Raw genomic sequence first — 71700 nt, 5'->3', positions numbered from 1 at the left:
TCAGCCTCCTGAAATGCTGGATTTAAGTGAACTACAAAGCAATTTAAGTGAACTACTTTAGGAACCCAAATCACCAATAAATTCCCAAGTAATTAATAGCTCTCTATATAGCAATGTATACAGTAGGTACACTACAGTAGGTATAAACTGTTGTCTAGACACTAGGGAATGGCAAGTGAGTTGCTTCTCACTGATGAATTACAAGTAAGCATCTGGGTTGAGAAGGATTGAGGCTACTTCTGGGCTCAGTGGGAAACTGTGAGGGATTAAAAATGTCTATCCTGAGCCTTGTCCTGGTTGGAGCAGGGAGGATCCTTGTTTTTTATTGCTCATATAACAAATTGCTATAAAACAATACACATTTGTCATTTTATAGTAATGGAGATCAGACATCCTCACTGGGTCTCTTTAGGCTACAGTGAAGGCTCTGGCCTCTCTGCACTTCTCTCTGGGGCTCCCTTGGAGAGCCTGCTCCTGGCCTCCCTTGCTCCAGGGGATACCTACCCTCCTCAGTTGCTGGACCCCTGCAGTACTGTCTCAGTAAAGTCGCACACACTCTGCTTCTTTTCTCAGATCTCTTTCTCTGACTCTTGAGTCACTTTTATGAAGATTCTTGTGATTTCACTGTGTTAAGCCAAATCCAAGATAATCTCCACAATGCAAAATCCTCAATTTAACCACATCTGCAAAATCTCTTTTACTACTCCAGGTAACATAATCACAGGTTCCAGGGATTGGGACTGGGACATCTTTTCAAGGCCATTGTTCTGTCCACCACGGGAGGTGATGGCATCTTGTGGTGGTGTGATCTCTGCTCTGATCCAGATTCAAGTCCCATGAATGGATTTCACATCTGACACACAGCACACATGTACATGTTTGATGAATGAATAAGGGAAAGAACTGATAAAACAAATATACAGGATAAGAGGGTTTCTATCTAGGAGTGTAAGAAAGTGTAAACTGGCAGTGTAAGCTGCCATATTTAACATGCAAATTTGAGGAGAATCATATTTTTAATCTTAATGGGGATCTCACAATTTGGGTAATGCCAAAATTAATAGTGGCAACTGAGGTTAATGTTAAGCAGATGTGAGTGCTGGAGGAACTTTTGGATGTGCCATTCTTTTCTTGACATCTTTGTCTTTTTCAGTGGGTTACTGGGGAATGAACTCAGGGGCACTCGACCACTGAGCCACATCCCCAGCCCTAGTTTCTATTTTATTTAGAGACAGGGTGTTACTGAGTTGTTTAGCTCCTCGCTTTTTTTTTTTTTTTTTTTTGCTAAGGCTGGATTTGAACTCACCATCCTCCTGCCTTAGCCTCCGGAGCCCCTGGGATCACTACCCGGAGACATCTTTGACTTTTAACTGTACCAGAAACTAGAGGCTCCTTAAAGCGGAAGTATGCAGAATTCACTTCCTATAGAAGATGGAGAGAAGGATGGGTGAGAAATGGACTCTGGCTTCTGCCAGGAGAACTTCACCTCTCTTGGATGTAGCAGTTGTTCCTGAAGCAGCACCACTCAGTTCCAGGTAGAGTCAGCTCCACCAGGAGCTTCTGCTCTTCTCAGAATTGAGTTCAAGATTCTCAGGACTTATCATCTCCCTCCTACTCCCACCCATTTCTACCTCTCCAGTTTCACCCCTCAGCGCCCCCATCTCCAGTCATATTAAGCCTCCCCAGAACCTCCAAGCCAACCCCCTTCGTGCCCCAGGGTCTTCTGACATGTAAGTCCCCAATTCTGGAATACTCTTCTACCTTCTTTTGCCCAATGATTCCTACTTAACTTTTTTTTTTTTTTTTTTTTTTTACATATACTGGGGATTGAACCCAAGAGCACTTTAACCAGTGAGCCATCTCCCCAGCCCTTTCTATTTTGAGACTGGGTCTCATAAGATTGCTTACAGACTTGCTTAAGTTGCTGAGGCTGGCTTCAAACCTATGATCCTCCTGCCGCAGCATCCTGAGCCCCTGAAATACAGGCATGTGTCACCCACCACACCCCGCCCCTACTTACCTTTGAGGTTCAACTCAAAATCATTTATCACATCCTAAATGCATGTTAACATTCCTATCTATATCATGTCCCCTTCCTTTCCAGGTTATAAAAATGGCTCAGTGTCAAGAACTTGGAATGTGGACTCACTGGTTGACTATATTCTGACTCCACCACTCATTAGCTATATGATCTTAGGTAAGACATGTAGCCCTCATGCTTCTATTTCCTCATCTTCAAGACGAGGCTAATGACAGCATCTACTACAGAGGACTGCTACAAGGATTAAATGAGATAATCCACCCAGAATGTTTGGAAGAGTCCCTGCCTTGTTAGTATAAGCTGTTATGTTCCTTTATGGCACTTATCAAGATTAAACCATATTTTTGTTCTTATCTAATATGTTTTTCTCCATAAATCCTACAAGGGCAACACAGTATCTCTCTTGTCCCCCACTGTATCTGAGATGCTCAGCCCACTGCTTGCCATGTTTTAGGCCCTCAGTAGATGGATGGGGAAATGGCTGGATGCATGAACCTATTACTACTCCTAGGCTGAATGCCAAGAAAAAGTGTCCCCCTTGTCAGGAATAATCACTATTATTCAAGAACATTGGAGATTTCTAATTACCAGTTTCTGGGCTGATTACCAGCTTAGAGTTTGATGTTGGGCATGTTGCTCGCTGTCTCGTCCTCTCTGGGGCCTGTTCTCACGCAGGGCCTTGTGATGCTCATTGCCAGGCAGATTTATGAAACATCTCAACAGACGCTTACATTCCATATGTTACAATTTACACATTCCTGCTGGGGTCAAGGTGGGGAATGGCATGTGTGTTAATAGCTGCATTTCTTACGTGAACTTTCACATAAACCGTCTTCCCAGCTCATTTTACTGATACGTTATAATATACTTTTATAAATGACATTTCAAGGTCATGAATGAATGCTTCCTAACTTTCATTTTTAGATAATTACAAGTCTAGAAAGGGCAAATAGAGGGAGGTTTCTTAGCCTACCCCCTTTCACTGACCAGAACTCTATCTGAATCATCCTTGCAGATCTCCAAGGAAACAAAGGGGAACATTTTTCTACAGTGTCTCACAATCTGTCTCCAGTTGCCCCTTTCTGTATCCCAAGGATGCTTTGGCTCTATGTGGTAATCATGCATTGTCTTTGCAGTTCTAGAAAAAGTGCCTTTAGTAGAAAACATCCAATAACATTGTTGAATCCACATGGCCACCATCAAGCCGGTCCATCATATTACTGGAAACTTCCCACAAGCATTTGCTTCTTGGCGGGGAGACAGACCAACATAAGTCTGTGCCATTTTTATTGTTGTTGTTATTGTTTTTCTGACCTGAATTGTCAGTCAAACTCTATCTTCCGGCCATTTGTCAAAACACCATTGTTTTCTCTCTTCCCTGCGGCAGTTTAATTTCTATTGTTCAAAAAAATCAAAAGTCAGAGCAGCCTTGGGTTGATGGAAACAGGGCTAATTCACTGGATGCTGTAGTTTGTGGCCACCAGCCAGTCTCACCGTCCGGGTTCAGCAGACTGTGGGAATCACCTCCTGCCAACCAACTTTGGCCCCTTCAGGAGACTACAACTCATAAAAGTTTCTGTCACAGATTGTTCTGTTTCAGGGCCACAATATACCAGATGGTGGCTTCCTATGACAGGGCAATTTCTTCTCCCAGCTGTATCTTTATTATAAGAAACTTATTTCTTATTTACAAGAAGTTTATTAAGAGTAAAACATATCATTAAAAAACCCAAATATCTGCTAGATCTGCTCTTTGCAGAGTCTTGGGCCTAAAGCTATTACTAAAAAGACACACAGTTTTATGCTAACCTGGATCCGTGTTGTTCGGAACCATAGCAGCAATTTTCACATGAGGATAGCATAGCTAAGACTTTTTTTTAAAAAATATTTTTGGTTGTAGATAGAAATAACATCTTTAATTTCTTTATTTAGTTTTTTTTTTTTTTTTAATGTGGTGCTGTGGACTGAACCCAGTGTCTCATACGTGCTAGGTAAGTACTCTACCACTGAGCCACAACCCCAGCCCAAGCTAAGACATTTTTAATGGTGAACTGTTTTCTCCAAATGTTTAACATTACTTACCTAAGAAATGTATTTTAAAACAGAATTTAAGATTTGATTCCTATATTAGGTGTGTTCCAAATGCTGCTTAAGGTAAAAGTGATTTCTCTCCAAACATTAAATAGGTGAATTCTTTGAGCAAGGATAATTGGGAATTGGACAGTTGAGGGGACTCCTGAATAGAAGACTCTATCAACTTCCAAAGAGAAAAAAGCCAGTTTCATATAGGGACTTAATCTTCAGAATGGCTTGAATTTCTCATAAGCAATTCCAGAAGCTAAAAAATAAAGAACAATGTCTTCAAAATTCAAAGGAAAATTATTTCCAATCTATCACTATAAAACCAGGTAAATACCAATCGATAAGAGGCTAGCATAAAGTTATTTTCAGACACATGAAGCCCCTCCAAGTCCTTTCTTCTCCTATCCCACTCTAGGCCCTGGGAAGCTCATAGACATGGATGGCATCAGTGGGTTCCCTGGTCTTCCACTTCCAGTAGTGTTTGGCCAATGGGAAATACTGGCAGAGGTTGTAGAGAGAAAGAAAGAGGTCATTCTATTTGTTCCCTGGCTTCTTCCTCTGCCAAATCAGCTTAAGTTGACCATATTCCTTCCAGAAGGTTGGTTTCCTCTAAGATCGACCTCTCTACTTTCTTCAGCTACTTGGGTTCCTCTGTTTGGGTTCTGAGAGCCACTCCCTCCTCTTGTTCCCTCTCTAAGCCACAGGGATGGTGACAGGCTTCCTGCAGTGGCTGGAGCCAGCAGACTCCACCAACCCTGTTAGCTTCTACCTATATTTTTTTTAAATGGGCCCCATGTTAAATGTTCCTAGATTGGTGTATTTGAGTGTGTCTTTAGTATGTCTTTTATTTCTTGCCGGATCTTGACCCACACAGATGTATGGATGACCAGTCGATGGATGGCTTCCCTCATTTCTCTAAGGCAGTGTGGTAGTTAGGATCAAAGGCTTTAGATTTACATCCTCCGGAGCTTTGCCATTTTCTAGCTATGGAATTTTGAACAAATGACCAACTTTCCATGCCTCATAAAAAGGGGATATTTTATAACTGTTGGCCCAGAATATCTGTAAAGACAATTTGAAATTGGCTGAGAAAACATGTAAGAAGTGCTGATCACTTACTGTTATTATTTTCCTTGTGCTATTGCTAGATCCTAATAGCTGCCTGCTCTACAAAGGGACCAACTGACCCGAATGAAGCCCTAAAGTTTTATTTGTGTATCCTGGGTTGAGAGTGCTGCTCTTGCTTTCTGGGGTGAACCCTGGCAGGCAGGGTAGAGAGTCCTCTAGCAGCTGATTCTCAGCTCTGCACACAGACCTTAGTTTGTGATTGTTGTGCTCCTTGCCAAAGAAAAAAGTATAAATGGAACCAAGACACATTTCTCAGAAAAGCTGTGATCCCAAATACCTAAGATCCATGGCTGTCTGTCTAAGGTACTTCAGTAGAGTTGGTTCAGCTTTTGAACACTGACTCTCCCTGGGGTACAGAACCCCTCTCTCTTACGGGATACATAAGAAATCCCAGAAAGTCGACCTCAGATGGAATTCTGTCTTCTAGCATATGTGTAAAATGCCCGTTTGCCCCTGTGAAACCTTCTTTCTTTCTTTTATTTTCTTTGTAATATTCCACTAGCTCAAGACCTCAGGATGGGGATATTGAAGGAGTATGAGAGTGAGAAGCCCCCAACTCAATAAATGAGAGGTCACTGTGAAAGGGAAGAACAGAAGCAAGATTCCTGTTAAGGGTAGGTAAGGAAAGGATGGAGATTTCACAACATACAACACAACTCCCATGATTTGGATGTGTGTGTGAGTGTGCACAAGTGCATGCACATGCTCATTTGCTTGTATCTGTACATACTCAGAAGCCTCTAGGTTTATAGGAGTATATTTTCTTCAGATATGGGTTAGCTTTGCAATTTTAAAAAAATATATATTTTTTAGTTGTAGATGGACACAATACCTTTATTTTATTTATTTATCTTTATGTGGTGCTGAGGATCAAACCCAGGGCCTCTCACATGTGAGGCGAGCGTTGTACCACTGAGCCTCATGCCCAGCCCAGCTATGTGATTTTTTGAGAGCTTGTTCAAAACTAGAGTGGATGTTTAGTGGAGCCACTTCTTGCCTTATTCAGATACAATATTGGTGAGCTCATAAATCCACCCCTTCTCTGTTCAAATCCAGCTCATGAAAACTCCATTTTGGAGAGAGAAGAATGATTCAGAGGGAGGAAAAATCACCTTGAAATAGCAAATTCTTTTTGTAACTCCCACACAGTGCATTGACACTGCTATCTACTATAATTAACAACAACAAAATAATTTGAAGGACCCAGCACAGGGTCTGCTAGAATTTGATACAAACAGGAAATGGGTGGGTCCAACTTTAGTTGACATTGTGTGGTAGAACTATTTTGTGGCAATGCAGTTTAATTTCTCTTTGGTCTTTGGATCTTGGCATGATCCGGCTGGATAGTAGGTTGGATGCTTAGATTTAAGTTATGTAAAGGGTTTATTCCAAAGTAGATCCTCAACATTTAGTAATCTCCAATTCACTTCCTTCTGGAATTCTGAAGCTATACTTTCCAGCCTCATGATTGCTATTGGGTCTACACTGTATATTACATGGTTAAAGGGGTCAATTCAATCTTCCCAGATTCAACTTCCTAATTTAAGACATGGTGATAGTTAATTAATTGAAATAGTGGCTGAGAGAAAGAATGAGGGAAACTAGACACTCAATAAGTGATGGATAATTATAACATTGTGAAAGAAGGGAGGAGGAGCAGCGTACATTCTAATAACATGAAGAAGTCACTCCATGGAGCCATCTGGACAATTTAAGAGTGATTTTATAATATGCTTTTTTTTAAAAAAAAAATCTTACCTAACATTTTCTTAAATATGTCCACTAATTTTCCTGATAGGATTATTTCTTCTATTTTTAAGGTTCAGCACTATATTGTTTTAATTATACAATATTTTGGATCTGACATCAAAAAGTGCATTGTCGGTTTTATCTTTCTCAGCCTTATCCATGTCCTTGGTTACAGATGCCCAGTAATCCTGGGGTCACCCAAGTACTTTTGTTCTAGAGACCTTTCAAAGTAAGCAAGGCAGAGGTTTAGAAAATGGCTCTTGCTTGTAGACAAAAATACATTAAAATAACCAAGGGAGTGATTGTTCCCTGGGATAATTATTTTTAATGCCCTTATTGGACATGTTTGAAGTGATTTTCAGGTCCTTCAGGAATCAAATTGGGAGAAATTCTTTTTTTCCTGCATTTTTTTTTGCATCTTGGAATGTGATCTTTGGTAAATATCTGTGAGGTTTTGCACATTGTGTAATACTCTATGCAACCCCACCCCCTAAATGCTGTCAGGATTTCATCAGCATCAAATAGGCAACAAGAATACAAGATGGAGGGGATTAAACATCACTTTGTGGCTTTCGGTTATCTTCCTCTAACTATGCTACTAAATGCAGCTTTAAAAGACCATGCTTTGGGGTTTGAGTGGCCAGTCACTCCAATTTAATTCCAAACCTGAAGAGCTCCCCCTTCAGGCATCCTGGTTGCTAAACTACCAGTCACCATTGACTAAGTCAAGCAAGAAGACGCTGTCAGCATGTTAGGTATCTTTACAGGTTGTGTCCTGGTGAAGTACAATGGTGCTTTCCCCATTTTAACAATATTGAGATTAGCTAATTATTTACATGCCCAACAGAAGCCCTCTCGGTGAAACTTAATGAAGTGGGTTTTAGTTTCCCTTAATACCACAGGGAACAACTGAAAAGAATTTTTGAAGTCAGGGTTGTTTCATGGATACTTCTTACAGAAGTTCCATATCCTGCCTCATTTATGACCAAATTCTAGTGTAGCCAGACTGTAAGCAATCTGAGTGCCAGGACTGTGTAACCCCAGTTAGGTTGCTATAGAAGGCACTGAGGTAGGTGCACACCTGTAATCCTAGCAGCTGGAGAGCTGAGACAGGAGGATCAAGAGTTCAAAGACAGCCTCAGTAATAGCAAGGTGTTAAGCAACTCAGTGAGACCCTGTCTCTAAATAAAATACAAAAATAGAATAGTGCTGGGGATATAGCTTAGTGGTTGAGTTCAACCGCCTATACCAAAAAAAAGAAAAGAAAAGAAAAAAGAAAGAAAAGAAAAAGAAACATGAACACAGGTATTAGGAAATGAATGATGTTGTATAAAGCAAACTCTTATTTCCCACGGGCCAGGCCTTGGGGAGCACCCTGCCCCTGACTAGGTGTGTGATTTGGGACAACTCCTAATGTCTTATCTGAACACAGAAATGTAGGACCAGAGGCTCTCGAAAGTCTGCTGTTGCAAACTTATGATTTAACCAGGCAAAAAATTATCTTAACTATCTTGTGTCAACTGAGTGATTGAGAAGGTGCCAGTCCGAGTTAGAAAAAGGTTACAGTGCCAAACATGGCAGTGCCTGCCTGTAATCCTGGCTACTCTGAAAGCTGAGGCAAAAGGATCACAAGTTCTGGGCCAGCCTGGGTGACTTTTGACCCTGTCTCAAAATAAAAAATCAAAAGGGCTGGGGATGTGGCTCAGAGGTAGAGTGCCCAGGAGTTCAATCCCAAGTGTGATGGGGGAAGAGGAGGGGGAGATGGTGAAGAACTTCTTAGTGAGTAATGCTTAGACCTGTCTCATCCCACATGATTATTTAAGACATGGACAATATTTCTTTAAAAACAAAGGAGGCCAGCTGTCTTATATTCTCGTCTTTTGAAAACAGCTCAGAGGATGGAATTCAGAAGGGAACCAAAATCTTTCTGGAGCCTTCTATGCATGTGAGTCGCTTGAGAACAGCAGGTGTATTTTACTCTTTTTAAAATCGGATTCCCAAATTCAGAGATGATCAAGGAACTGGTTTGGCATTATACACCCATCTCAGATCCGTCTGTGATGGACATAATTAGAACAGTGTTCGGTGCATCCAGTTGCCTTTAAGGAAATGGCAAACTTGACCTAGCAGATGTCCAATAATATTAGTTGTCCAATAATGATACTCGTACACTGTGTTTATTTGGAACATGACTAAACTATTCATGCTGACTTCAAGGTCCCAGTGCAGAATCCTGGATTCAGATCGTGTGGATTTATCACACCCACCGGAGGACACTGGCTTTCCAAATCTCTGAATGGATTATCCTCTTCCATTAGAGCGGGTCCATCCTTTCCAAAAGATAACATCTTGCTTCTCTGGCCTGAATCTCCCTCAATGTCTTTCAAAACACAATTTGTGAAAACAATGTGTGAGAACACACGACAACAGGGAAGTGCTCCACGGGAATACGGCAATAAATACGTCAGGTATATAAACTGGCTGATGATATTTATTTGGTTCTTCAAAAGAAAGTATTGGGAAGCGATAAATTATGATCATTTTTCAACATCTCAGATTTCCCCAGTAATGCATATATGTTGGCAGACCTTAGTGGATCATGCTAATTTATTTGTAAATCATCAAAGGAAAACATAAAATATATGTCTCCAGGCAAGTGAATGGACTGGGAAGCTGAATTGGGCAATAGGGATGTTTTCCTACGCCAGAAGTAAACATGTCGACACGGTGACGAGGGTTTTGTCCCACTCCTGGCTGAACTCTGAGGGGTGAGATGGCTAATATCGAGGGACTCGGCTTTGTAGTCCTTCCTCACAAAGCGTTCCATGACTCAAGAGAAGGACAATCTGCAGCATGACACAGAGAACTAGGTCAGAATAATATTTCTTAATGGAGATTCCTACAGCATTGTATAATTACCAGCAGTGGAGCGGGTCAGAATTTTCTGTGCCTTGATAGGTTATATTTTAAAGTAGGCACCCATTTTTAAATTTATTGTGATATAACACTGAGTTCTGATGAATCCTCATTGTGTAAGGGGTAAAAAATGATGTGGGGAAGAGGAAGCCAACTATGTGCATATCCATATATACCTACCCCACAAGCTGGTATTTGAAAGATGATCTTTGGGAACATAAAAGTTTATGCTGTCTTTGATTTGTGTGGTTTTAAAACATGCTAGCAAAATTTAGAGATCTTGGAGCACAACATCAGGACAAAAACTCTTTGCCCTAAATTTACATGTACTCTCTGGCTTTTTCTCTTATTGCTCCACGTGGATTAGCCTTCTTTTCTAGTTAAACTAGTTTATCCACAATTCCCTTTGTGGACTACATCCCAACCACATGGCTGGCCTCTTCTCACCCCCTCCCCTGTTTCTTTCCCCAGCATTTCTTGGGGGAGAGACAGCCTCCAGCTCCACTGAGGTGGGGCAGGAGATCTAGCCCAAGGCCCCCTCCTCCATGAGGGGTTTTCTTTTTACCCTAGCTAGAAATTGATGTCTCCATCTTTCTACTGAGTCCCCTAGGGTAGCTTTCTCAACCTCAGCACTGCTGACATTTTAGACTGGATAGTTCTTTATTCTGCCTTGTGCGTTATATAATGTTCAGTGGCATTCCTGACCTTTCCCAGTATAGAAGTTAGCACCCCGAGTCTACAAGTCACTAGACAGTGCCAGATGTCCCTTAGGAAGCAAATGCCCTCAGTTGAGAACCTCTGCTCTCCAACTCTCCTCAATCCACAGATTCTAGAGAACTAAGGATCTGTACCTTAGCTCTGTTTGGTTTATATTCAAAGTTATTTGATGATTAATGAATAAAAGATGCTTTTTAAAAATTACCCGTAGGGAATTTCTGAAAATTAACAAATCAGGTTCATTTGAATCAGGTCAGATCCTCCCAGAAACTATCAAAAGGGGCTGTGTTATTGCTTGTCTCCCCTTAGAAAGAGTTTACAGAGCTATAATCTTAATACTGTGTCCATTGGGTTGAAATGAGAAACCACCATCAGTGAATGTCTCTGTCTTCTGAAACATCATTGTTAAAGTCACCCACCATTGTCTGATGACCCTACAGAAAAGCCTGTGTGATAAGTTCCTCTCAGAGCTTAATACCAGAAAAGTTTTCTTTTCTGAAAAACCGGGTTTCTCTCTTCTATTACAAAATCAGAGATATGTAACGAGTGTTATTTGCCCTTTTTAACTTGGCTGTCAAAAAGCACAGAACTAAGTAAGTTGTGTGCTCAATTACAGTAATTATTTTCAACCTTTGAATTCCAATTCAATCTTTGCGTCTCACTATTAACAATTAATAATTAAGTTGGGATAGCAGCTTAAACTGAGACTGTCCTAGGAAAAATTAAAATGTGGTACCTCCAAGTATAAACAATCAACATAACTAATAATATTTATTCCATTCCCAGGTGGGGGATAATTAAAGATAAACATGTGCTCTACATAGGGACTCAACGTTAAGTTATATGCTTCTAATTTATTTTGTGTCACGTGCTGATTAGAATTTAATATTTATTATACCCTGGAAAATTTTGTAATTAGCCTCAGTATTGATAGAGAAAAAAAAATTAGGCTTTTCGGAATGTATTTAACTTCTACCAAAGGGGAGGGTCCTTTAGATGTGGAACAGTGATCACAATAGAAGTTTCATTGTTTGTGATTTATGGAGACTTGGAATAAATGTACTAATGACTAGTATCAGATTTCTAATGACTCTATCTTGTTTTTCCTAAGCAACTTCTCATAAACTTTTGTAATATCTTGAACAGCAAGCTGATACTACATTCAAGTCTGTTTACACAGCTATTAATAAATGTTATGTGGTAACTCCAGGAAGAGGGTCAAACTGCTTTTTTCTCTATTGGCTGAAAACAATTTCCTGCTTATTTTGAAAAACATGGGATTACCAAAATCTTCTAAATATGTTGGAAGTTCTGCAAAAACCTCCACTGAAGATAAATTAGATTCAAAATTTTAACCTAAAGGGCTCATAATCAAAAGTCAGAAAACTCATTGTCAGTGCCTTGACTGAAGAATTCTACATATATGCAAGAGATTTCAGTGTGGCATGGGTAAGCCCAAAAGAAGATAAAAATCAATTTCTGCATATAGTAAGAATCATGCTGTAATTTAGGCTTTTGTTGGCTGATCTGGTTTTTGAAATCAAGGTTGATGTTGTTTGATTAGATAAACTGAAAGTTTAACAACTACCAGTTACTGATTTTCTACTACATGCCAGGCACCACATAAGCATAGAACACATGTTGTTTTAATGTGTTCTCAAAATAACTCTGAAGTGATGGTATCTTTAGCCCCTTTTCACAATTAAGAAAATTAAAATTAAGGTTCAGATAGAATAAAGAAATCATCCAAAATAATATAGAAAAAAAAGCAGCACAGAGGGATTTTAAATCCAGGACATCTGATTCCAAAACCTGTTCTTCATACTTGGCTGCACTTCTACAGTAAGAAGATATCAGTGTAAAAATTCTAAGCCATGAGCCTAAGAAGGTGGCCAGAGAAGGCTCACAATTATAGTAACAGTGACACTAACACACACTCTATGGTAGGTGTTGTTCTGAAAACTTATATATATGGTCTAATTTATTTCTCACCCTATAAGAAACTCACTATGTCAACTTGCAAATGAAGAAACAAAGCAGCAAGAGCAATGGCTCTCATGCTATCCAGAGGCATCCTCCTTTCCACATTTTTGCATGCAGAGCATGTCATGATGGTCCTCAGCATTGCCTAGCACTATACCATTTTAAAATCACTTCCAGATGCTTCACTTCATTTTTTAAAATTATCAGCTTATTTTACAGATAAGGTCACTGACGGAATCACAATTCCTTCAATTCCTTATTTCCACACTGGCGGAGGTGGGACTTGAACCCAGGAATTTTTATACCAAGCCCAGGAATCTTTGTTTCTGGACGGGTCTCCACACCTGAAACATACTGTAAGGAACATAGCAATCCTAAGCTTGTTTCTTAGTACTGGGGATCAAACCTAGGTGATATTTACCACTAAGCTAGATCCCCAGTCCTTTTATTTTTTATTTTGAGACAGGGTCTAAATTCCCCATGCTGGCCTCAAACTTGGGATCTTCCTGCCTCAGCTCCCTAAGTAGCTGGGATTACAGGGGAGTGCCATTGCTTCTTATGGGCTAAGAATTTCACATACCTTAACCTACTGAGTTCTCACAACTTTGAATAGGTGGTGTTACTTTTACCTTGAAGAGGATAAAACTCAGTTTTTCCAGGGTTAAATAACTTTTAGTCACTCAGCTGGTAGTGGTGATTTTAACTCAGCTCTATCTAAACAGTTGCCTTGCTGATTCTAAAGTGTCCCATTTCATAGGCAGATATTTATCCATACCAAGCATTCCAAATACTTCAAACCCATCTTGGATCTGGGCAGGAGGGTGGAATACTTACAAAATGCATTAAAACAGAAATGTGGTAAAAAGTGAAAAGAAGTAAGGGCTCTGTGTAGCTTCCCACCCCATCTCCTCTTCAGGAACTGATCCCTTGTTCCTGTATAGCAATTGTGACTATCTGAAAGTATGTAATGTGTTCCCTTATAATTGACTGTGAAACTACTAGAATGAAAGCTCCCTGAGTGCAGGCTGGAGCAGTATTCCCAGTTGTTACTACAATGCTGCCACATGGGATGTGCCCACAAATGTTCTATGCATGGTGAATGAATATATGCCACAGAAAAGAACAAGGATGCTCTTGTTAAAAAAAAAAAAAAATGGGGATGGGGATTCCTTTTTCTGGTGACAGGTTGATTTAAAAAAAGAAAAAGAAAGCTAGAGAACAATCCAAACTGCTAAGAATGCCCTGTTTTGCCAAGATTTACAAAGATCCACGATTATGAGCTTTAGGAGCAATTGCTCCTTAAATATTTTGTCTGATTTTCGTCTTGGTAAACCCTTGCCAGGAATTCCGTCAATTCCCCTTCCTCACTCCCCAAGTACTCTCCTCCTCATCCACCTCCACCGAACACACATCCTTCTCCTGCTGAACAGCTGCATATCCGGGTTCGAAGACAGAGGCCCAGGTGGCTCTTCACTAATGGTTAATCCGTTATCTGTATGAAGAGCCTCTGCCTTTTCTAACTAGATCGCTGTGGTGCTGAACTGACTTTAGGGAGAAAATGGATTCTACAGAAAGCATTGTCGTTTGCCTACTATCTATCTCTTTCCCACCCCCACCCCCGTTCTTTTGCTGCCCATCACATATATCCTGTATATTTTTCTTTAAAAAAAAATTGTTCCTAAATAAACACTCCAAATGCAAACTGTTTTCCCTTCCTGTCATACTTTTGGAGCCACCTACAATGGTAACGAATTACTCTAAAGAATATCCCTCTGGCCCTCCCTTATTCCTAACTCAACCTTTGGATATTCTTAGAATACACATTCAGTTTGAAAGACAATACTGATACCTAGTTTTATATTAACATTTATACACCAGGATCCTTGAAAGGGGCTGACTTCAATGGGTTACTATCTGGCTTAATACATCTGGATGATTTATATCTCATTTTGTCTAAGCATTTATGCTAATAAATTTAACAGATTCCCCAGTACTGCCTGGTCCTTAGGGACCTTTTCCCTAAGGTTTGCGGGTTTCTTTATGGGGTTAAAGTGAGAAGAAAGTAAAGAAGCGTATTACAAAAACAAAAAACAAAAAAACCCAACCAACCAACCAAAAAAAAAAAAAAAAAAAAAAAAAAACCAACAACAAAAACAAAAACAAAACAAAACAAAAATGAAGAAGCAATTGGCCCAATAGATTGAGAACACAAAATCTCTGATTATAGTTAAACTGTATTAGCAGTCAAAAAGGGTGAGGGGAGGAAAGTTCCCAGACTTAGGTAGATTTCTGTAATTAACCTATTTCTCACATGTGAAATCACAAAAGTGACAAAGTAGTTAGCAAACTAATTTACTGAGGAATATTTGGGTCCTTCCTATATACTTAAAACCAATGCTCAGGGAAATCTGACAACTATTAAACTGCTGTTGGGAGAGTGAAAAGGAGTAAAATAAAATTCAGTTTATAAAATATATACCATCATATCTTTTCTTATAGGTCAAAAAACACAAAAGAAATACTTGAAAAGATTTTTCTAAGATGGAAACACTTTAAGATTGTGTGAGACATTTTTTTTTGTTTTTAACAGGTACGTAATAAATTTTGTTTTGTTTCTCTCTTTTTTTTTTTTTTTCTTTCCCCCATTTTCCCCCTGTTTGCAAAGTTGAATCTGGGGTCAGGAGTTCTAATTGTAACCTCAGACTGGAATTCCAGATGGTGCACTCAGGACTGGAAGCAACTCTCAGTTCATCAATTTCATGGGCCTACGTATCTGCTCTGGCCACGGCCTGGCCTCTATCCCCACTGTGGCATTAATGCAGAACAAATTGAGACATATCCTCTATATAATTAGTTCCAGAATTTAAAAAGATTTACGGTATAATAATAGAGGCAGCACTGAGGAATCCTTTCATAGGGGACTCTTGGGGAGCTCAGGGACCATCTCTCGGTGGCATCAGAACAGCCACGGGTAACCCGACGGCTCCTGGCACTGAGAGCTGGGGGAGAGGGGAATTTTTCTGCATCGTGCACCAGGGCAATGCTCAATGATTGTGGGCGCCTAAACCGGGTCAGAGAGAGAGTGAGTTTTAAGACTGATAAAGAGATCGAGGTAATTTTTAAATTAACAGAGAAAGCCCGGGGGTGGGCTATGCCACAAAAATCCCTTCTTTTGCTTTGAAATCTATTTTAATTTTAGAAATGAAGCTGTGATTTTTGCCGCGGCGTCGGGCTGGAAACCAACTCAAGTGCCTACGCAGAAGTCCAGCGTGGGCAGATTCCGAAGAGCTGGAGTTGGCTGGGAGGGGAGGAGCAGCGGTTGAGCTCTTCTTCCAGCGCTTAAGGGGTCCCGGAGCCGGCCAGGGTGCAGCTGATCGAGAGAGCCCTGTTCCTCTCAGGCGACGCGCGGCTGGGAGGTCGAGCCACTCTTCACGCCGATCTGCGGCCCAGGGCACTGGCTGGCGGCCCCAGCCCTTGACAGATCGCAGTGCTTAGGAGTGTTTATTCAGTTGTCAGCAGCCGCCGGGTGACCGCCAGAGCGCGGCCCCGGCGGCGTGCGCGTTGGTCCCTGGGGCCGTGGCTGCAGCTGCCCGGCTCCGTGCTAGGTCATAGGCAGTTAACAGTGCCGGAGTAAAAGTGGGGGGTTGAGGTCCTCACTACCTCCTCCCACCTAGTTGCGACTGCTTTTTCATCTTGCAAGACTTATGCACCTTCTAGGCCGGAATGCATGCATTATGCCAAAGTACTAAAGCCACCTGGGCTTCCAGGGTATCGCCGGTTTTTCCTCATTTCCCTAGTTCTAGAGAGGCAGAGGAGTGATGGTTGAAGCCATTGCTGGATGACCTGGACATTCAAAGACCTAGGTTTCATCTCAGCTTTACCACCACCTTGCTACGTGCCCTTCAGCACTAATGGTAGCAAAAATCGTAGTTTATCAAGTAAATAAGTCAACTCTACCCTCCTAATCTACAGAACAACCCCACGAAGTTGGCACTACTATCACTCTCTCTTTGACAGAAAAGGAAACTGAGGCTCAGAAAGGCTACAGAACTCATCTAGGGTCACACAGCTATTGGCTGCCTAGCAAAGTTGAGATTCCATTCTCAAGATATTTACCCCTTACTCTTAACCTCTGTGCTCCACAGTTTGCCTTTCTGGGTCTTTCTTTCTCTGTAGAACATGGAGTTTAAATTTCAGCTTTGCCTTCGGGAATCCAGACAGGGATCCTCTTTGTCGTGGGTTCCTGCACTGACAGGAGCAGGAAGGTGAGAGTAGAGAGCATCCAATTCTCTGCAACCTTCTTTCCCCTGGGTCCCAGGGGGACCTCACCAGCTGAAGGAGGTGCAGGATGGGTGAAAGGTGCATCACCTTGTTGGCTCCTCCACGCCCAGCTCAGGGAGTCTAAGCCAGTATACCCACTGGGATAACCGTAGGACTCCCATGAAGAACCTTACACAGGGAAGGGAGATGAGATGGGAGGCATGGGTGCCCGTGACCCCAGAGATTTGTGGGTTCTTCAACCCTGGCTTATGGATGCCTGGGCTCCAGGGCATAAGGGCTGGGTAATGAATGTTCAGAAGCCGTTTTGGGGGCGGCTACTGGCAATTTTCTGTCCAAGAAGCTGCATGGAACTCCTCCCACAGCTTCACACTGAGAAGTCAGGACAAGGAACACCTTGGTGTGGAAATGGGGCTGGCATTTCCTCTGTTTCCCTTCAAGGACACAGAAAACAAGTGGCAAAGACAGAAGATTCCCAAGTTGCTGGGTGCTCCTTCTTCCCACCCACCTCTGTGCCCCATCTAACCCCAACTCACCCCTGGGGCCAAAACTTATTTTTTAAATACTGAGGTAGAGATTTAAGTGTCTCTGCCCTATCTGGGATCCAAAATCACACGACCTCATATTCTAGCCAGACTCTCTCCATTTTTTCACTTCCCCTCCCCCCAAAAAAAAACTTGCAAAGGAAAGTAAGAGAGAAAATCTTGGTCTTTTCCTTTGGAACTGCAACTCTGGCTTTTCATCAAAAGCTCTTCTTCACACAGTGCTTGAGTCGCAGCGTAATCAAGGGAGGAAAAAAACAAAACGACTTTGAAGTAGAAATAAGAGGTGGGGAAGATAAAAGGGAGAGACAGGGATCTGGAGCATTCCAGAGGCAACTTGACTTGAGACGTTTTGTCTCCAAGGTCTGTCTCTACCAAAAAGACCCAAACGCATGTGACCCTGCTTAGAGCCCCTCTGCAGGTGAAGAATGGAGAAGGAGGGATAAGAGGTGGCAGAATGAAGGGGGAAGGAGCTGGCCTCAAGAGCTTTATTTGGGAAAAGGAAAGGGAAGGGAAGGGGAAGGCGAGGGAGGGAGAGGGGAGAGGAAGCGGGAGAGAGAGAGCACGCAAAAGAAAATCTTAGTAAAGAGGAAGCAAAGTAAACAAAATCAAACACCATTTGTAGCGCAGAAAGGTGGACACCTCTGCGAAAGTGGAAGGGAGAGCAAGCTGATAGCTCACGTTCCCAGCTTTTGCCCTCAAGGTCTCTTGTGCCTAGGGGATGCGCAACCCAAGAGGAAGAGGAATCGCGCCCACGGACTTCCTGAGCCCGCACATACTTCGGATCCACAGCCAGAATTTACAGCGGTTGTGTTTACACCGTGCAAGTTAAAACCTTAGTGTAACAAATGGACAGTAAATTAAGGTCGTCGAAATGCTTTGTTGTAAAACTGCGTCTGCCTCGATTGTTGCTTCGCGTAGGGTTGTCTGGAAAGCTGTGAGCCCCATTCTGACCCGCCTGATGCGGGAGGCCTGACTCCGATCGGCCGCTTCCCGCCGGGCACGCCTGTCGGTTCCAGGCTGCGCCGTCGCCGCTGACTCCTGGCGTTCCCGGGAGTTTCCTCGCTCACTTCACTCCGGGATCCCCTTCTCCTTGCTTATGTGTTGATCCCCAACAGATCTTGACTACTTTAGAAGAACTAAAACCAAACCTACCCCTCAGCACCTGCTCTAAGGCGCGAGGATCCCAACCAGCTGCTAGGTGGAGCGAAACCACAATTCCGAGCTCCGAAATCCGAATGGTGCGAACACTGCCACCGGCCTTGGGCCAATGGAGTCTCTCCTTGACCTATTTCCCATCGGCCTAACTGGCTTGCAACTTCTGGTTAATCACTGTGCACCCAGAACGGCTTCCCCGGGATCAGGAGCAGAAGCAGTGCTTGGAAGAGCAGCTCCAGGAGCCACCCTCTCCCCATCGGCTTGGTGCCCAAACCCTTCCCATTTCCCTTCCTCCCTCAACTGGGCGCCAGGATGCTCCAGCCGGAAAAGAGCGCAGGCACTGGGCGTTTCCCCCAAGGAGTTCCCCCCCCCCCCAAACTAGCCACTGTTTTCCCGGTTTAACCGTATAAGAAATAAATACTCCCCAGAAAGGGAAACTAAGTGCTTCTCACATGGATTTTAGGGAGGCGGCAACCGTCTTCCGCTGGGCTCAAACCTCACCAAGCAACCAACTACTAGACTACTAGTAGTCTTGTAACTAATGCGGCTCGCACTGGTTATCTACCTGGGGTATTTTCATCTGTAGTCCCGATCTCTGGAACTCATAGGGACCGGTCCCTTCCCAGTAACCTGTAGGACTCTAGAAACAAGAGCTGGACTCTCGGATGCAAAGAAAAGGTTTCCGCCTCTGAACCCCTGAGAGTTCTCGGTGCTTTTTAAGTTCCCGCCCTCTTGGAGCCCACCTGCTCCTCCCTCCAACCCGCCCTCTCAGATTAACAACCCATCTGTACTCCTACAGCTTTCAGATGCTGAGGAGACTCGTAGCTTACCTGGAGGGACCTGCCAGTGCCGCGGGGCGCCCACACTCTCGAAGGCCCAGTAGGGGAGGCAGGGGGAGGGTTGTGCCACATAGGCCAGTTTGGAGCGCGTGGCGGGTAGAATAGGAGAGAGTGCCTCTGAATCCAACGCTTCTCCAGGCCCGCCCCCGCCCCCGCTGCAAGGGCGCCCCCAAGGAGCTGCGCGCGCTGCCTGGCCGGGCTTGGGTTGCTGTGTGAATGGAGCGGCCAAGCCTCCTTGACTCCTCCTCCTCTCCCGGCGCCGGCCCCTCTTATTTGAGCTTTGGGAAGCTGGGGGCAGCCAGGCAGCTGGGGTAAGGAGTTCAAGGCAGCGCCCACACCCGGGGGCTCTCCGCAACCCGACAGCCTGCCGGCTCCCCCCTTCCCTCCCTCCCTCCCACTCATTCACCCACCCACCCAGACCCGGGACAGCAGCCCAGGGGCCCCGCCGCCTCCTCGCCGCGATCCTGGACTTCCTCCTGCCGCAGGAGCCGGCTTCCACGTGTGCCCCGGAGCCGGCATCTCAGCACACGCTCCGCTTGGAGCCTGAGTGCCTTCAGCAGCCTGAGCAGCCGGGGGACCGAAGTCCTGGCGGCATCTGGACCAAGTTAGTCGCTTCCGAGTCCAGCGCCGAGCGTCCCCAGGGCCGGAGGAGCCGCGGGGTGTCCGGAACTGAGCCGCAGCAAATGGGCTCCGACGTGCGGGACTTGAACGCGCTGCTGCCGGCGGTACCCTCTTTGGGTGGCGGTGGCGGCTGCGCTTTGCCAGTGAGCGGCGCCGCGCAGTGGGCGCCAGTGCTGGACTTTGCGCCCCCGGGTGCTTCGGCTTACGGTTCGTTGGGCGGTCCTGCGCCACCGCCGGCTCCGCCGCCACCTCCGCCTCCGCCACCGCCTCACTCCTTCATCAAACAGGAACCGAGCTGGGGAGGCGCGGAGCCGCATGAGGAGCAGTGCCTGAGCGCCTTCACCGTCCACTTCTCCGGTCAGTTCACCGGTACAGCTGGAGCCTGTCGCTACGGACCCTTTGGTCCTCCCCCGCCGAGCCAGGCGTCCACCGGACAGGCCAGGATGTTTCCCAATGCGCCCTACCTGCCAAGCTGTCTCGAGAGCCAGCCCGCTATTCGCAACCAGGGTGAGTAGGCCGGGGAGCGCCCCCTACACGCGGGGGCAGCGGCTCCGGGGCTCTAGTCACCCGTGGCCTCTTCCTTATACTACCCCATCCCATCTCTAAGCCGGCTGCCTGTCCAGAGGCGGCGAGAGTAGCGGTAGCGGCGGCGGGAGAGAGAATGTACGTCCGCATCGGCTTTGGACGGCTTGCAGGGCAGAGCGAAGTTGTGAGCTCGAAAGTTCGCTTGAGCCGGGAGGCGGTTTGGGGCCTTTCGGAACTTCCAGGACTGTTAGTCTCCACGGAAATGGGAAGAAGAGACTAGTGCAGTGTATGGTCTGCCCTGGGAAGAGGTCTTGTTGCTGAAGGTACCACCCAATTGTCGTTAAGCATTGGATTTTTTTTAGATATCCAGACTGGATTAGGAGGGGGACAAGCGCGGGATGCTCAGCCTGCGCTGCTTCCGTCGCTGCAAAATGTCAAGGAACATCTCTTGCCCTTATTAACAGTGTTGGCCCACATTTGGTGTACAGGTACTGGGGAACACTAGAATGAGGGGATGAATGGGCCAGTGACTAGATGGCTTTTTGGAGCATTGTTCGCGTCCGCGTGTAACTCTAGGATATTGTACAATGAAAATCTCTCTGGGATTTTTAAAAGGCAGAGGTCACGCAGGCTGCAGGGATAGAAGAGAACCCGGCTTATCCGATTCCACGCTCTTGGGAGCCAGATCTTAACTGCAGGCGATGACATGAGTTCTTCCTTTCAGTGCTACTCAGTGCTTTTTCGTTGTGGGTTTGCGGGATTCAGCTGGGGACAAAAAAAAAAAAATTTAAGAGACTTGGGGCTAGAACAAAGGTTTATTCGTCATGTTCAATGTGAAAGGGCCTTGGCGCACAGTAAGTATGTTTTCTCATCCCGTACTGGAGGCTCCCCGCCTTTGATCAGGGCCAGCGCAGACCCTGTCTTAATGCTCACTGGTAGTTTGGTCTCTTCATTTATTCTTATTTGACTTCTTTGCTGTTGAGAATCTAGACTAATTTGGTTTGGTTCGATATTTTAGGAAATGCTTTGCTAACACAATGACGGATGCTTTTCCTGGAGCAAAATTAGTGAGGGCCCAGGGACTGGGCTTTTTCTGAAATGCGTGGGATGGAAGATCAGGGCGTGAACTGTTTGCAGAAGGTGTTGCGCTCTCAAGTCGCAGAAGGAAAGCTGTTCTTGCCGCCTTGGTCCCTTCCTTCTTAAAAGCCTGTCTTGAGGCCATTTCTACTTTAGTCCACCTTGGAGCACCTGGCCAATCCAAAATCCCTAGCGAAACCGAAACCGCCCTTTTGGTCAGGAGAATCTGGGATCCGTGTCGCACACTCAAGGGGTTCCTCCACTCTAGGTCCTTTCATAAATGAAATTAGCAGTTTTTACTTAATGGATAATGGGACAGCTTAGTGTTGATCACAGAGGTTCGTATTCTCGATGGAGCCATCTCTGCTTAGCATACAGGTGCTACATTTTGCGAATCTCCGGGTCTGGTTCCTCATCTGTGAGAGAACAGAGTTTGGCAAACTTGAGCTTGGATCTGGGCAAGAGTTATACACCAGAGATGCAGAAACATTGCCCTTCTCACTGTTTGGGGTCAAAACACAGAATGTCGCTGGACCAGATACAGCTCCACTGGCAGGCAGGTGTATGCTGTGAGCCTTGAGGATTTGTGCTATTTGGAGGGGGTGGAGAAGAAACTGGGATCTAACCTCCTGGGGTCAAAAATACGGTTGTGTCATTATCTTTGTATTTGAGTCGTCTAGGTTGGATTCAGATTTTTGAAACATGGGCTCTGTTGCTTGGATTTGGATCCAGCCTTTTGCAGGCAGCTCTGTTTTCCTGACCCCATCAATCTGACATGGGGAGCTGGGAGTGGTCACTACACATCTGGGGAAAATCCAGATTCCTCTAGACAGTCCCAGCCGCCACAAGAATAGAGAAAAAACACTTGAGGGACAAGGACCAGAAGGAGCAGGTGAATGCGAGTTTCCACCCTTATTGCACCTTCAGGGAAAAGCCCAATGAAGAAGATATCCCTAGACTAACGTCATATAGCTTGTAATCCAGTTTCTGCCGATGAGTTTTTGCTCCTAGTAAAAACAAATGGATCCAGCATGCCTATCGCTTGGGGCTCACTTGGCAATAGAAGCTGGGTTGGTATGTGAGAAGCTGCTACTTTGGGTAGGCAGCAAGGACGGGCCCTTGAGATTCCACATTTATTCCTTTGGTTTTTCAGGGTCCTGTGGCTGCCCCCAGGTATGCAAGGCCTAACCTGAGGCTTGGAAGGGAGAAGCAAAGATGCCAGTCCTCTCCAGAAAGGGTTACAATGGTGATCATAACTCCCAAGACCAAACTGCAGACTCTCAGGCTTTGGTTACCTTCCCTCAAGCAGGACCATAGGCAAGGGCAATTGCTGCTATTGCTGGCATCCGCTCACCCCCACCCCAAGCTTCTTATAAGCACTTTATTTTTCTTGCATTTCATAAATATAGCTGACATCTTCTAAATATTAATTTAGCAAACATCAACTGCCTACGCTATGCCAGGCACTGGAGACTGAATGTTAAGACAATTAATGGCCTCAGGAACCTTTGCAAGAAGCTCACAGCCTGACACCGAATGACACTTTTATTTCTGGATGAGAAAATTCAAGGGCTAAGAGATTACGTGTGCAAGAGGTCTCTCAGGTTGTGGCAGAGGTGGAGATTGAAGTGAGACTATTCTAGGGTTCTTTTCTAGAGATCTTGACCCAGTGTGGAGTTTGATTTGTTCTGCTTAGTTGGACGAGCACTGAACTACTTGTAATGTGTGTGATGATTGGAAAGTCTGTCAGGGTTTAAGTGGGAGTGAGGACTTTTCTAACCCCAGCCCAAAGCAGGGTTGGGAAGGGAGGGAGAAAGAGAAGGGAGAAGAAAAGGGGAAAGAGAGAAAAGAGAAATGTTGCTTCCAGGCAGCTCCTGATCCCAAAGAACAAGCTCAGGACTAGGCCTTGGATCTCCAGGCTATTGCATGGGCACATGGTCAGAGGAATTTCGCCCGAGGGTCAGTCAAAGCGCCCCCCTCTGGTCACATAGGACAGGGTATTTCTTGGGGGAAAGATGTTCCCAATCCCACTACCGCTGTTATCACTTTCAGCTTCCTGAGCACCTTCCTGGCAGTCCATTCCATCCCTTAGCTTCCCCAGGGCTCCGCGGGCAAGGCAGTTCCCGGGATCCTCCGCAGCCGCGGGCGGGGGAGAGGGGTTCAGAGCGTGTCTCGCCTCTCCCAGCGGTCAAGGTTGCGCTCCCTTCCCGGGCCAGGACTAACCGTGGGAAAGGCGCTACCTTGGCTGCTTGGGCCTCTCCCTTCAAGGCCTGTACAAGGAGCCTTTGAACACGCTGCTCCTTCCCGGCTGCAGCTGTCCCTCCTCCAGCCCCCGCCCCCGCTCTCTCCTCGCCCGCCCCAGCGCAGAGCCTGGGCACGGTGCGCTCTAATCAGCCCTGCGTCCGATAAGCTTCTAATTAAAACAGCCCTCCCTCAGCTCAGCAGGCGCTTTCATCGCTGCCCCTCCCGGAAAACCCGAGGGGGTGGTGGTTCGAGACTGGTCTCCGCTGGCGGAGAGGTCGGTGTCCCGTCCGGGAGGGTGACTAGGGAGCCTCACGGGACACCAGCATCCCTGGGCCGGTGCGATTCTGGACCACGGAGTCGGTGCCGAAGCTGCACTCGGGGACCCGAGCTCCTGCCGCACACTTACTGTTTGAGGAGCGAGCCTCCCAAGACCGCGTGGGCCTCGGGTCACTGCCTGCTCATCAGCTCAGGAATGGAGAAGGGTTTGTCTATAGAAAATTTCTTTCTCGCTTTTATTTCCACCTCCTCCTCATTTAGAAAAAGCCCTTTCAGAAATTCGGTCTTCCCTCTGGGCAAAAATGGGTACCCAGAGCCAAATTTCGTTTGTAAGCTGATTTGTAGGCCTCAAACGGCCAGGCCTCCGCTCCCTAAAAGAAGTTCCTGGAAGCCTAAGCGTGCTCACCGATGCCCAAGAGTTAACTGGAAGGGGGTTAACCTGTCCTTACTCAGCAGGCAAGAAATGGAGGGTTTCCAGGATCATGTAGATTATAAAAGCTGGTGGTTTCTTAAATCACCAATCTTTGGCACCAATCTTTGCCTGACCTATACCATCCGGGTGACTCCAATTCGTTCTCTCCTTCCATCCCTCTCTGAAACACCACGGAAGGGAGCTGTGTTTTATTGCCCCACAGTGAATAAAAGAGACTCGATTTTGGGGGAGTGGGGGGAGGGTGGTTGACTTTGTTCCAAAGATGGAGGTAATTGGCCTCCAGTCCCTGTTCTGAACAAGTCTTCTTGGACACTTGTTGCAGAATCTTGATCATCCCAGGGGAATTGGAACCGTTGGCCCTGCCTCAGTCCTGGGAATTTTATGAGGTTTGAAGATCTAGAGCAGTTGAAAAGACCTGGGGCTGGCTGTAGTGGCCTTGCAGGGAGGGAGCCCCAGTGTAAATGTCCTGCCACGTTTCTTTGCCACTTGTTTTGAACCTCAGGTCACAGCCTTCAGAGCATCGATGAAAGGTCTCAGGAGTGACCTTTAGCGAGGATACTTCTCCCCTAGGGGCACCAACAATTATCAAAAAGCGGGTGGATTGAATAGGTTTAAAGCAAATTTAATAACAGCATAAAAGCCTACATTTTCCAACTGAGACACCACATTCCTTTTCTCATCTTTGAGGGACACGGAAGAACGTGATAGTTTCTCGGTAGGCAAACTGGGCACTGCCATGGAGGGAAAGGGAGATATATTACCAGGTGTATAGTACCAGACATAGTACCACCTTGAAAGAAGCCCGTCTTTTGGTCGGTGGTGTGAGGGAGTTGGCCAGGTGGATCAAAAGAGGTAGGGGGACATGGGTCTGGGGTTAAGGTTTCCGGGCCGACTTTCCCCCTCTCACTCCCCACCCCCCGCCCCAGCTTTCCCCAGGGCCCTGGGTGTTGTGGTGTCGGTTGTGCAGCCCAGACAGATAACATTACTTGGTAATTACTCCCCCCATTTAAAACGCAGGCCGTTTAACTGGCTCCGAGTAATTAATGAAAGTTGGTGCGCGGGCCCCTGATTTACAGCTCAGAGACAGTGCGGGGTCAGCCCAGCAGATTCATTTCGCTCGCCCATGCTGCCCCTGTGCGAGAACCGCGGTTTGTTTTGGGGGGAGAACAACTTTCTCCGCCCAGCAGGCGACAGGTTTTTATACCTGATCTGCCAACGGAGGTTCGGTTTAAAAGCGACAGTCACGGTGGAAGATAAAAGCATAAACAGATTGGGAAACGGCGGGAAGCTCGGCGTTTGGGCTGGGAACGAATGGGGAGCCTGTTGGAGATCCTTCTCCGGGATTTGGGCCTTCCAGCCGGGAAGTCTTGGGCTGGTGAAGGGGAATTATATCCTCTGCTGTGAACCCGAATTCAGTGGTGAGGCATCCCTCCGTCCTGATTCTGGTTCAGATCCAGGGTCCCTACCTCCCCAAGAGCGTCGCTGACGCCTAGCTTCTCTTCTCTGCCTCTCCTGCAGGATACAGCACAGTCACCTTCGACGGGACGCCCAGCTATGGTCACACGCCCTCGCACCATGCCGCGCAGTTCCCCAATCATTCCTTCAAGCACGAGGACCCCATGGGCCAGCAGGGATCTCTGGGTAAGCCGGTGGCAATGATGTGGGGGGTCTTTACACGCTTTTTCTAGACAATTGCCCCTTTCCCGGAATTTTCAACCCTTAGCAAGTTGGGGAAGAGAAAAGAGGACATCCAAAGGAATCTTAGGGATAATTAGGCAGATTTCATCATTTAGAACGATTGCCTCGCCTTCCGTCCCAAGTGCGTTAAGTAAAGCGCCACTCAACCAAGTCTACGTTTGTCCCGAGAGCTTTTTCGGGCCATGCGTTGACTGCTATGGGAATGTGAAGCTTTTAGCTTGCTACAATCTGGGCGGCCTCAATGAACACGCCCCAGAATGCAGGCCCCAGTGCCCTCAGCTCAGCATGCCCTGTTCCCTACCCGCCGTCCATAGCACTCGTGGGGTGCGCTCAAACTGCTGTCTTTGGCTCTCTCATCAGGCGAGCAGCAGTACTCCGTGCCGCCCCCGGTTTACGGCTGCCATACCCCAACCGACAGCTGCACAGGGAGCCAGGCTCTGCTGCTGAGGACACCCTACAGCAGGTAAGAAGTTGCTGAGCAGTGTGATGGGTCCTGGGCACTCTCCAGGTGGCGGGAACATCAGATACCGGGCAACACTGGCTGCAGGCATGCAGGGTTCTGGAGTCAAAAGACTCCTTCAACTTTCTACCTGGCCCAAAAGCAAATCTCCCTCCTCTCCTGGTTGTTTTTTGTTTTGGATATAAATGAGGGCAATTGCTGTATGGAACTAAAGAAGAAGGAGCGCCACTTCCAGAGAAGTTATTTTTTTTTTTTTAAAGACTCTTTCCTGGGAGGTTTTTAACTTCCTCGGTACTAAAGATTGAATAGGGAGTCCACCCCTCTCTATTCTTCCCCTTCGCCCGCTGGCCATACTGGCCAGAATACTTAGATGGCGCTTACCGTGGTCCACATCCTTCTCTCCACCCAACCAGCTAGACTTTTGGCCTGCAATGCTTTGTAAGCGTCTTTCCCAGCATCGTTGTGGCTGTGCGCCGGGGCACGACCCCAGCATGGGTGCCACAAGATGATCGGGTCATACGTAGCAGGGCCTTGCGTGTGCCTTGCTCCAGCCCGCAACACCTTCTTGCTCTTCGCTGGAGGCAAAAGACCAGCCCCCTCCCTTCTTAGCTCCTCCCCCGAGGCCCTTTATCCTTCTCTTCCCCCAAATTTATTTTTCAACTTTGGGTGAACTTGGCCGGCATCCCGCGTCCCTGATAGGGTTGCCTAGTAACTGTGGCGCACACCCGGGCCTGCGCTGGGCGGGAAGGTGGGGCGGGGGCAGGAAAGTGTCCTCGCCGCTGCCCTTGTGGCCCAGGATTGGGCGCGCATTACCTCATAGCCTCCCCTCCCCGGGTGCTGCGGGGATCCTGACACCGACTGCCCCCAAACCCATCCCCATCCTCCCGCCCCTCCGCGCGGAGACCCGGGGCTGACGTCAAGGGAAGGAGGTAGTGAGGTAATGAAGGAAGGAAAAGCGCCTGTCTTGGGAGATTGGGTGGGGGAATGGCCGCGCCTGGGGACCTCCCGTCAGGCAGGTGGAGGAGGGGCGCGTCCTTGTTATTGAGTAGCAGCAGCGCATCCCAGTGTCCCAGCTGCACTTCTGAGATTGTGCCTGGGACTGGTCTGACTCTCTCACCCCGACATCATTTCCTAAAAGTTTCTAGAAAGGTATAAGGTCACGCTTCTTCTGTTTCTGACGCCTGAAGAACGCGGACTTAAAACCTTTACTTTTTATCTGAAAATTTGACATATCTAATCGGATCTTTTTTGTCGGGGGGGGGGGGGGGGGAGTTGGGAGAGGCAGAGAAGTGGATGAAGGTCACACTGAGGCCAATAGTCACACCTGCACACCCTGCTTTTGCTCCCTCCCTAGCTAGAAACCATTTTTGTTCTGGCATCACGGACCAGCAGACCCACCTTTTACCCCAAGCCTGCCATCTAGGCCTCCTCTCAGTGGTCAAGTCACTGAATGGTTACAGAATTCACATCCATTCTGTGCGGAAACACCTTACCTTAGCAGAACTGTGGCAACTGGGCCATTGACATCCTTCTTAAGCCGCTTGCTCCTGTTTATTGCCGGGGTGTCATTGCTGTTATTTTAGTAGCTGTAAAGGGACCAGTTGGAATAGTTCCCTATGGGAACACCTTGGCCCACCTCTCTCTCCTTGGCACCACGTGGACTTTCCCCCAAGTCGCACCCCAGGCTAGAGGAAGACTAGCATATGGGAGACTAGCTAGAGGAAGACTAGTATAGGAGTGGGCATTGTTGACGAAGGCCCCATATCTCCTGGGATTTGAGGACTAGGAGGTGTTGATGTCTTTCGAAGTAGTGATGATCTGCTACATGCATATCCCTTGCTCCTCTTTCTGCCAAGCCTGGACTCTGTGGGACTCTAGGAGGGGGCCCATCAGAGAAGCTGAGCAGCCTATACAGAAGAGTCCCAGGATACAGTAATCACAACCAGTGGTTTAATGGTAGTTCTCCAAACCATGTCCCTGAAGTGGATTTTGATTTAGGGCTGAATTTGTGACTACTGTGGAAGTAGACAGGTCATTCAGATGTTTTTGTTTGTTTGTTGTTCTCCTCCTCCTCCTCCTCCTCTTTTTTTTTTAAAAACTTTTTTTGGTGTTGGAGATTGAATCCAGGGTCTTGATCATGTTAAGCACAGGCTCTACCACTAAGCATACCTCTAGTCCCTGGTTGTATTTTATATACAAATTTCCTTTCTTCCTTTCTTCGTTTGTTTGTTCCTTCCTTCTTTCATTCCTTCCTTTCTTTCTTCCTCTCTCCCTCCCTTCTTTTTTTTGGTACCAGGGATTGAACCCAGGGACACTCAACCACTGAGCCACATCCCTAGCCCCTTTTTATTTTTTATTTTGAGACAGGGTCTTGCTAAGTTGCTTAGGGACTCACTAAATTGCTGAGACTGGCGTCAAACTTGTGATCCTCCTGCCTCAGCCTCCTGAACTGCTGGGATTACAGGCATATGCTTCGTGCCTGGCAAATTTTCACATTTTCGAATCCAGCTTCTAATTGGTCACTATAGAAAGCAATTTTGTTAGATTCATCTTTTAGAAATATTTGAAGACCACAGAAGAAGATGTTCTTCTTTCTATGTAATTATGAAACTTTCTTTGGTTTTGTTTTTACATTAATTCTATCCTACAGTTTTCTTCTGTTATAGAAATTTCCTCAGTAGAAACATCTCAAAAAAGAATTTGTGACCCCTGTAGAAAAAGAGTTTGCTCCCTTAAAGTATGTGCTTTTGAATCTTTGACGTTCCAGCCAATCTAAATTCACAACATTGCCAATCACTTTTCCAAATCATGTCCCTCCCATGTACTAATGATGAATGGATAGGTAAACAGATGTTTTACAACTGGGCCTGTGCACCAACATTACTGTAGTTATATGGTTTTCTTCTTTCCTATTCCAAAATAAGTTTGAAGGGTATTTAAATGCTTTTGTGAATGTTGTGTTTGAAAAACATAGAAAATAAGATGAAATTTTAATTGTTCAATGGCTTACCTTTTGAATTTTATATATTCACTAGTTCTTTCTCCTAGTCCCTGGGTCCATTCCTTTTTCTTTCTAAAATTGAGACCTCTTGGGAAAGACTTGCTTGTATCTTGTTTGCTTTGTTGTATTTGACCCCCTGAGGCAGACTGCTCAGCTTTTCCCCACCATTTCCTCTCCCCTCCCCCACACAAAGCTTTTGTCTCCCCAGACTTGGACTCTTCTTTTTCTTCTCAACCTGAAATGGTGGCAGTGGTATATATCTGATATGAAATAGCAATGTACACTGTGAATTTACTTTGAGAAATCTCAAAGTTCCCCTTCTTTCCTTGTCCCTTGCATAATTCTCTCCTCTCTCTCAGGTAACAGATCTGAGAAGTTACAGCTGCTCACATTATTGTGTGAATATGAACAGCAATGAATAGAAAATAGCCCTACTCAACTCACAGGAAGTGATTGGAAGTGGTTTCCCTTATCCATCTGTCCTAGGCCCCTGGCCCCCTAATACTAAGGTGGGCAATTTTGTGTAAACGTCACCAAAGCTTCTGAAACCAGATGTTGGCCTTTATGGAACCCAGTGACCACAGCTGGATGAAAGCATGATTCCTTATAATAAGCCATGCTAGTTGTGTGCTATTGGGCACTCTGCCCCTTCAGTTCCCTCATTTAGCCTTTCTGACTACTCATGACAAAATTAGACTCAATTTGATGTTCTCAAGGTTATACAGTAAGGGAGAATTGGAACCAGGATTTGATTCTCAGTCTTTCTAACTTCAAAGATTGTCTGTGCTCTGAATCACCAAGTAATGCTGGACCACTCAGTGTTCTTTGTCTGGATAATTCCCTTATACTTACTTCCATGCCTGCACCTTTTGCTGGTAAATAATAAGAGCAAATGCTTATGTAGATTTACTGTGCACCAGGTCTCATTGTAAGCACCTTACAAATCCTGACGACTTCTTTAATCCCCATAAAAACAAGTCAAGGTCAGCAATGGGTTATCACTTCCATTTTACAGAGGAAGAAGCTGAGGCCCTGAGAGGTGGACCTCCCCAGGATGACACAGTAAGGGATAGATTTCTTGTTCAGATTTAAGTAGTGAGGTTTCAGAATCCATCCTCCTGCCCTCTGCACCCATGTGGATAATTGCCATTCTCTTTTTGAAGATGGCATTTGTCCTGGGTCTTACTGGAGGACTTTATCCCCCACAGTTGTGAAAGTCTTTTACAATCCCTAGAAAGCTCTTAGTGGCTTAGGGGCAGCATTTTCCTTGGTGAATACTGTTAGAAGCAGACTTGAGTGAGCTTTCTCCTGAAATCCTAACTCACAAACAGCTGTCTTTCAAACTCCAGACCACTCCAGCTCTCTCATTACCAGTGGGCATGAACTACGGGGAGAAGCTCAGTACAGGCACCTAAAGAATTCCAGGGCATGGAACTTTCTGTCCATTTATCTGACCCAGGAGGACTGACTACTTTGTGCTTGTCCAGAAGCAAGGTCCCAGGAAGGGCAGACCCCATTGATGTCCAGCGGGTAGGGGGTGGGTAGTGAAGTCCAACCTCTAAATATCACCTCACCAGGCAGCCAGCTGAACCTTCCCTTCTTTCTTCCCTTGCTCCATCTTCTCCAGTCCCCTTCTCTCTCTTTTGCTTGCTGTCCTTGGAGCCCTTACTGCGCCTACTTCATGAACTGATCCTCCGAGCTGTTTTGAAAAGTTGTGGACGCTGTGTTTAAAACATATTCCCATTCACACTGATTTTTAAAAAGACTTTTTTTTTTCTCTTTTATTTCTTTATTAGCTTTGTGTATCTTTCTTTAGCTACTGTGCTGGATAAATGAGGATATATCCATTTCCTCTATTTTGGCCCTTTATCGGGTAATACTGCTTCAACTCTGGAAGTATACTGCCTTTCACATGAGAGAAACCTCCATGGAAGCCATAGGGGTTCTGTGGAATCTCAGCATCTGCAGGTCAATGGGAAGTGCGCCACTCACCATTTGGGTTGGCCTCCGACGTAGACATAAATCAGATGACAACCGGTGCTTAAGAAAATAAAGGCATAATTAATAATGTCTCTTTTCATGTGCACCCATGTGAGTGTTGCTTGGTGTTTTCACCTAGTACAATACTACTATTTGCTTTCCACACAGGTAGGCAAAATGGAAAATCTCAAACACTTTGTCTGATGGTAGATAGTGTTATCAAAGCCACAGGCTTGAACTGAGCTTGTCTCCAGGGATAAGGAAAAATCAGTTCCAAATATTTCTGTTAATTTTTGTGCTGACCAAGTGTTTATTAATAAAAATCACATCCCCAGTGGGGTTTTCTCTTGGTTAGCTGGAGAGCTTGAGAGAAATTATAATACCAAGAAAGTGACTATGAAATAATTATTCACTGTAGCCTGCTGGGCAGAAAGTTCAGGCAGGCAGCTTCCAAGATGCTTTGGAGGGAAGAGAGCAGGAAAGAGCCATGTGGATGTCTGCATGCAGCCTTAGCATGAACCTTGGTAAGTAGGTAGAGGTAAACCAGCAGAGGCCTTTCCCTTAGTATGGAACAGGGCCATGATAGCAGAAACTGGAAAACATCATGAATTCATATCATAGAAACCAGTTATCTCAGTTTTTTTTTTTTTTTTTTGGATCCAGTGGGGGAAACTTTTCTAGTACCAAGATGCTACTTTGCAAACAGCTAGCAATCATGTGGCAGAAGAAATCCTAATCTCAGCAAGGCTGAAAGATTCTGGTCCAGTGGTGACATGAACCTTTCTTTCTTGTCCTGCCCAACATAGTAAACACTTATGATGCAAAATGTGCTCGGATCACACGTGCATTTGAGGAGTGGGGGAGTCCTGGTTTAGATAATAGCTGAAGTTTTTTTTTTCCTTCCTTTCTTTTTGTGCAGAGGTCGAGAACTCAGTAATACTGCAGTCCAGGCCAAAACAAACTCTATATGATGTACTACTGATTTCCTTTTAAGTTCCCTTTTTTGCTAAGACTGACTTCCTTTTATTTTACTCCAACTTGCATTAATCCCAGTTATAGTAGTTTCTTTCCTCTCTCCCTTGCTTCTAACTTCAAACATTTTTTTTTTAACATAGGAAACAAGTGACTTTTTTTTTTTTTTTCAAAAGATCTACTTTAAAAAATAAAGGATCCCATGACTTTGGAATATATTTTGGCAGCCTGCAGTTTCAGAGTTCACTTCCAAACAGGCAGAGTTCAAGCTGAAATGCCTACGTGACCACCATTGTGGTCACCGTGAGCCAAACTACCTGCTTATCTGATCTCCTCTGGGAATGAGATAGTCGACACCTACAGTGGTCGTTTAATAATTAGAGGTTTTATTTGCGAGAGGCCATAAATTCCCTGAAGAGTGTTATCTCTTTCTGTGCACTTCCATGATGAGAACTGGGTGTTGACCGATTGCCCAAGGAGATCAGAGCCCAAGCATGCTTAGGCCTGGTATTTTTAGCCCAAGTTCACATTCTGTCCTCTCTCCGGCAGCAGTTATTGTTACTGTTGTCATTGACTTCCATAGGAAAGGTTGTGCCAGCCAGGACGACTGACGGAGCCACCGCGGAGCCCCAGCCAGCAGAAGGCAGGATGTGGTTAAAACTGAGCTCCGATCCTATCTCAGGAAACCTATTAGTAACTTGGGGATTTTCTGGAAGTCCTTCTCTCCCATCCGCTATCCCCATCTCCTGTCCCCTTCCCGCAGTTTGCAGGCTGAGCTTACAGGACAACTTGAATCACAAAGTGGGGTTCCTCTTGGGACCTTAGTTCACTGAAGCGGATGCCTGGGCATCTTTCACCATTGTGCCTTCCTGGGGACGGAGTTGGTCAGAACATTCCCTGGAGCATGTTCTCTTCAATCTCCAGATTCTTGTCTGTATTATTTAAGTGGTAGTGAGAGGATTAGGCTCAGAGGCCAACTAATGCCTGGGGGACATCAAGCATGCCAGCACTAGTCCCAGTCCTCATCTCATAAATGGAGGTCATAATTATGCTGATGTCACAAAATTGTTATGTGTGTTACTGAGGATGTATGTAAGTGCTATGCAAATTTTGATAGGTTAGAAGAGATTCAACTATATTAATTATCTGTATCATCTTCAAAGAGCCATTTCTTTCTTTTTTAAAAAAATTTTAGTTGTAGATGGACACAATACTTTCATTTATTTATATTTTTATGTGGTGCTGAGGATTGAACCCAGGGCCTTACACATGCAAGGCAAATGCTCTACCACTGAGCCATAACCCCAGCCTCCATTGCTTTCTTTGAGCCTCAAAATATCCCCATAAAAGTTAGACTGACAGATCAATATTCCCATTTGATGGATCAGAATACTGAGGTTCAGAGAGCTGAACTGTGCTTTGCTTGATGTCCCCAAACTTATAAGAACCACCATCCAATGGAAACATAATGCAAGCCATTCATGTGATTTAAAATTTGTCATTACGTACCTTAAAACCACATTAAAATAAGAACATATACAATTAATTTTGAAATGTTATAGTTAACACTTTAACCCAATCTAGCCCAAATCTTATTTCAGTGTTTGGCACTGGCCATAGTTCCAGTGCTCAGTAGCCACATGTGGCTGGTAGCTATCCTATTGGACAATGCAGAATAGAGCATTTATTAAGCAATCACTAGGAAGATAAATACACATTTAAGCCATAGACCCTGTATTTGAGAAAGTTTGCATTCTGGGGACCAAGGAAATGGCCTTAAAATATTTTTTTTCTTGTTTTCCTCCTATGTGGAGACCCTTTAGAATCAGTGGGACTGTGCTTTTAAGTCTGAGAAAGTTTCTGAATCATAAAGTTAGTTATTTTGGGTTTGTTCATAAACTTCTGTCACTTATCATCTTTTCCCATCATATTCTTCTTCTTATGCAAAGATTAAATAATTTCAGAAAGATCCCACATCCCCAAAGGGCCTAGAAAAATTGTCAGCTGGGGCTGAGTGATTTTAGTTAGTGAACAATTTTTTAAAAATTAGTGACAAAAATATAGAGCTACCTGGGGAATACAATGCCTGTTGGCTGAGATTAATGGTAAGATTAATAAATGGATTGCTTGATGAAAAGGTGCAGGAGAACAAAAACCAGTGGAAAGGTTGTGGAGGAGGCTGCTTATTAATGAACTGTCAGCCCAAAGAAAGTTCAAGAAACTCTCCTGTGGTAAATGCGGCAGGCTGGCACTTCTAATAAAAGTTGGGGTCCTTCAGGAATTAATTACACCAGCCGTACAGCAAGAATTTGTGGAATTGCGAAATGTAGTGGCACAGACCAGCACGGGCTGCTGTTGCAAACAGGGAAGCTGCAGGAGAAAGTAATCATTTTTTTTCATTGATATGTAGGATATTGTAGTAGCATAATAGCCAGTTGGACATGGGGATGAATGATGGGGTCCAGATATACGCTGACTAATGAAATTATGCATACTTGGAGTTTGAAGTCACTTCACTTTTCATATGCAAAGTTCCCTCCTGCAATCTGATTTCCTCCTTATCCCATGTGCCCAACACCAAGGAGTTCCAAATAATTTGCAGAGTGATTATATGTGAGTCAGATGGACTCCACCATGATTTATCAAGCTATGCAGAGGGAGCCCAGTATTCATTTATTCCATGTTGCTGGAATTTCTCTTACCCCTCCACAAGTCCCTAGTTCAGTTGGCCTGAGCAAACCCTCTCTGAATTAAAAATTAGTGTTGCAACGGAAAGGAATGCCATGACAAGACGGAGATTGTCCAGGATTTGGGATCTGATATCACACGGTAGATATTGAAGGCTGCTTATCTTCTTTCACTTCTGCCACGAAGGTAGAGTGAACATTTTCTCCTGTAATGTGTTTAGACGTGAGGTTTCCAGACAAACCATTAATCTCTAGGGTCTCTGGTTTCATAATTAACCATTTCAGTTCTGGCCTCAATTTAATCTCAATAGGTCTTAGTAATTCAGATTTCTGGTAATTGATTTATGTGCTGATTTTCTTAGGAATAAGATAAACATAAAGGAGAAAGAAAGGCTTTTGATTGGTTTGCATGATGGTGTGTTTTTTCTTTTGGGATCTTAATGTAAATCATTGGCTGCTTTTTTTTTTTTTTTTAAACTCCATTTGACTTGTACCAGGATTATAAAACTTATATAGAGAATAATTCCTTCAGCTGGGCACAGAGTTTATCATCCTCTTTCTTTGGCTTGTCACATCCTTGTGTGTTAGGTCATCCATCACCCATCACTCAGACTTTTCAGGCCCTCATAATCCACGTGATACTTATCCTTTTGATTAAAACAACTTAATGGCCTTTTCACGAATAATTAATCTGCTGTCCTTTGACTCTCAGCTCCAGGCTTTTAACTTTAATGTTGAGTTATCCAGCCTGTGTTGCCTTTCAAAGTTTCCCTCCCTTCAGTCTCTTCTCCTCCAAGGTTTAATACCTCTTTAGAAATGCCAGTGTTTGCTATACTAAGGTTTTGTAAAAAGCTTCCAAATTACCCTCACATCCCTTCTGCTGTGTGTGAAGTGAATAACTGTTCAGAAATCAGTGGGATGGAATGAAAATAATTTCAGACACACATATTCTGTCTTTCTGGAAAATGCAGAGGCTTGCACTGTAAAGACAGATTAGAACTCCATTGCTTTTGAAGACAATTGTATTTGTGTGTGTGAGTGTGCATGCGCATGTGTGCATGGTTATATGTTTCTAACTCTGAATGTTTTCCAACAGTGACAATTTATATCAGATGACCTCCCAGCTTGAATGCATGACCTGGAATCAGATGAACTTAGGAGCCACCTTAAAGGGGTAAGGTTTTTATTCCATTGCCCTTCAACAGCGACTTCTACCTATTCAAGTCATTTTAAAGGTGCTTATAACTTACAAAGGGCGTACAGTTTTAGAAAAATGTAGCATTAAAATGTTTTCTTCTGTCCTCCAGTTGGTGGGCTGTGTTCATTAAATTTTCAAAAACACAAACGGAATGTTTTGTCTGGACTAAGGGAATTGAGAATATTGGAGACATTTAATATGGTCTCTCCTTGTTGAATGTTTTAAAATTCTGCAAGGTTGTGTACATGCAGCCTTGTTTAATGTTAATGTTTGGCTAGCAGCATCACAGATGTTAACCATTATACTATCTTATCCAAGAAATGCTTTGCATGTAAAAAATCCAGAATCCAAATTAGTATCTGTGTGAGGATGATTTGGAAAATCCAAAGTCAGATGTATGTGCTCATACCTAATTGCACCAACAGGTTTTGCTCACACACAATATACAGCCACCATAGAGAAAGAGTTCAGTTGCCGAACATAGGAGCTTCTCCTTGCACCTAAAAATGAAGGAAGGATGGAATACAGGTGGGTGGGGCTGGTTTTCAGCAATAAAAGATCTCACTTTGTTTTCTAACAAGTCTTGAGGAGCTGGCAGTAGGATACCACACTCATGAAGTGCTTGTGATGTAGCAGGTACTTTCCTAGGTTACCTTGGCTTCTCTCCTAACAGCCTTGTGAGGTATAGGTACTGTGGTTACCTGTTTTATAAGCTCAGAGAGTCACGTAACTTCCCAGGTTCACATCCTACTAAGTGGTAGTGCTGGGATTCCAAGTCCAGATCTGTCCAGAGATTTCCAAAGCCCATGCTCTGTCCAGCCTCTCTCTAGTGCCTTCCAAATCCTACCACTGGCCTAGTGGGATTGGGGACTTAGTTCAGCACTCTTGATGAGTCAGCTAGCATCAATGTCTCCGTGTATTCCATGGTTTCTCATTAGATTCTGGGATCAGGGGGGCTTTCCAGAGCCCCCATGCTCCATTCCCCATTCCCACCTCTTCTTCTCTTCTAGAGTTGCTACTGGGAGCTCCAGCTCAGTGAAATGGACAGAAGGGCAGAGCAAGTGAGTGATCAATGGCCTTGTTGACTGACGTCTGGGGCAATGCAGGAGTTAGGACTGACATGGGTAATCAGGGAGCAGCTGGGGGGTGGGAAAATATATCCCTACTCCCCACCTCTTCATGTTTATCATAGACATGCTACAGGTCAAATGGAGGTGGAAATATTTCTTCTCAGCATACCTCTGGCAAACTTTTTTTTTTTTTTTGAAGGGGTACCAAGGATTGAACCCAGGGGTGTATAGCCACTGAGCCACATACCCAGCCCTTTTTATTTTTTATTTAGAGATAGGGTCTCACTAAGTTGCTTAGGGCCTCACAAGTTGCTAAGGCTGGCTTTGAACTTACAGTGCTGCTGCCTCAGCCTTCTGAGCCACTGGGATTACAGGCGTGTGCCACTGTGCCTGGCTTGGGAAATAATTTTTTAAAATCATGCAGCAAGAACTCTGTTCATTTCTTTGTGAGTGTGTCACAAAACACCAAATTTGTGACATTACCCATGTCCTGTTAGATTAGTCAAGTCTTTCAGTCTTAACTTGGGTAAAATTGTTTTTCTCTATTTACCTTTGAATCTCCCAAGGAGAACTTAGTTTTTTACCCTAAATCTGTGGCCAGGCTTTGTGAAGACTTTTTTTTTTGTCATTCGCAAATATTTGTGTCTTCTTCAGCTTTATACCTGCACCCTGGGGCATTTCTGTGGCTATTTTGTTTTGTTTTATTTTCTCTGCTGAAACACCAGTCAGGTTGCATCTTTCTTCCTTCTTTCGTTGGCTCAGTTCTGTTTTTTGGATCATCCTTCAGTGATCAACTTCAGATCTTTCTCCCCACCACCACCCCAATTTTTCGGCTCTTGTATCCAAATTTCTACTTCCTCTCTCTGGATTCCAAAGTAGAAAGCCTTCTGTTGCTTTGGATTTTTCTCTTCCCACTTCCATCCAAGGGGCAGCTGACAATTTTAGCCTTCTGTCCTCCTCTGCTGCCAGCTTCTTTTACATTTCTTGGCTTTTTGGGTCCCACCCTGTATTTCTGAATTCCTTCCTTTCCTTCTCTCTACTCAGAACTTAGTAACTCTTCTCATATTAAATGCCAACAACAGACAGAACATGATTGCCAAGTGAGAAGTATGTTTCAATTTTTAGAATTTCTGCACACTGGACTACAGGGTTGGTTGGTTGGTTTAATTACAAAAATTTCAGATAAGGAATCTTGGCATGGTTTGAATCCTGATCTTTCCAGAGTTGAGATAATTTTGATACTTTTAAAGGTCGTCAGATATGTGATATTAGTCACTAGCTGGGGAGTCGGAATTGTAATATAAGCATGAAGCACAAAGTGCAAATAGTTTTTGTTCAATCTTGTGTAAGAGGAAAAAAAACTAGAAGTTTTCATTGATTGGCTATTTACATCTTGGAAGGATTTCTGAAGTTAAAATTTTTTAATTCAATCTTTATTTAGAAACCTATAGAACAAGGATCCAATAGCCCCAATGTATAGTCCCATATAAAAACAAAAAATTACAATTGTCTAATTTTCTTTTCCTTTTTTTCTCCTTTTTTTTTTTTTTTTTTGTACCAGGGATTGAACTCAGGGTACTTAACCACTAAACCACACTCCCAGCCCATTTTATTTTTCAATTTTGAGACAGGGACTCCCTAAGTTGCTGAGGGCCTCACTGAATTGCTCAGGCCAGCTTTCAACTTTCAATCCTCCTGCCTCAGCCTCCCGAGTTCCTGGGATTACAAGTGTGTGCCACTGTACCTGTCAACAATTGTTTAATTTTTCTGACGTCTTCTCTTACATGGTAGATTTATCCCTTAGAACATATTTAAGTCAATTGATTTCTGCTTCCATTTTGTGAATTCCCATTTATTTAAGGGTACATATAGGGCTATACATGTTTTCTCTAATGACCTTACTACTAACATCAGCCCCTTTCCATCCCAAAGCTATGGTCATGTCCAGATGAGGCTGGAGAGATTAAGCCACTTAACCCAGTCCATGGAGTAAGTGGCAGAGCCATGTTGGAATTAGTTCTTTCTGACTCTGGGACCTGGCCTTAGAGTTTCTTAGACTTTAAGATTATGACCACAGTCAGAAATACCTTTTACACTGAGCTCAAATAGACATACAAAGCACAAATTTTCACTAAGCAGTATTTATCCTTATGATATGTTTTTGCTCTGCTGATCTTTTCTACTCTACTCCACATCATTTTAAAAAATACTGGCTGTGACATACTAGACTGATTTTACAGTGCACTGATGTGTCACAACTCCATTTTGCCTCTCTTTTCACTCTCAAAGATGGTGGCTCCTTAGCTCTTTCCTCTGAACCCATGAACAGCTGAGAACTGAATTTGGGTGGATCTTAAATTCCAGTAGAAAAATTGGCTTCTTCCCAGAAGAGACACAATCCAGGGTGGAGTCATTATTCCCTCTGATACTGAATTTACTTTCTTTTGCCATGATACAAACATTGTTAATATGGAAAATACATTTGGGAAATGAAACGATACTTCATGAAGCAGAGAAAGACAACTTTTTGCTTTCATCCTTAACTAGTAGTATCCTGACATGGGAAAAAATCATGTGGCAAGCTAGAGGTATAGCAGGAAAAACTGGCTTGTTGGGGGCAAGAGAGAGTATCAGAGAGAACCTAGGGACTAAGTTGCTTAGGGCCTTGCTAACTTGCTGAGGCTGGTCTTGAACTTGTGATCCTCCTGCCTCAGACTCCTGAGTTGCTGGGATTACGGGCATTTGCCACCATGCTAGGCTTAGCATAATTTAAAAAAGACATAATTTCCATATCACTTGTGAAAATAAGGCATGCTTAATTTTTAATGAAATATTATATACTTTAGATGAAATCCCACAGAATACTTACTCGTGTCTTCTTTCCTTGAAAGCTACTTTAAAAAAAAAAAAAAGTGACTCCAAAAAGAATAGGCTTGTTTCCTTGTGTCCTAAGCAAGTCCACGGAGACACCTTTATTAAATATGAGCAGCAGTGCTGGAATGGGTGAGGATAGGATTTTGAAGTAGAGGATGATATGGTAGGGAGTTACTATTGCCCGCTGACTGAGTCCTTGTCCTCCTTCTTCCTTTACTCATTTTCTCTCTCTCCATATTTTTTTTCTTTCTTCCTTTGGTACTGGGGATTGAACCCAGGGCCAGATGCACACCAGGCAAATGCTCTACCACTGAGCCACATCCCCACCCTGCCTTATTCGTTTTCTTACTTCTGCTTGTCTGTTGGGATCAAAGCTACTTTTATGACCTCAAATGGAAGAATCCCATGTTTCAATTTATGTCAGAAAGAAGGTATTGAAACCTTCTTTCATGAAACCACTTTCTGTCACCCATAAACAAGTGAAATTAGATTTTAAAAGCAGGTCCGTGGTGGGGGAAATTGCTGAGGAATTTTTCTAAGATTAGTCCGCCTTTATGAATCCTATTCACGAAGCCTTGTACTGTTAGCTTTTCAATTCTTTAAAAACATTTTCTATGTGTATCCTTAAGGGTTGCTGATTTACAAAGGTTGCTAATAAGCCTTGGCTACCCTGTTGGCCTCTGTTTTGTCTCTTCTGAAGAAAATATCCTGCAAAATGGAGAAACACATCAACCTTGACTGTGGTCCAAGTTATTAAAGTGAGGAGGAAGTTACTCTGTGGGGACTGGGGTAGGGGGAGTGGGAAATGGAACACAATAGAAATGTAAAAGGAGTGCTGAGCAAAATGAATGTCCCTTCACTGCTCCAAGAAGTTCACAGACTGTTGGGAACACACAGTATTTGACCTGAGGATGCTCAAAAGGAAAAACGAGAAGACTCCCAGTGAGTGATGTATGGTGCAAACAAAGCTGTGTCTTTTGGTAGGGCCAAGGCTGTCGAATCTGGAGAAAATCCCCGCTAGACATGGTCTCATCCCTGAGAACCTGTGCCAAAAGAGATAGCTGAGCCTCTGGCCGGGAGCTCCACACACAGCCCCGTGCCTTCCCTTGTGGGCTTGTGAACATAAGGTACCCGTCCCGGAGATTTACTTCTTGAAAGCAGATAGCCTGCTTTAAGTGGCTGCTAGAGCTTGAGATGCAAAGTAAAGGTGGAGAGCCTCAGTTCTGGGAATCTCAGCAGTCCCGTGAACAGGCGCATTCCTGAGCGCACTCCTCCATCTCTGCCCCCAGCAGAAGGCTGTGGATTTCCCCCTTTGAAACAGCAACACGTGTGTCGTTGAAGCAGCTCTTTCTTTATTATTGTATCGGACTTAACTACCAGAAGGAATAACGGACTCCTGTTCCATGGTGATGGAGCTGATGACCTAGTGCTATCCCCCGCTCCATGCCCCCACTTAAGGAAGACTAATTCAGATGCTTCTTGGCCCTCCTGTCTCACTTTCCTGCTACTACTTTTACCTTCCCTGGCTGTTGGCCTTTCCCACCCTTTTTTTCTTGGGGCATGTATTCAACTAATGTATTTGTATTTATTAAGTAAGTAAGATATATGAATTATAGAACATTTAGAAAATACAATTATACAGGGAAGGAAATTAACCCACCCCCCGGTAACTTAAATCAAGCTATGAATGGTGGATAAAGGTGTGTGTGTGTGTCTTGCATGGGGAGAGGGGACATCAGATGAGGGAGGATATCTTCACTACCCAAAGGAGTATTTTGGAACTCTTATATCTTCAGCTTCCTCTGGGCCCTTGTGAGACTATCTGCTCAGCATTTATAAGAACAGATCATATCCTCTAGCTAGAAAAATATTGATCTAGAATGCACACTGATAAAAAGTCATCCAGATGTTTCTTAGAAATAAGGGGCTACTGCCTTGTTTCATAAGAGTTCTTCTACCGAAAGTGAACAAGTTCATGTATTCTAGCTTTATTTCCATCTCTTAATTTTTAACACAAAGTCACAAAAGGAATGCTTTATAGGCGAAGATGGTGACTTTATCCAAAATAAAAACAGCCTTTTTTCCCCTTTGATTAGAACAGTAACACAGGCTTATCACTTAAAAAAAAAAAATTCAGACAGTACCAAAACATAAAGAAGAAAAGAAAAGTCATCTGACATCTCACCACCCAGAGATAACTTCTTTGTTTTTAAAACATTTTGGTGTGTATTGAATCTGCAGAGAAAAAAATGCTGGAACCATTTAGATATTAACTATCGAACCTCTGGATGAATTAAAGGAAGGGGCAAAAGACTGAAGCGGGAGGCTGAGGCAGGAGGGTTGTGAGTTTAAAAAAAGCCAGCCTAAGCAACTTAGTGAAGTTAGCAAGACCCTGTCTCTAAATAAAGTATGAAAAAGGGCTGGGGATATGGCTTAGTGCTCAAGTGCCACTGGGTTCAGTCCCCGGTAACAAGCTGGGTGGTGGGGGGAGATGAATGGGAGGAGGTGACCCAGAGGCATCATATGGAGACAACTCTTTCATGGAGTTTTGATGCAAAGGGGAACAAAAAAATGAGGTTCTAGTTGACTGAGGAAAAAAGATGGGAGATGGTGGGGTTTTTTATTCTTTTGCTTTTACTTGCTTTTTTTTTTTTATTTAAAAAGAGATGTTTGCTTGTTTGTTTGCTGATGGGAATGATCAAAAAGAGGGAAAATTGATGATGGGAGGGGATAGAATTGCTAGAACAAATCGAGGTGAAAAGGAAGAGGCTCTGTAGGCAAGTGGGCTGGCTTTAGCCAGAAGCTGGTTCATATAGCAACTATATTAGTTTTGTGAGCATTCTTTGTTTATAAGAGTTCTTTTGCTTGTCATATGTACTAGAAATTTTTTCTCTGGTTTGTTTATATTTTAGCTTTGACAATGGCTTTTTTCCTGTCAGAACTTTTAAAAATTTTACAGTAAAAATGTTTTATTTCATAGCTTCAAGTTTTTGGCTTTGGTATCATACTTGAAAAGATTTTCCTACTCCAGCTTTTTTTTTTAGTATTATTTTATTTAATTTTGATATTTAAAAATTAACTTTTCACATTTAAACATTTAATTCATCCTGAATTTATTTGACTATTGGATTCCAATTTGATTTATTTCCAAGCAACTATACAGTATACTTAGACCATTTTGAGCTATCCTTTCTTCCCTCGTTGCTTTCAGATATTACCTTTACCAAAGATTAAATTCCTTGGATCCATTTCTAGACTCTTTACTTTCTTCTTTTGATCAGTCTGGCTTTTCTGCCAAGTATCAAGCTGTTTTCTTTGCTATAATTTCATAGTCCATTTTAATATCTGATATTAAAGTTCCTCCAACGTTGTCTTCTTTTTCAAAATATTTCTAGCTGTTAGCTCTTGAGGTTATTATTATTATTGCTACTACTACTAGAGATGAGTGTCACAGTATGTTGCACAGACTGGTTTGCATCTCCTGGACTCAATGATCCTTTTGCCTCAGCCTCCTCAGTAGCAGGGACTAAAAGCATGAGCCACTCATGCCTGACTCTCTTCTCTTTAAGATCATTTAATTTTGTTAATTTAAGAGAAATTTTTTATCAGTACATGAATTGCAACAAATACACCGTATTAATTTGAGATGTTAATAATAGAGGAAAATTGATGTAGGGTCTATGAGAGCTCTGTTTTATCTTAGAAATTTCTCTACAATCTAAAACTATTCTGAAGTAAGTTTATTTTTTTTTTTTTAAAAAAAACTAAATGGAAGTTTGGATGGATTGTATCACATTTAAAAATTAATTTTGAAAGGCTGGGTATGGTGGCATGCCTATAATCCCAGCAGCTTGGAAGTCTGAGGCAGGAGGATAGTGAGTTCAAAGCCAGCCTCAGCAACTTAGCGAGACCCTGTCTCTAAATAAAATATTAAAAAGGGCTGTGGATGTAGCTCAGTGGTTAAGTGACCCTGGGTTCAAAACCCAGTACAAAAAAAATTGATTTTGAAGTACGTTGACTTTTGAAAATTTTTGAATCCTTTCTTCAAGAACAAAACAGTTCTCAATATTTTTATGTCTTATTCTTTCAGATGCCCATATGTAGAATTTCCTCCAAGACTTTAACAGTAATACCTCTAGTCTCAAAATCCCTTCAAGAATGAGTGTGCATTTGAATTTATTACAAAAGTTTTCCTTTGTTTGTTCACCTGGAATTCATTTATATCCGCCTCTTGGTGCTGGAGATCCAACCCAGGGCCTTGAGCATGCTAGGCAAGCTCCACCACAGAGCTACATCTCCAGCCCACTTGTGTTGTGAAAAGTCAGAGTTTGGAGCATGGAGCCAGCAGAAGTGATGGATGTGCACAGATTCCTCACACCTGTGAGCTCCATTTCAGTTGGGGAAACAAGAGAGGGTTTAGTCTTCAGAACGCTGTGCTTGATCCTGGGGTTTAGGAAGGAACTTTTTAAAAAAAAAAATGCAATTGAGTAGTTGGAGTAAATTTTCTCACAAGAGGGTATGAGCAACCTGAGTGGGAACCTCTTAGAACCAGGCTACAAAGATCCTGCTTCATCTTTCCTGTGTGAGATGCAGGGTTCTTCTGTTATACAGATTTGGGACCCTGTTCTTAGGGGTGGAGCCAGCAGTAATCTCTGGCCATCGAGTGAAAGCATTGAGTATCCAGAACTCAGTGAGTTGGATGAAACCAGGAAGTGGACGGACTAGCACCCCACTTCCAGTAAGACATCCAGATACTTCTATGATCTGATGATGCAGCCTTGGGTTTGTGAGTTCCTGTGTGTATTGATGTAAGAAAGAAAGTCATGTCTAAAAGTCTTATAAGCATGAAGGGCCAGAAAAGAGCATAGGGCTTATTTTTTGGACTCTTCCTTCCAAATTGTTGTGGGAAACTAGATCTAAGAGGATACCTCAGCTCTGCCTTGAGGGTGAAATAGAAGGAAAAAGGTCAGTTGGGGGAGGTTTGTGAACCATTGCAAGAGTGAGGAGGGCTTGATGGCTCGTAAGCCTGATTTGGCTCTTAACCCACTCAGATTGTGGCTCCTATGAAATAGTGGTTGAGGACTAGGCTGCAAGGAAAGTGAAGATGAATGAGCCAGGACTATAAAGAAAGTTTCAAAAGAGGAATACAGTAAAACTTTAGTAATAACAGCGTGGTTGGAAGAAATGAGCATCCTCCAAAAGGTAATTTGAAGGGACCAGTACTCATTTACAGGTATCATATTCTGATATATCTTTGAAAAGAAAATACATTTACCTTTGAATATTAGATTGTGCATTATTATTATTATTATTATTATTATTATTATTATTAATTTTTGGTCCCTGGGATTGAACTCAGGGGCACTCCACTGAGCCACATCCCCAGCCCTATTTTGTATTCTATTTAGACACAGGGTCTCACTGAGTTGCTTAGCACTTTGATTTTGCTGAGGCTGACTTTGAATTCCTGATCTTCCTGCCTCAGCCTCCAGAGCTGCTGGAATTATAGGTGTGTGCCACCACGCCTGGCTAGATTGCACATTATTAACAGAACTTTGCAACAGGTGGCAGAATCCCAGTTGTAACTGATGTGGGTCAATGGGGTAATTTAGTAAGTTGTGGGTATTATATTTTAAAACCCTTGTCTGGATTCAGGGACTTAGTGTCATGAGAACACTGTTTCACTGTCTCTTGTCTGTTTTCCTTTGGGCTGATTGCCATCTCAGGCAACCTTGCTCCACTGTGTCAAAAGCAGCTTTGATTTTAGCACCTACAGCCTGACAAGAAGAATACCTCTCTATTGGTTCTTTTTCAACAAAAGACTTAGGGAAAGGTCTTTGATTGACTTGCAGTGGGTCATGTGACTGGAGAAAATAGTGGTTGATTGGCCAGGTCTTAGTCTTGTACTCTCTTCTAGAGCCTGGGGTGGGGTTAAAGAGAGGAATTTTCAGGGACTAGGGTTGTGGTTCAGAGGTAGAGCGCCCCTAGCATGCGTGAGGCAAGGTGTTCCATCCTCAGCACCACACAAAATAAAGATGTTGTGTCCACCTAAAACTAATATATATATATATATATATATATTAAAAAAAGAGGGGAGTTTCCCTAAAAGGAACAGAGGGCTTTGTTACCAAGGAAAGTGGATGTGGGTGGGCATAACAAGAAATAGGCAATAGAGAGTTTTAAAAAGTCAGAGTTAGTGGAAGTGGGGTAAGTGCCCTTTCCCTCCAGATGTTTTGTAGCTCTGGGTGGCATAGGGATGCATGATGGAGAGAATGGGAATGAAGAGCAAGCAGGGTGGCAGGGAGTCTGCTTTCCCAGGTTCCTAGGGAAAATGTTTAGTAAAAAGCAAAGTAGAAGCATCGCTGCAGTGTAGTTTTTTAATGAAAAATGACTAAAACACATTGTTTTAGTCCAAAGTAACAGATGCATCTTTTTCTTAAGGTCTAAACTGAAATGAAACACCTGGGGACAGACAGAGGGTAAACTGTCCCAAGTTAAAAAAACAAACCAGATTCTCTCCTGTAGACTATTTTTGAGGAAATTTGATACCTATGAGTTATTAGAAAACAGACATTGAGTGTGTGTTTAAATTCATTCAAGTTTAACTTGATTGTTTTATTTTAGGTTTTTACTTTCTGTGCTGGCTTAGTAAAAGAAACTTTATCTTTCTCCTTTTATATGCCCAGAGCACATGTTCAGTAGACTGTACCATGATCTGGATTGAAGAGCTTGCTGCCTCTGACTTTGGGCCTCTATCCCTTGTATTTCCTGTAGACAGGTAGTTAGTTCTGGAAGCTTGGTTTAGACTTGGGGTTCTTACAGCTCCTCCTCCTCCTCCTCCTCCTCCTCCTCCTCCTCCTCTTCTCTCTGTCTCTCTCTGTCTCTCTCTCTGTGTCTCTCTCAAGGCAAGTATAATTTATGGGTGGTGCTGAGTTCAGCCTCATCTCGTGTTTAACCTTTTAGGAAGCCCAGTTTCTTAACGCAGTTCTTCATTCTTTTTTCCTGAGAAATTGGCACGCTAGAGAAGGGGATGATGGGCCTCAAGGCTTGCAGCAAAGTTTATTGTCAACACCAAAAAGAATCAAGCACTTAAGCATCTCATATATAAGCCCCAAGCATCAAGGATGCAGAGAGCTTGGCAGGGGGATTCTGTGTCCTGGTGCACGAGTGTTTGCAATTTCCCCAGGTGCTTCCCTGCAGTCTGATTAAGTCTGCAGAGGCGAGAAGACAGAGGTGAAGATGGGGGATGACCACCTGGCCAATAAGTAGAGGTGGGAGAGAGAAGTCACAGGCTGAAGTGTCTCCTTTCTGAATATTCATATTCAATGAGAATGGCCTTTGAAAGTCTCTTTCTCTTTTCTTTTACATTTTTTTCTTTCTTCTTCTTTTTTCCTCTTGTGTTGATAAGGGATTTCAAGGCGGCTCTGGTTTTTCTCATCTGTAAAACCTCAATTCCTTTTTATTAATCTTCTTGTGCCTGTGGAACATCAAAATTAATCATTTCTAAAGAAGCTACCCCTTCAAAAGTTATGTTGTTTTTTTTCTAAGCCAAACCTCAATGTACACATGTTTAGCGAGAAGGAGGCTCATAATTTGTGTTAGATGAGGGACATTTTTCTCTTTCTTCAGACTTTCTAAGGACACGTGTTGATGCATTTTAAAGCTGTCTAGGAAAGGAAAGGCAAATTTTCTCAGGATGCAGTTTTTGCTGTTAAAATTGCTCAGGAAAATGGACTGTCTAGGCCACCACCAGAAATGAAGTCACAAGGTGTATGTTCTGTGATAATTGCTTCTGCTTAGTTCCCCCCCCCCCAGTTAGGTAAAAAGAGATGATGATAATGATTAATTATTATTATTTTGTAACAAATGTGCACAGTTTGGACTACTCTGTCACACAAGAGCAGGTCATTTCTGTCCCTTAGCCTTGTGCTTTCTCTATGCCAATATAAAGATTGTCTCTTACTGCAGAAGCAGAAATATGCTGAGGAGGAATGTTTTGAACTCGCCCTTTCTCTCTGCCCACCCTTAGTCTTCCCCTCCACATCACTACATTTATTAAACTCCAGTGTGCCCAGTTTCATTCATACCTGGGAGAAAAGAGCTGGAATCATTCAAGTGTCAGGATAGAATGGAACCCTTTAGGATGGGGTTGCACTGACCTGGACACACACCTCAAGCTCTGCCACTTGCCATCTGTCTGATTTTGGGCAAATAAGCTCAACCTGTCCTTAAACTTCAGTATGCTTCACTGTGAAATAGGGATGGTACTGTTTAAGCGATAGTTAACATTTATTGAGTGCATACATGCACCAAGTATTGTACAGAACTTATCTGATCTCATTGGTTCCTTCAGCAAGTAGCCGGAAGAGCAAGCAGGTGCTATTGTTTTCATTTCACATGAAGCTGTTCCAGGGAGGCTAAGTCATTTGCTAAGGCAATACACCTTAATGACTCGTGGGTTGTGCTAAGAATCAAAAATACAAATTGTATTGATCTCAATCACCAGACTTACATAAAGCATACAGTAAATAATTTTTATGGTTGTTAGTGATCGCATATAATCATGGACTTCCGGAATTTTTTGGTTGGGATAAAGTTATTTGGTGATGTTTAGCTTTTGCTCCCTACATGACTCATCTCTTTGATCTTCAAATGAATCCTTAGTGTAGGTTATTAACTTCATTTTACAAATGATGAATCTCAGATGTAGAGAGAATTGAATGACTAGCTCATGACCACAGAGAAGATAAATAGTAACATTGGGCCTGGAACACAGGTCTTCAGATGCAAAATCATGTGTTCCCAGACAAATCTGTAGATAAGGGATCCAGATTAATTAAGTTTTTTAAAAAATGTGTCTGCAAGATATGTAATAAATCTCGTTTCCTTGGTATGGTGAGCTGAATAATGACCCCCAAAGATATCCAGGTCCTAATTTCTGGAACCTGTGAATGTTCCCTCATGTGGCAAAAGGGGTTTTCCAGTTATGACTCAGTTATGGACCATGAGATGGAGAGATTTTCCTGAATTATCTGGGTGGGCTGAATTATCTAAATGTGGTAACAAGTGGACTTGTAAGAGGGAGATGAGGGTGGAGATTGACTACAGAAGAGAAGGAGGAGGCAGCAAGAGGTTGGGGTGATGCAAAGAAGGGACCAAGAAACACAGGCAAGTTCTAGAAACTGAAAGAAGCAAGTAAAGCAGCTCTCTCCTTGGAGCCATCGGAAGAAAGCAGGACTGCTGACACCTTGGTTTCAGCCTGGTGATGCTGATTTGGCAGTTCTGATCTCCATAAGCACAAGAGGGTAACTTGGTGAGTTTTTTTTAAAGCCACCAAAGTTGTGGTGATTTGTCTTAAGAAACTCATGCATTTGAATTGGCAGTACTGCACCTGTGGCTTTCTGTCTGTGACCACAGTACTTACACCTGCTTTCAAGAGGGCTGCTGAAATTAGAGCCATACCACTTCCAGGACTCCAGAAAGCCTCTAGATGGAAACTTCTAGATTTTGCTTGGACAGCACTGGCCATTCCTGCTGTATAAGTATGGCATCCTTTCAAGCTAGGGTATGAGAGATTCTAACACTCAGTTTTCAAAGAGCCAAGTACATCCCCACCTCTATTATGTTGCCCTGCGGGAAGACCAGCAGAAACAAATGGATTTTTCCAGTATATAGCTTAAACTTCTCTGCTCAGCCTTGAAAGCAGAAGTTGCAAATTGTTGACCCTTACGGCAGGTGTATGTTTTATCTCATTCAACAGTGACTCTTTAAGATTTCAATTATTTGCAAGAATATAAATTCAAGTCATCTCAGAAAAAGATGAGATTTATGACTTTTTTTCTGGAAGAATGGAAAAATGTGGTCACATTGGGTTCCCATCATTAATAATAGATGGTGGCCAGTAGAGTTGAATTGTGGCTGCCTCTGTTGGGCAGGGGACAGTGTAGCCTGGGTGACTGTCCCTGCCAGTTCAGGGCCATCTTATTCTGCAGAGCCCTCTTCATTGATTTCTCTCATTTACTTTGACCCTGTCAGAATATTTGAATTTCTGGCTCTGCTTTAAATAAAAAAGAACTAAATCCATTTTCTTTCATAAAATAATTGCCCTCTTGGCTAATAATGTGGAAATTCATGGAGAATAAGACAGATGACAGAAGAGTTGAGACAGATTAATATCTTGGTTTTCAAGTAGAAAATGTCAGAGGACTCTAGAAATCACAGCAGTGAGGATACCCTGAATTTTAGGAATTCAGTTACTAAGCTAGATCTTTGGGAATATGCAGGGAAGAAAACAGATCATTAGCAGCCAAAGTTGGTTAGCCACATGTAAGGTGTGCCCAAGTCTGTCTCCTTTGTGGTAAAATTACCAATCCGATAGTGGAAGGTCACTAATGTAGTAGATACTTATTGTGAACAGACATTTGATAGTTATTTTTGATGATTTTCTGATCAAGATAGGATATCATGGGCTCTGAATGGATGCTTTGTGCCTAGTTGAACAATAAAACCAGAGGCAATGTCTGAAGTCTCTCTGTCAAGCTGAAGAGGGGTCTCTAGCAGGGTGGCCTCTGTGGCAGGGCACAAGCACGTTCTGATGGTCCTTTGTATCTTAAGTATAGTACCAGGCCCACTGGATCTTTGCCCACCTGGAGCTATAGCAGTCCTATGATATCTCAGTATAAATCCCAGGCTTCCCTGATTATCTTGGCCAAGGAGTCATCCAATCCCTTTTCTTCATCGTTCAGCTGAATCAGATGTCTTCCTAAGGGAAATTTCCTAGGTAACAAAACACAGAAACTTTTTATAAAGCACCAATTTCTTATCCTAAGAAAGTTATCCAGACTTACTCAAACTGGGATCATGCATCTTGCTATGCATAGTGCCACGTTTTCTTTTATGTTCCTTTTAATTATCTGAGTTGGAAGGTAGATAAAGCCAGGGCATACATTTCTATCCTAATGGAGATTTGGGACTCTGTTAGTTCATACTGTAGAGCCTGTTCCATGAATGATAACAACTCTCTGTTTTTGGGTTGGTTCTGATTCTTTTCACCCCACAACTGTTCAGGGTTCTGTGATTCTTTTATTTGGAACGTGTATCTTTGACCCTGGAAGTCTCTCCACTAGGCTGGCAGTTCCTTTCCATTCTTGGAAGGCCTTATGGCTTCAGATCTCTTGGAGTCCTACCATCATTCTTATTTGGTTCATCCACAGCATAGTCATTAGGTATCATTAGATATTCTGAAAGGATGGTTCTCTCCAGGGGTGAAGCTTGGTGATACTTGAACATCTAAGCCAGTAGCTGGATCCTCTTTGGAGACCGATTCTTTTTTTAAAAATATTTATTCTGTTTTAGGTGGACACAATGTCTTTATTTGGTGCTGAGGATTGAACCCAGTGCCTCTTGCATGTAGCAATGAGCCACAATCCCAACCTAAGTAGCTGCATCTTAACAATGGGTGTTGTCCCATTGGCAACCATCATCTTCCTGAGCGTTTCTGTCTTAGGTTAACTCCTGTTGACAACTCATGCCCTGGTGGACTGGACCCCATCCAAGCTATTCAATTCTCTCTGATGGTCCCTCAGGTTGCCCCATGGAGTTGACTCACCTCCTGCAGCCATGCCACACCTGCCTATAGTTACCACCCAGTTAGTCCATTCAAACTAGGATGACTGGTTAGGTTCCGGCTCTCATAATTCGGTCATTTCATGAACCTCTGAATATTTCTACATTAATATAGGAGCTTTTGGTGGACATCTCATATCCAAACTGTAAAACTGAGGAAGGTCACTGTGACCTGAGTATAGAGGAATTATTTCCTCTTACATGTGATACTCACAATACCCTGTCCACACTGAGCCCAGAGGCCCAAGCCTTTTGACCCAGAATTGAGCATTGACAGCCTGTTGGCCTAATCCATGGTGCTGTGTTTGACTAGTGGATCAACTTGGAAAGATTTGGAATGGAATCCCTTCAGGTCAGACATGTACTCTCTATTCCTATGCATTCATGTTACTGTCCAGATTCTAAAAACTTTTATGTTTGTGGATGATCTTTCCTTCCCACTCCTTTATAGAAACACTTCTGTAGCATTGGCAGTCCATTCTAAGTGACCGCTTTGAGAAAGATTTATCAAAATGAAGGGGAAAAGAAAGAGGACAATCAAGGCGGTAAAAGAATCAAAATACAGTTCACCTTGTCGTAGTTGAGAGAAAAGAGATCTATAGCCTGGAGAGCTATATCTTTAAATACTTGAAGGGCTGTAATGTGGAGGAGGAGTTAGATTCAGTCCATCTTGGGCCTGTTTGTGGACTATGCCCATCCTTTAGTCACTAAGTTTAAAGGATGCAGGGATGAATGAGGTGATTCTGTTGTCCCTGCCAAGTTTTACCATCATGTATGGGAGATACATAGAGATGGCTGTAACATAGTAAAACTTGTACAGTTCCCCATCAGGCAGGAGTGAAGACACAGATCTCAGCTTGGTTTGGAAAGGCCTTTCCTAACAATTGAACTTTCCCCAAATAGAACAGCATGCCTTGAAAATTTACCAGTCATGTTGTCCAACTGTTGACAGTGAGCTGGAAGCCATTCCTGCTTCAACTGTGGTTGGAGGAGATGACTTTTCTAGGCCCCTTCTGCCTCTATAGTCTATGGCACCCAAGACTACCAGCTTGTTTTCCTTCATTGACTTGGAGTGACTTCTACCAATTCAATGCTCACAAGTTAAGCTTGGTCTTCTGAGAAGACTACACTGGAAGGCACGTTGGCTTACAGGGTTTCCACAGTGTGGGATTGCATTGGTGTTTGTCTTATGGAGATATGAGAACCCATAGGCAGGGGCCAACTGTTTTACTGTTTTTATTCATGGATCTCATAGAAGACTCTACTAGATTGTGGCATAATTGGCTCAGTCTCAAGTATAGTCTTATTGCTTCTTTTCTTTGTTGACTTGCATCTATCTGGCTGTGAGGATCAGTGTTGTTCCCTTTGAGTGACAGAACACGTTGAGTCATGGGACTAGTTTGTTGAGGAAAGTCTGAGCCTCCCCCACCCCCCAAAAAAAATCCAGATACCCCCCAGAATTCAATTATCAAGACATATTACTAATACTTCCCCTTTGATGGCAGAACTTGCACATAATTCAGTTTCTACTAATGGTGTGTCCCCAAAAGTCCCTTAGCCTGAGGAAATGTTTAAGTTGCATTTTGGCTTCATGCAGAAGATGGAACCATGCAAAACAGCTTCTCCTTTCAGCCTTTGAGGCACAGTGTTTTAGCAGCACCATTCTGGCCTGTCCTCCTTCTGCTGTCATGGGCCATGTCACTCACTCTCACTGTCTGTGGACTGTAGTAGTATGGAAGGCAGACACAGCCTTGCTTTCCTGGCATGCACATTCTAAGAGTCAGAAAAACAGATGCAATTGTATCCCCCATCCAACGCGGGCTGCTGAATCAGAGTCACTCAGGTGCATTTGAGCTGGCATGAAATATCACACAGAGACACAGAAAATACCTTTTTCTAGGGCGGTTCAAGACGGCTTCTGCACCTCAGACACAAGCTCCCACAAGGGGAGCAAGAGAAAAATACAGGAGGCAGGCAAGAGAGGGGGGATCACTTTCTGAAGCCCTGTTTATTGAAGGGAGCCATTCAATGGAAGGTAAGGTGGGTGGAACTCATCGGGTGATGCCCAGTTCCATGACTGCACCCCTCCTGGCAGAGGTGAGTCCACCTGCATTGCAGCAGGTGCATTGCCAGTTCAGTACCACCTTACTCAAGACCTAAAGATGTGTGCAGAGCTCCTGTGCAGGGCGGCCTCCGACAGACGCTCTCTGGGCTTGGCATCTTTCACCCTGCTTTAGCTCTTTGAGACATTCCTCACCTCCAAGATGTGCTAAAAATCACTTGAAGCAGGACACAAGAGAAAAGACGTAGTCGACTGGGGACGCAGAACTGCCACCTCTCTGCCCAGACTATTGCAAAGCAGACAGGCAGTTCTTTCTAAAATGCTTGGAACCAGAAGTAAATGTGAAACCCCACGGCTGCTGTGGCCCCAGGCTGGGTGGACACCTCAGTCATCCTGTCAGACACTCTTTCCTTCCAGGAATTCTCTCCCCTGGTTGAGTGAGACTTGAGTCAGCCTGTGGTCTGCCCCCTATTCCATGAGATGGACAAAGGCACCTGCCTGCTGCCCTGAAACCCCTGGAACATCTGGAGTAACAAAGGCAGAGGATGGAGATTCTCAGCCTCAAACAACCAGTTAATCTTACCTGAAAGCTGAAAAATGTGAATGCACAATGTTTACAAAGCAGCTTTATTGAGTTTGCATACCTCATTGTTTACCCTTTTAGAGTACACGATACGGTGGGTTTTAATATACTTGTGGATATGTACGGTGTGATTGCCTTTCATCGCTGGGACAAAATACCTGGGAAAAACAACTTAGAGGAGGAAAGATTTATTTTGGCTCCCAGTTTCAGAGGTTTCATTCTGTGGTTGACTGGCTCCAAGGCAGGAACACCATGGCAGAAGAGCAAAGCTACTCCCTTCATGATAGCCAAGTAGTAGGGAAAGAGAGGTTAGGGACAAGATATACCCTTCCAGGACATGGCCCTGTGACTTACTTCCTCCAACCAGGCCCCCCTGCCTGTAGTTTCTGTTTCTTTCTAATAATGCTATCAAATATTAATGCCTCCATAGATTAGTCCACTGATGAGGTCAGAACCCTCATCCAATTACTTCCCCAGATCCACTTCTGAATATTGCTGCATTGGGAACTAAGCCATAAACACATAAGTCTTTGGGAGATACTTCTTATCCAAAACCATTAGTTTGGCCACTCCCACAATTTTAGGACATTTTCAGCAGTCACTCTTTCATGTCCTCACCAAGTATAGATTTGCATGTTCTGGACATTTCATATAAATGGAACCACACAATATCTTTTTTGTTGTTGTTGTTACTAGCTCATCCCATTTAGCATAATGTTTTCAAAGGTCATCCATATTATAGTATGTATCAGTACTCCATTCCTTTTTATGGTCAAATAGTATTCCATTGTGTGAATATACTATATTTTGTTTATCATTCATCAGTTGATTGACATTGGAGTTTGATTCTATGTTTTGATCTTACAAATGGTGTAGCTTCTAAACAATGTACACAAGTTTTTTTTTTTTTATGTGTGGACATCTGTTTTTCTTTCTTTTGGGAATATACCCAGGATTTCTGGGTCACATGGTAACTGTGTGTCTTAATTTTTTGAGGGATTGCCAGACATTTTCTGAAGCAGCTGCACCATTTTACAGAGATGTTTCATCAAAGAGATTTCATCATCATCTCCATGGTGCTTCCTGATGTAATTCTAACGTCCTGCCTGTGTGGATAAGAATCCTTTCTCTGCTTCATTTGGAAATAAAATTAGTGCAGAACAGATTTCAACACTGTACCTGAAATAAAGTGTATTTTTAGGACAGAGCAGTCACTTCTTCCAAGTTGTTGTTTTCAAAGCTCCACATTCCTCGGGTCTCACTAGTAGTCCCAAGTTACCTTGAGCACCAAGTAGAGGACTAGTCAGCCTGATACTGGAAGATTGTCCAGGGCCCAGCTGTAGCACAGGGTTGGCCACAAAGAGTTAACCTGATCTGGAAGACAAATCTGTAGGTTAAGTGGAATAGAGCCACAGATGTGTAATCCCACTCCTGGGGATGTGATATCTCTTCTTGAAAGTGTCGTCACTTTTTTGGTGCTATCTGGTAAAAACTGAGTCATGAGGTGTCGACAAAAATCCAGTACACTTCTTGTGAAGCTTGAAGCATTCTGCTCATTCCTGAGATATCCGCGGCTGTCAGCCGCCATTGAGATGGTAAACAACTTGCTGGGAATGAAGGCCTGCCACTGTGGCTTTTCCTGACTTGTCTAAGCGAGGCACAGACCCAGACGGTGTGCCTGCAAGAATCTGAGGGTGAGGGAGAACTGGGTGGTGGTGACATGAAGATGAAGTGGCCTCGGCTTTCACAGAGGCTCTGCTTCCAGAGGCGCCCCATGGAGGGAGGCAAAAACCAATTGTGTGTGTCCCATGAGCTTAAAAAAAGATCGCTCCCTCTTGGCTGGAGGAGAGCCTTTCCAAAAGGTGGCTGTGAACCTTCCTGAGCGTTGGCCTCCCTTTTCTGTATTTGCAGCCATGGCACAGGGTATGAGAGCGAGAACCACACGACCCCCATCCTCTGTGGTGCCCAGTACAGAATACACACCCATGGTGTCTTCAGAGGCATTCAGGTGAGTACTCAGGCATGTTCCCTGGACGCTGCCTTCACTGCAGGCCTCTTTTCCTATTGCACTGTCCTTCAGTTCCTTGCCGATTGACCACCTGGCCCTGGAAAGACTTAGCCATCAGGGACCCCCACCTCCTCCTCCTCCTCCTCCAGAGATGCTGTCTCCTGCCTGACTTAGACCAAGATGCTTCCTGCAGAGTCTTGCTCTTTCCTCCTGTCTCCAGAGTGAACTGTGCAGCTCTTGTATTTGCTCGGCAAGCTCTATTCTGGGCTTGAATCAACAACCTGGACTCTTACGAGATTTGATCTGCATTGGAAAGTGCCCAAAGATGGACTGTCTTGCTGGGTGTTGATAATAGCCACAATAACAGTACCACCTATGCTCGGACATTTTCTTTTTTTGGTACCAGGTATTGAACCCAGGGGCACTTAACCACTGAGCCACATCCCCAGCCCCTTTATATTTAATTTAGAAACAGGGTTTCACTAAGTTGCTTAGGGCCTCGCTAGGTTGCTGAGGCTGGCCCTGGAACTTGTGATCCCCCGCCACAGCCTTCTGAGCTGTTGGGACTACAGGCATGCACCACTGCGCCCAGCTACTCAGACATTTTCTATGTGCTAAGATTTATACATGGACCTTAAAAAAATGGACTTTGTCTTTTAGAGAGGTTTTAGTTTTACATAAATATTGTCCACAAAGTTCCCATATCTCCCTTCCCAGTATCCTCAGTTTCCCCTATCATTAACATCTTGTATTGGTATCATATATTTGTTATAATTGATGTGCCAATATTGAGGGGTTCAGGCTAACTAAATCTATAGTTTACATTAGGGTTCACTTTTCATGTTGCAAAATTCTGTGGGTTTTAATAAATACACAATGCCACAAATCTATTTGGATAGCATCAGATCATGGTATTCTTATGTGGTATATCACCTTAAAAATGCTCTATCCTCCACCCGCTCATCACTCCCCACCTCCATTCTTCCTTCCCAGCACCCACTGATCGTCTCTCAGAATGTCATACAGTTGGAATTGTACTCTATGTCGCACTTTCAGACTGACTTCTTTGTATTCTCCCTGTGCATTTAAGGTTCCTACATGTCTAAACATAGTCTTCTTTCCCTCATTTAGTCCTCAGCATACATCTGTGAGGTAGGTATGTTATTATTTCCATTTTACTGGATGGGGAAGCAAAGCCCAGGTAAGATGAGTGACTTGTTCAGAACCACATAGCTAACAAGCGGTGGAGCTGAGACCTATAACTCAGGCTTGTTTGACTCCAGAACCCTCTTTAATTTTGTGGTCCTGGGGATTGAACCTAAGGCCTTGTGTATGCTAGGCAAGCTCTATTCTGAGCTACATCCCCAACCCTTTTATACTTTTATTTTGTATATTCTCACTAAGTGGCATATTCTCACTAAGTTGCTCAGGCTGCCCTCAAACTTGGGGTCATCCAGGCTCAGCCTCCTGAGTAGCTGGGATTACAGGTGTGTACCACCACCACACCCAGCAAGAACACCTGTTTTTAACTGATACATAATACAGCTTGCTGGGGGGACAGGACTGTGAACAGTTTAGAGGAGGAAGTCTCCAAAGAGAGTAGTGAAAGTAAAGTGGAAAGGTAAAAGCTTTGGAGAATTCAGTGTTTGGTGGAAGACCACTTTCACAGAGCCTCTTTGGGGCTGTCATTAGCACACAGTAACCGAGTGATTGTATTGGTGTTTTCTAAGTGTGACTCAGTGGCCACAACAAGAGTAACAGCTGTCATCCTTCCACCAGAATAGTCAGCACCCTAGGGATAAGTTGTGTGTGGGCCAGGCCCCTGTGTGATATGTGGGGCAAGTAGCTCCGAGATGTTCTGATTGTTTTCCAGAAGTGGCGTGGAAGTAGAACAGCGTGCTCCCTCATCCCAGGCCTTCCCATGGTGAGAAATAAATGCAAAGGTCACAGAAATACAGAGAACCAGTGGCAGTTTAGGAAGAGTCATCCAGTCTCTTTGGACAAAAACCATCAATCCTTTCCCCACCAGGACCCTGACTGACATTCACACCCATCTTTATGTCCTGTGCCACGTACACTGCATCTGGGATGAATGAGAGGAAATGAAAAGTGCTTCCTTTGCCTTCCTCCTCATCAGAACCCCATTTGTCAGACTCACTGTTATGGCCTGTAGCAAACTCCACCCTGGACAGGTGTCTTGTTCTTTCACTGTCTACTCATTTTTTCCTTGAGTACACCACACCACTGGCTCACCATTTAGTTGCATGCCACCATTTACTGTGAGATGCTGTGGCCTATCAACACGGCTCTCCTAAGTCATTGTACACTTTTAACTTCAAAAAAGATAGTGCCCTGTGAAATAGGAACGAGAACTTAAGCTTGGGGAAAGTGGGAAACACACAGGGCGGGTGTTGTTAAGCTCTGAAGCAGTTCCAGGTCTAGCGTGATGGTGGGTATGCTCCGTGTCAGCCACTCTCACCCTTTGGCCTAGACTTGTACATCTGATGCTGAACAGGGGCGGGGAATCAGTGGCTCCTCGGGCACCTGCCCTGCTCCCCTTTATGACTCTGAGCCTGATAGTGGGGAAGGGGAGTCTCTTCCACCAGATAAAGGGATGAACAGATGCCTTGGAGGGACATGTAAAGAGAAGAGACAGCAGACAGATCCAGTCATTTTTGGTGACAGTATTAAAGGTCATATTGGCCATGCCATGGGCTTCTGTTGGGTTCAGTTGACCTTCATAGAACCCTCAAATCCAGGAGCTCTTTCTTTCTGGTCATTTATTTGCATGTGGACATTCTGGTCACTTTGGTGCTCATTCACTAGTTCACATTATTCTCTGATAAGAACTTCAACATCCATTGCAGATTGGGCTCAAGGTCATGGTATCTGAGTGGGAGGGAGTAGATGAGATCTGGGACTGGACTTTCAGACCTCACTGCCTCATGTGGAGGAGCTCAGAGACAGGATGGATTGGGAGCTCTTCTAGGCACCAGCATTTCTTCTCCAGAGGCTCTGTGTTAGGGAACCTGAATAGATTTCATTTCAAGTCCCAGTTCTGGTTGACCAGTAGTGATAACGTTAGAGTACGACTCTGCAGAATGTCTGATCTATCATCCATTAGTGATGTCTGCCACGGGCATTTGGGGTGTGGAGGGGAATGGTTTCAGATTTCACATACCTGCCATCCTTTCCTTGGGTATATTTGAGTGCTCACTTTTCCTTGGGACTGACAAGAATATTCATATATGGCCTAAAACCTCTGTTCCTCTCACACTCTGCCTACAGGATGTGAGGCGTGTGCCTGGAGTAGCCCCGACTCTTGTCCGGTCAGCATCTGAGACCAGTGAGAAACGTCCCTTCATGTGTGCTTACCCGGGCTGCAATAAGAGATATTTTAAGCTGTCCCATTTACAGATGCATAGCCGGAAGCACACTGGTAAGTGTGTCCATGGTCCAGCCTTGGACACAGGTAGCTCAAGAGCTCCTGTTCTGGCCTCACATGTAGGTGACTTCTGGAATGGAAAGTAGGCATTGCTTAGAAAGGTCAGGCCAAGGCCATTTTCATCCTGATTGTCCATCCTTTTATAAGAAGTCAGTAAACTGTCTTCAGGAAGAACAGAATAGAGTGGTAGAAAGAGAATATCATGGAATTAAAGAGACCCACGCTGAATGCTGACTTCACCAAGTGGGAGCCCTTGAGCAAGTTACTCGCTGAACATCATTTGCTTCATGTGGAAAATGGAGATGATAATGCCCACCTTATGGAGTTGTTAAGCATAGACTAATATTTAAAGGCATTGTGGATTTAAAATACCTAGCATAGGACCCTATGTCTAGGGGTCTGAACTAATGCTAGTGATAGAATATTCTTACCATCTCTAAGGGGAGAGGAGCAAGCCTGGGCATAGGATAATCTGATGACTCAAATGATGGACAAGGTCATCATAAAACTTTGAAGGAATTGTCCAGAGAAGAACTGAATTGCTTGGGTTAGTAATAACCAACCAGCAAAGAAAGGAAAATGACCTGTAGTTAAATTTTTGTCACTAGTCTTTTAAAAAATGGAGAAGTGATTTTTTTGATTATATGTTCTGGAAAACCAGAAACTGGACACACCCTTCTATCCTGGGTCAAAGAGTCTGTGTCTGGGACAGAGTTGACCTTGTCTGGTTGTTGGCCACCTTGAACGTGAACAGGCATTTCACACATGTTCACTCAGCCTTGTGGGCACAGAATGGGCATGTGTCTGGGTCTTCCCTACAGGGAGAATGTGAAGCCCAGGCTTTTCCGCAGAGAAGCTGGTGCTGGTCTTTCCAAGTGAAGGGCAGCTTCATGCTGTGCCTACTCTCATTATTTTGTTATTCCTGCTGATTTCACTGTGGGGTAACTGAAAGTGAGCTGCCTTCAGATCCCTTTAGACCGTTGGGCTTTGCTAACTCATTGCATCTGGAGGATGTGATTCTGCCATAAACTTGAGCTTGCACTCAGTAGACCACAGGCTTTGTTGAGAGCTCCTGTGGCATATTATGCTTTTTTACATATTCCCCTCAATGGGATCATTTGAAAAGTATCCACCAAGGTAATAAGAAAAATGATGAAGTCAGATTCTGCCTAGAAGAGTGCAAGCAACTGTGTTGAAGGTGATATGGTTTGTAGAAACTTACTGGGAAAGAGGCACTGACAGCAAAGGGAGGTTTAGAGGGCTGTGGATGAAGGCAGTAAACGAGACAGCCAAGAGCCCCAGGCCCCCTGGGGCCTCCACAGAGCTCTTCCTTGCAGAAGACAAGGCAGTCAGGTCGGTGTTGAACAATCCTGCAGCCCCTGTCTTCAAAGAGTGCAGTGTTTGTTTATATATTCATAATAACAATACAGACTAGTATATGAGAATTTCTATGTGCTGGTCTGCCTACACGTATTATTTCATTTAATCCTCACACACAAAACCGTTGTCAAGAGGGTAGGACATAGTGGGAGCAGGTCTTCAAAACTCCGACCTTTTAACCCCAAATCACAACCTCCTTCTCAAGGAGTGTGTGGTGCACTTTGGAGAGAGGATATACACTAAAGAAAACAAACTGAGACAACATGGGATCACATACTAATTCAGATCCAGGAAAAGCTCTGAAGTTGAGAGGGAAGGGATTTGAGCTAGGGACACTGGAGTAATTTTCTTGAGGAACAGGAAGGTCTTGGGTTAGCCATTGACCTTCAGGCAGAGCACTTGAAGGGTGAGCAGAAGGTCGACTGCAGGGCAAGGAAATCAGATGAGAAGGGGCGCCGTCTCCTGCAGGTTATAGAGCTGACACCGAAGTCACTGGGCTGGGTACAAATATAAATGAAGGAAAGCTCTCCAGATATTGTAGCCTGTGGAGAAGGCAGACGGAAATGGCTCACCTCATTAGATGCACTGGGATAAATTCTGTGATGAGGGAGGGAAGGGGTTTGTATCTGACCATGAAGTTTCCAAGCAGGCATCGCAGGGAAGTGAATGGCAGTTGTGAGGGACATAGGGTTGACTCTTGGATGGGTAAAAAAAATGTGAACATAGGAATGAAGAGTGTCTAGTTGGCTACAGTTGGGGTATAGATATCAGGAAGAGGGCAGAGGTCAAGAGCAGAAAAAGGCACTGGGGGCTGCCCACCAATGGAAAAGACTTACCAGACCCTGGGGTGGCTTGTCCGTCTCAGAATGCCAGTGACTCAGAAGTCTGAGGGGGGGGGGGAAGGCCACAGTTACTGAGTGCACTCAGCTCCTGGGGTTTGGCTGCACTTTCTCTGTGGAGGACGGGGTGGGGCAGGGGATTGTGCAACCCCACGACTGACTTTTCTCTTAGAACAGAATGATACAAATTTTCTAAGTGCTTTGGCTCCGAGGATTGGTTGATGCTTGACTCAAAAATGTGAAGTCAGTAGCAAAGAACACCAAATCTTCAGGCTATAAAACTTAAAACACTTATTTCTGGGGCTAGCCTCAAGGCACACCCAACCCAGAATTCTTTCCACACTCAACCTAGGAGTTAAAACACCTTTGGTTTTTATTTAAGTATTCCCTGATGTTATTTTTTGAGCACTGCTTTTGTGCTAGGCACCGGCCTGAGCCCTTTATGTGGACGATCAAGTCCTTTGAAGGTGTCAGATTATTGGTCCAATTTCCCAAGGAAGAACTGTGCTTCACCCAGAATTGTAAGCAGCAGAGCTGGTGAGGGATGGCTGTCGTTCACCCAGCCCAGTGTCTGCGGGTGTGCACAGCTGGGCCTTTGATCTCCTGTGGAAATTGGCATCGCTGCCCAGAAGAGCTCCCCAAAGTGCCTGAGGCATTTTGGGATCCCCTCAGTCCAAGTAGGTGAGGTTGCCTCTGATGAGATCGCACTTCCAGTGTTGTTTTCAAATAGAATATGTGTCTTCCCCAAGGTGAGAAACCATACCAGTGTGACTTCAAGGACTGTGAGCGAAGGTTTTCTCGTTCAGATCAACTCAAAAGGCACCAAAGGAGACACACAGGTTTGTAGGTTCCCTTCTCATTGCCAGCAGTCGTGTTCCCTTGGGTTAGGGCTGATTTTGTGACGCTCTTCCGTGTTGAATATGGATGAGAGGGTCAGCCATCTGTTTAGTTTTTTCCAAGAATCCACCTCCTCCCCCAAATCTGGAGACTTTCCTTTTCTTGAAGAAAAAGAAAGGAAAGAAAAGGAAACATCCCACGCCTTCTGCAGACCACAGCACAGTGAGATCCCACAGCCATGGGCTGCTGGTAGAGAGTACCAGTCAAGACCAAGGATGGTGGAGAGCAGAATAGGGGTGCAGCAGGATTCTCCTTTTCAGTTATGATCCAGCTGAGACCTTCTCTCTGATGAGAAACTAGACCTTGTGTTAAGGAATGGTTGTTTCCAGGACAGAAGCAGGTCCTTGAGGGTTACAGTGCAGAACCAGGTGGATCCTGCTGCTGGACCTGGGGGATTGGGGAAATGTGAGGGCCTGACAGACACTGCAAGTGTGGCTGGAAATACCGGGTTCCTCCAGCTTGTGGGCCTCGCTGTGCCCCACATCGTTAGGGCCGAGGCTAGACCTTCTCTGTCCGTTTAGGTGTGAAACCATTCCAGTGTAAAACTTGTCAGCGAAAGTTCTCCCGGTCCGACCACCTGAAGACCCACACCAGGACTCATACAGGTAAAACAAGTGCGTAAACTTTTCTTCACATTTATTTTTCATTATTTTTTTTAAAAAAACTACTGTTGATTGAGCTTGTTTGTGATAAGAGAGATTAGATTTAGAGACTCAATTGAGAGAAAGAACAGTGTGTAGCTATCTTAATATGATAAATAATGTTTCTCAAAGAAGGAGAGAAGGGGAAATACAGAATAGGAGAGAGATGTGGCAGGAACATCCAGAGTGTCCAGAATAAAAATGAAGAGATAAACTAGGTCCCTACTGTTCCCAATTTGTCCAGTCACATTTTTTTTTTTTCACTTGGTTTGACACAATAATCAACCTTACAGAAAAAAAAAAAAATTTTAGCAAGCCGAACACTTATTCTCCTGAGAGTTCATATTTCAGGACCCTGCTTGGAGAACTGGTTCTAATGCCCCCAAAGCAGTCTTAGTTTCTGCTAGATGGACTTCAGTCCTCCGTCTGAAGGGAATAGGGCTTTTACATATCCACTGGCTGTTGAAGGATTTTTGCTTGTCCACAAGGCTGGTGTGATTCATAATGAAATTAGCACCACTGTATTGCATATTTTTTTACCTTCGGAAGGAGGGCTTTTGGTTAGGTGATCTCATTTTATCTTCCTAATATCCACATAAAAAGAGTAGCGTAGGAGTGATTTATCCCTAATTTATTGACAAGGAGGCAAAGGCTCTAGGGAGTAAAGGACTTGTCTGAAGTCACGAAGCTAGTAAGCAGCAAACTCAGCCAGATGCTCCCAGCCCCCCTTAACCCACTGTCTTCCTGATGGAAGAGCATGAGTTCATGCAGCCTCCAAGGAGGACAGAAGTAAGAAGACAGCCAAAGCCAGCAAAGTTGTCTCCATTGAGGTTGGATTGATGGAGACTGGTGGGAAAAGGGGTTGGAATTTGTCCAGTAGGAGGCAGAGTTGGGAGCAGGAGCAGATCAGGAAGAGCAGAGGGACAGTGAGCGGGAGGTGAAGGAAAACAACCCCCCACCCCGGTAGTCCACAGGCTGCGCTTAAGACAGTGGAGGCACCGGTGTAACAGTGGGCATGATGGGCGGTGCTTTGCTCCCGTCTTTTGGCATGGCTTCTCTGACTTAGTCCTGAGCTCACAAAGTGGTGGGAAAGAGTTGTCCCTTGTGCACCCACTCCCCATGTGTGTTCCAAGTGACCTGTGTCACCAGCAGACTGATATTATATTTGCTCATCCCCCATTCTGACCATGGGACACCACATCTCCTGGGACATTTCTCGGATCAGTAGTCAGAGAAAGCGAAGTGGGACCAGCAATATCCTGAGAAGATCTTCCAGGAGGTACAGGGTTGGCTCCTATGGCATTATCCTTAGGAAGGCCCGGGAGGTACAATATAGGAAAGAGTCTGGGCTTTGGAATTAGACAAGGCTGGATTTTAGGCCTGCCTGGGTTTGTTCTTGCTAGATGTCCAACCCCATCTATAGAATGGGGATAATGTTTACCTCATGGGACTGTTGTAAGGAATATATAAGGTATGCGTGTGCACACACACACATGCACACACAATGTCCAGCACAGGACAAGTCTTGGCATCTGTCAAGCATTTAATAAAAATTAGTATTTGTCCCTAATGAGATTGAGGCTTGGGAGGAATGTCTTGAGGCTCTGTCGATAGAGTTGGCTTATATTTTGACAGAACCATGCCTCAGTTAGAATCTTCCATATAACAAAGATGATGCTCTGAGTGACCCTGACCCTTCATGGTAAAAGAAGCAAATAGCATGCAACTGGTGTCAGTGATTTATTTTAAAATATCCATATAGAGACATTAAAACTGCAGACCCAGCTCCACCTCTGTATAGCAGTCACCAACATCCAGGGTGTGATGATCCTGAGGCCCTTGCAGCTGAGTTGAGCTCAGTTCCCTGCTCAGCCACAGGGAACCATTGACATAGTTCATACATCATTCCAACAGTAGACTGGAACAAATGCTTTCCCCCTTATTTAAATATGAATTTCCCAGATATTTCCATTAACTAGATTCATCCCTTCTTTCCTGTTTCCCTAGTCCCCTAGTCTGGATGGAAGAACATTTCATAATTTTTACATTATCTCAGACATTATTTAGCCCCCAGAGGTGCTGTTATTAAGCAAGCCCATTGGTTAGCTTAGGGAAAGGCCTGTGGGAGTCAGGGGCAGGTGGCTGTGATGAATGAACTCGGGCCTTTGATAATTGAACTTGTGCCAGTCTTGCCGAGGCAAGTGTCTCTGACCGCAATTGTATCAACAGGTGAGAAGCCCTTCAGCTGTCGGTGGCCCAGTTGTCAGAAAAAGTTTGCCCGGTCTGATGAATTAGTCCGCCATCACAACATGCACCAGAGAAACATGACCAAACTCCAGCTGGCGCTCTGAGGGGTCCAACACGGGCACAGTTCTGTGTCCCAGGCAGGACAGTGTGTGAACTACTTTCAAATCCAATTTTGAAATTCTTCACTCACCTAAGGATATGGCTGTTGATCATCTTCATCCAACTTCCAAGACAAGATACCTGTACCACTGGATCCTACCAGGTTTGCGGGAGGAGTTGGATTCTCCTCTGCCTAACTCACAGGCCTGGAGAAGCAGCTAATGATGTCTTGTTAGTTAAAAGCCATCGCCATTTGATCTGGATTTTCCATTGTAAGAAGAGCCGTTGTTGATCACGTCCCTCCAACCCTCCCCTTCTCCTCTATGCTCATTTTCACTAGGAAGGGAGGGATGGTACCATTTCCCATCATGGAATAATTATAGGCCAGGGCATGCGTTTGTGTCTGCTAACGTAAACTTCGTCATGGGTTTCATTTACTAACAGCAGCAGCAAGAAATAAATCAGAGACATTGGGGGTGAGGCTCATCCAGCATCCTGGAGGTCAGGCGGGCTGCTAACCTGGAAAACAGGATGTAGTTCCACCAGGCAACTTTTAAAACACACGTGTTTCAAGCCACTGAAAAAAAAAAAAAAAAAAGAAAGAATCAGAACTAACCAGTACCTCTGTATAGACATCTAAAAGAATCTAACTGCTCAGTTAATCAGTGTTAATGTTAGCACAATATTCTTAAGCAACCGTGTGTGAAGATGGGAGGTTTTTGTGGTTTTGACTTTTTCTGAGTCAGATGCATCTTCAGAGATGTACCCATGTCTTCACACAAAGAAAATGGAATTCATGTTCATCATTGGGGTGTCCTTAGAGTGTACAGATCACACTGGCCATGTGGCTTCAAGTTGTAAAAATTAAAAGTGAGTTTAAAAGAAAATAGGGGGCTGGTCTAGGATCTCCAGATAAGTCTGTTCTTAAGTAACTTAAGTAACTTTGGGTCTACAAGTATATGTGAAAAAAAAAAATGAGACTTGCTAGTGTGGAGGAAATCCATTGTTTAAAGGTTTTGGGGTATGTGTGTGAGTATGTATGTGTATTTTGTTTTTTAAGGGAGGGAGTTTATTATTTACTGTTGCTTGAAATTATTGTGTAAATATATGTATCTGGTAATGATCTGCTCTTTGACGACTAAAATTAGGAAATGTATAAATGTTAGGTGCATCACTGGGTGTTGATCTTGCAGCATATTGATGATAACACTAAAACTGTAACCTGCATTTTTCACTTTGCTCTCAATTAAAGTCTGTTCAAAAAGAATGACAAGATATTATCAACTGTGTTGTGTTCGAATCTTGAGACCAATTCAGCCTTTTTTAAACAGGTACAGTGCCACTGACTTCGATGGCTACTTGTAAGCCTATCTAGGTTCTGACGACAGATGTTCTTTCTGTCAGACTTTACAGAGGGAATTTTCTGTGCTAGAAGAAGCAGAGTGCCACCTTCACTTTGCATGGTGACATGATTGTGTTTGTGCTGTGGTTGAGTGTCTGTGGATGATGTGATGGGAATTATGGTTTAGGGTTTATTTTACCAAGATTGTCATCATTGTTTTTTAAGGGGGGTGATGGAACCCAGGGCCCCACACATGCTAGGGAACTGCTCTGTCATTGAGCTATATCACCAGCCCTTATATCATTTTATTTTGAGACAGAGTTTTACTAAGTTGCCCACGCTGGCCTCAAACTTGGGATCCTCCTGCCTCAGCCCCCTGAGAAGCTGAGATTATAGGCATGTGTCACTGCACCCAGTTCATTGTAACCTTTTTTTGTTCCAGATCAGCAGAAGAGAACAGAGAGTTACTAATGATAAGTGATCTTTTTTGAAAAGTTCATAGAGACATTCGCGGGATCAGGAGGGCATAAGCTGAACACAGAGTACAACTGAATTTACAACTGTAGTAGCTATAAATCAGCTCAGCAGGTAAAACTGCTTAGATTTTCCTGGGCAGCTGAGTGTGAAAGCAAAGATCTATATTATCTATAAACTCTTTATGGTTCTGGTGTGTGGTTTTCCAGTTGTAAACAAGAAGATTCATTTGGTTGGCCCCTCTCAATTCTATTATCTCGGAGCTTATGTGCATTCCAAGTTTCTTTTCTTTTCTTTTTTTTATTTAAAATGTGTCTTGAGCAGACAGGAGCCCAGCCACAGACACTCTTTTTAGCATTCAAGTGCAGTTCAATGTTTGGGCCACCTGGAAGCCTCATTTTGAGGCCCCTCTTATTGTGCATCTGGCTCTTGCATCACTGTTAATTATAGTGAGTATGGTGACTCATGGATAGCAGCCATATTTATCTTTTCCCGCCAGAAGATAGCATTTCCCTGGAGACGCTCAGGACAAGCATGGCAAACGTCAGCAAGTCAGAGATTTCACAACAAAAGCACAGCCTCAGGGGCTGAGGCTGAGCAACAGCACACTTGCCTGGCATGTGTGGGGCACTGGGTTTGATTCTCAGCACCATGTATAAAATAAAGTCTATCAACAGCTAAAACAATAATTTTAAAAAAAAAGCACAGCCACATTGCTTCCACGGCTCAAGGAAAACAGGAGATTCTGACTACCCCTGCAGTGTAGCTTGCAACAAAGGTCAGGGGCTTTAGAAAGGAGAGCAACCTTGGTTCCAATATCAAGTCCCAGTTTTCTCATTCTTGAAGTGGGGATGGAGCCCCTGATTGGTAGGGTCACCATGAGGATTCCCTGAAAAACTGTGAAAACATCTAGACTAAAGGCTTATGTAAGAATTATCTAGGGAAACTATTAGCCATTGATTCACCTGTTAACTTCTTTTTCCTCCCTCTCCCTGCCTGCAGTGTCTAGGCATCCTCACAGGACAGCTCTGCAAAATGACAAAAAGTCCACCCCCAGATCCCCAAACTAGGGTGAAAATTTACAGCAGTTGGGTTCCTGGGCAGCCTTGCACAGAGACCAGCTCTGCTTGCTCCATGTAGTTTGTAAAGCACCTGATGAACGCTGAGTGTGTTTCTGCAACCCACAGTGTGGGCCTTCTGCAGACTCTCCGGAGCCAGTGGGTGGGCGCTGGTCTGTGGGAGTCTCCTATGGCCTAGGTTAGAGGCTGTATTGGGAGATGGTTAAAATGTGTGTTTTTCCTTCTTGATTTACACCAGTGGCTGGTTCTATACTTCCAGCCTCCCCAGTTTCCTCTGCTGGGTCTTCTCATCCAGACTTCCTGTTATTCTCTCATCTGAATCTCTCAAGCATTCAGAATGTGTACCGTTGAAGCAGTGCCTAATGGCAGTGTAGTGCTTGCCCGTCTTTTTAAATTTTAGAACAATCCTGTGAGATAGACAGGGCAAGTGTTATGCCCACTTTACATTTGAAAACATTGAGGCCCAAGGGAGGTAAGAGATTGAAACAGGTCTTGGACTCATTCTTCTTTATCCAAGTTTCCTACCTAAACTTGATTGATGTAGACTTGTATTTTGCCCCTTTTGACTATATACTAGGTTTTCCCAACCAGCACAGAAGCTTCTAGGAGGAGATCTAGTCCCTGTTCTGGGTTATTTGCCTTAGTGTTTCTTAACTTATTAGTCTGTAGATATCACCTGGGGAGTTTGCTAAGGTGCAGACTCTGATTCAGAAGTTCTGAGGCAGGACCTAAGTATCTGAACACTAACCCTCTCCCAAGTCATTCCCACCATGCTGGGCTGTGGACAGCACTTACGTAGAAAGGACCTACAGGATGGTCTTAATAAATACTTGTTAAAAGGTGACTCAAAGGTGACAGATGAGATTTGCAGTTGACAACTCTGGGGAGGTGCTGAACACTGCTAGCCCTAGCCCTTGATAATGGCCGTGATGGTGGCCCCTGATGATATGGGTCAGACATTCTGTGGAATTTGGTCGGTGATACTCTGTGCACTAACCCTGGTGAAGCCATTTGTGAGGAGGTTAGTTTTCAAACAGCCCATCCTATGTCAGTGATTTCTACAAGCAGGGGAGACTTCACCAGATAAGATCAAGTGTGGCAGGGACCACGCCTGCAGATACCATCCAGAGGACGTCACTCCATCACACACCTCGGCAGTGGGCTACTGCCTCCCTGACACCATTAACCAGCATCCTCAAGTGAAACCATGTGACTGGAGAGGGTCCATTCCCTGGGAGCAAGAGCCTCATTGGCAGGCAGGGAGTTCCCAGATCTTGCCTCCACTAGGAAGTACTTGCTTGGCTATTTTGGGTATCAGTGGCAAAGGCAATGGCCCCGGAGCCGTGTCCTTCCTGCAGGGTGTTTACACCCCACTGAAGTTGGACTAACCGGTGTGTCAGGAAGAAGTGTGTGTGCATATGCACACGTGTGTAGAACAGTGGTTCTCAACTGGGGGAGAGTTTGCTCCCCTAAGGGATACTTGGCGATGTCTAGAGAGGCTTGGGATCATCACAACAGGAGCAGCAGCACCACTGTTAAGAGGTTGACATGATGCTAAACAACCTGCAGTGCCCAGGACACCTCTCTCCTCCACCGAAGAAGTATCTGGACCAAAATGGCATGGTCTCCAGGTTGAGGGGTCCCTAGATAGAATTATCACCAGGTTAGAAGGGAGAAGGGGTACAGTCCTCCTGAGATCTATCTTTCTGAATTAACTCTTTGGGAGACATTTGCATTGAAGTCTCTAAGCAGGCCGAGTGGCTCGTAGGAATTTCTCAGAGGTAAATGCATTCAAACCACAATAAGGAGAACACATCCTGAAGAAATATGAAGAAGGTCTTGGCCTTTTTTCATTCATGTCATTTTTAGTGACCCTTTTATCAAGTGATTGAAATCTGCAAATATTTGATAGACGCTTACCAAAGCTAATCAGTTAATGCAAATGCTCATGATGTTGGCAACACCTGGAGGAATTTTCCACCATCATTTAAAGCTCTGCTGAGAAGGTAACTTACTTTAATAGAAGGCTCTGAAATTTTCTATATTTCTACATTTTTTTTTAAGGTAAAAATCCCGATTCTCTTAGTTTTTAGATTGGCCCTGAGAAGGAGAGAGGCAGAAAGCAAAGGAAGGGCCGAGTCTCAGAAGGTTGGAACCCATCAGCCCAGCCCACAGGAGCTGTGCACAGGCCAGACCAGAGCCCAGGGAGCCCCCTGGACAGGCTTGGGCTTTGGAGGCTGATGAGGGCAAGACATGCTCCCCAAGATAAGGCTCTGGAAGGCCGTGCCTGTAACCAGATGGACAGTCACACCGTTATGAGCAGAAGCCTCCAACAGGGCTGGCAGATATGGGCAGGCAAAGCAGACGGAGCTAGCCGAGGGGAGCTGAAGAGATAGCAAGAGAGTTTTCTGGAACAGGGGAGGCTTGAAG

General features: G+C 44.1%; 1 protein-coding gene across 11 annotated transcripts; it reads left to right on the top strand.

The window, feature by feature from the left end:
- The first annotated feature begins 20101 nt into the window (after nucleotides 1–20101).
- On the top strand, nucleotides 20102–67585 carry Wt1 (WT1 transcription factor). Of its 11 annotated transcripts, none has more exons than XM_076844312.2 (10): nucleotides 20102–20561; nucleotides 26128–26250; nucleotides 26668–26770; nucleotides 36504–36581; nucleotides 37616–37666; nucleotides 56731–56827; nucleotides 60116–60266; nucleotides 63241–63330; nucleotides 63910–63993; nucleotides 66259–67585. In XM_076844312.2, the coding sequence occupies exons 1-10, from the start codon at nucleotides 20117–20119 to the stop codon at nucleotides 66378–66380; spliced, it is 1344 nt and encodes a 447-aa protein (XP_076700427.1). In that variant the 5' UTR covers nucleotides 20102–20116; the 3' UTR covers nucleotides 66381–67585. The 11 variants fall into 11 exon arrangements, with proteins under 11 accessions (XP_076700427.1, XP_076700435.1, XP_076700429.1 ...); XM_076844311.2 differs by having other exon boundaries at nucleotides 20117–20561; nucleotides 63910–64002; XM_076844315.2 differs by lacking the exon at nucleotides 20102–20561 and adding an exon at nucleotides 24373–24382.
- Nucleotides 67586–71700: the final 4115 nt, after the last annotated feature.

This window comes from Callospermophilus lateralis, chromosome 2, assembly GCF_048772815.1.
Source record: "Callospermophilus lateralis isolate mCalLat2 chromosome 2, mCalLat2.hap1, whole genome shotgun sequence".
In the NCBI taxonomy this organism is placed as follows: Eukaryota; Metazoa; Chordata; class Mammalia; order Rodentia; family Sciuridae; genus Callospermophilus; species Callospermophilus lateralis.
The sequence above is the reverse complement of the archived record's forward strand: the minus strand, read 5'-3'. Positions and strand labels throughout refer to the sequence as shown.

Excerpts from the sequence above, each read along its gene's own strand:
- Wt1 (XM_076844311.2), top strand. The coding sequence starts at position 20,117 with ATGGGCTCCGACGTGCGGGACTTGAACGCGCTGCTGCCGGCGGTACCC. Across the intron at positions 56,828-60,115 it reads GTGTCTTCAGAGGCATTCAG|GATGTGAGGCGTGTGCCTGG; the intron begins GTGAGTACTCAG and ends CTCTGCCTACAG. Across the intron at positions 63,331-63,909 it reads GCACCAAAGGAGACACACAG|GTGTGAAACCATTCCAGTGT; the intron begins GTTTGTAGGTTC and ends CTGTCCGTTTAG.